Raw genomic sequence first — 72,089 nt, 5'->3', positions numbered from 1 at the left:
AACTGAGTTAATTTCTTGTTTGTTTCATGATGTCTGTCCCTTTGTCCTATAACACAGGCCCCAGAAAGGCAAGACTCTTCCTATGTCTTTCCTGCTGTGATCTTGGAGCAATTCACAGAACATGGAAGCCAGTCAATAATAATTTATTAAATCAATAGATAAATCACAACTATCCCATTGATTTCATCACTCTAATATCTTGCAAATCATTTAATCCCTGTTGAAACCCCATGTTGGAACTGGTATAATTTCTCTTACCTGTAACTGAAATATCCCCTTAGCAGTTCTAATTGCTTTCATTCTCACTGCATTGTGAATCATTGTCTCCCTCACAGCCTGAGGTCTTTCTAAATTGCAAAATGGCTCCTGTCTTTGGTCTTCTTAAAATTCCTAAACAGCTCCTCATCACAATATGCTTTGCAAGCTTTTCCATAAGGGTTTTCCCCAATGGCAGGAGAGAGCAGGTTGGGAGATACAACCTGAAGTTACCTACCACATTCACGAACTATCTTACATCTCATGATTTGTTTAATAAATATATGCAGATTTTGCATACTAGACATTTAGTAACATATTCTTTTTATTTTAAAAATAATAAAGGGAAGAAAAATAAAACAGAACAAAGCCAATCAAAATAAGCCAGTGTAAGTGACAAAGGACTTCAAAACAATAGGAAATCAACAATGGTTACCATATGCCTCCTGCTTTTTCAAAATAGCTGCAGATACCTTTAGACATAGTAAAAATCAAACAAAGCAGAACAGAATAAAACCAATAAAAACAAAATAATGAATGTAATAAAATACTTCAAAACTAGATAACAGTAAATCCAAAATGGCTACCATAATATATCTTGTTATCTTTGAAAAAGCTGCCCATTCCTTCAGATATAATAAAATCAAACAAAACAAAACTGAATAAAACCCAACCCAACAAAACAATGAAAATGATACAGGACTTCAAAACAACACAATAGGAAATCAACAATGGCCACCACCCTGAGAAAAGACTCCCCATAGTTTCTACGCTGCATATTGCTGTCCTCTAAATAGGTGTTCAGACCACCGGCTTTAGACCTGCACAGTCAATGAAACACTAAACACTGTAAGCATTAAATTGTATTCCACTCAGTAGCCATCATCACAGCCCGTGTTTCTCTAGATCAGCCAGTTACTTATGGGGAAAGGGGTGGCTCTTTGGCCGCTGTGGGGACAGACAGATGCCAGCCTTTTTTCATGGATCAGCACCATTTATGGACTGTGGGGAAGAAAAGAAGAAATCACCAAGAAGCAACCTCTCCCCGAGAATCGGAGTCATGTGTGGATGCTGTGGGGGAGCCAGACGCCAGCCCCTTCTGGTACATGTTACCACTAAGTAAAAGCAATGCTCCCAGAAGACACTTCTTGTTTATCCTACCTCCGGGGAGCTGGCCATACAAGTTGGTCAAAGACTGAGGAATGCAAAACTACTTCAGGTGAGATGAATTAACCTGATTCACAAGACCCCCAAACCCTGGTTCCTGGTTCCTGTCTCCCCCTCACTTCCTGCTCGCTGCTCACCACTCCTACACCTACCTCCTCTAGCCCGGCTCATCTCAGTGTCACTCTTGCTTGCTTGTAGTACCCTCCTCTACTCTCATAGAGACCCTGTGTATCTTTGCCTGTACGTTATCAGTCCTTATTGCTTAGTTCTATGTCTGCAGCACAAGCCTATAGGCTTTGAGGAAGAGAACTACCTTGTTCATTTTAAACCAAATCTGGCCCCGTGTCTAGTATATGTCAGACAATAAACATCTGCTGAAAGAATTATGGAATGAATGTTGTTCTAAAGAAGAGTTCATTTAAAGCCCTAAAGACTCTAATATCTGAAAATAATTGATATTTACAAATCACTGAAAAGTCATTCCTCCCCCAACTTTTAGCCCTTCCTTCCCAATACAGACTTGTGGGGAAAAAATAGCTACACAGGATTGAACTTGCTGTCCAAGTACTGGAACCTGCAATAATGCCTGGGACTGATTCAAATTTACTAAGACATGTTAATTTCAAGGTAACAGCATCCTTCCTGACCTGGAAAGCACCTGAGAATCAGAAGCAATCTGCACAATTTGAAGCTGAGCCGATGTTTAAAAAGACACTAACACCCACTCTGCCAGGTACATTGTCATAGGCAATTGTAAATCATCTACTCACCTATTTCTTCTAATGTTTACTATAAAATGTGTCACTGGGACTATAAAATTTGATCAGCTGGGCTTTATTTGAATGATCTGATGAGCTACTTCTAGGGTGCAATGTTCTACTTCAAAAATAAAAAAGTACCACACTTTGACATGGTACAGGTATGAGATGTGATAAAAATAGACAATGAATGTTTAAAAAATTGGTTTTTAATTATTACAGTGAAAAACACATTGGCGTCAATCTCCTTCAAAAGTCTCCCCCTCGGTTTGAGCACAATTGTCCTTGTTCTAGCCATTTAACGGGTCTGGGGGTAGATGAACGTAGGGTGGGTGTGGTGCTGGGTCAGCTGATAGAAAGTCAGGCCATGGAGACTCCATGGTGAGTCCTCAGCCACCCTGCTCTCCAGATCTGGCACTCTGTGACATCTGGCTCTTTTCCAAAATCCGAGTAGCCATGAAAGATAAATGTCTTTAATTAATTGAAGACTTTGAGGCAGTCATAATAGTACAACTACAGATAATTATGAGACAGGACTTCCGGCACTGCTGCAGAAAGTGGCAAGAACAATACGATACGTGTGTTTAAAACAAGGGTGAGCATTTTGAGGGGAAGTGATTGTTTTTTGCCATGACAAAGGTTTTTTTTTTTTGCTTTTTATGGAGGTAACTAGTTTACTGTTACTAAAAATTCTAAGTGGAGAGCAGAGAGCGAACAGGGGGAAAAGGAAGCAACATAAAGGGTTCCAGGGCCCTGCACACCTAAGGATGTGCAGCAATTGACTGAGGAATGAGCTTAAGCAGCTGTGAGTCCCCTCCTCTGAGAACGGAGAGTCCCCAGCCAACCCTGACTCCACTCTGAGATTGAACACACTTGGCCAACTATATACAAGTTTTGAACAACAGCCAAAAGAGGATTTTTTACACACTGACATTAAAAAATGCAAATCAATTAGAAACTGTGAGATGAGATACTTTCTTTATAACTGGCCAACAGCTGAGTCTTCCTGAATTACTCTTCCTGCCATTGGCTTTGGTGACCTTTTTCTACATGGGCTATGATTGAGGGGGCACTTAGTATTTAATTCATTATTTAGAATGTTTGCTACAGTAGTACAACCTAAAGATGGGGATTGCAGCCTGTTTTATTGCTGCTGCAGGCATTTCCTCTTGAAATTACCAATGGCAGACACCACAGTGTCAGAGCTATTCCCTCAACCACCATGGCTCTCCCCCAGACACACACCTCTCTCCTTCCAAGGAAAAGATGAATACAAGGAAAGTGGGAACACTGTAAAACCAACCTGAGTATGGGCTTCTCCCCAGATCCAGCAAGAGCACGTTTATCTTGCACTTTCAGATAAGTTTTTAAATGTTCTATAGTTCCTAAAACAAAACAAAACAGCAACAACAAAAAAGCTTAAGAAATAGCTTAGAAAATCTGTTTGTAAAAGGAAAGAAAGAAAGAAAAAATAAAATTTGTATACTTGTATTCTAATAGGATGGAAAATGCAGATTCCCAGATATTAAGAAGGAGAATTACAGGCACATCTCTCTAATAAGTATCCATGCAAAAATCCTCAATAAGATACTGGCAAAAAGAATGCAGCAAGTCATCAAAAGATTATATGCCATGACTGAGTGGGATTCATCTTGGGGATGCAGGCATAGTTCAACACATGTGAATCAACAAGTATGATACACCATAGTAAAGGAGCCTAGGAAACAAATCATATGATCATCTCAATAAATGCAGAAAACGCTTTAGACAAAGTCCAATACATATTCATGATAAAAACCTCAAAGAAAGCCAGAATATGTGGTCTTTATCTCAGTCAGATGAAAGCCATCTATGACAAACCAACAGCCAACATCATACTAAATGGACAAAAACTGAAAACTTTCTCTCTAAAATCAGGAACAAGACAAAGATGTCCATTGTCTCCACTCTTATTCAACATAGTCCTTGGAAACTTTAGCAAGAGCAGTTAGATCAGAAAAAAAAATAAAATGAATAATGATAGGAACAGAAGAAGTTAAATTTTCATTATTTGCAGATCACCTGATACTCTACATGGAAGACCCCCAAAATTCCACTAAAGAACTACTAGTTTAATAAGCAAATTCAGTAATGTAGCTAGAAACAAAATTAACACTCAAAAATCAATAACTTTCTTATACACAAAAAACAAACTCACTGAGAGACAAATTAGGGAAAAAACACCTTTCACAATAGCATTCAAAAAATGAAATACTTAGAAATCAATCTAATAAAGGATGCAAAACTACACTGAAAACTATAGTACTCTGAAAAACTAGACTGAAAGATGATGTCAGAAGATAGAAAGATATCCCTTGCTCTTGGGTAGGAAAAACCAATATACTAAAAATAACCATACTTCCAAAACTGTTGCACAGATTTAATGAAATTTTGACCAAAATTCCAACAGCATACTTCACAGAATTAGAAAAAACAATCCTAAAATTCATTTGGGACCAGAAAAGACCTACTCTGAGCAACGAAGGCAAAGCAGGAGATATCACAGTCCCTGACTTGAAATTATACTATAGGGCTGGGCATTTAGCTCAGTGGTGTAAGTGCTTGCCTGGCAAGCACAAGGTCATGAGTTCAATTCTTGGTGTACACACACACACACACACACACACACACACACACACATATTATAAAATTACTGTGATAAAAATGATGTGGTACAGGCAAAGAACAAAAACAATCCCCAAAGATCAATGAAACAGATTAAAAGATGCATAAACAACTCCAACATACTCAGCCACCTTATCTTTGATAAAAGTGCCAAATATATTCACTGGAAGAAAGATAGCCTGTTTAATAAATGATGCTGGAAAAACCGGCTTTACACATGCCAAAGATTAAAACTGGGCCCATATAATTCACCACGTACTAAGCTAAAATCAAAATGTGTCAAAGATCTTCACGTTAAAACAGAAACATTAAGTCTGCTGGAAGATGAGTAGGTAAAACTCTTGAAGACATTGGTGTAGGCAAAGACTTTATGAATAAAATCCTGATTGCACAGGAACTATCACAAAAAATCAACTGGGACTCATCTTATTAAAAAGTTTCGCACAGAAAAAAAAAAAACACCAACAGAGTGAAGAGACAACCCACAATGTGGGAAAAAATGTTTGCCAATTGTTTCTCAGACCAAGCGTTACTACCAAGAACATGTAAAGAACTCAAAAAAATCAGACCTGCCAAAATTAAAGACTTAATCTGAAAATGAGCATCTGAGATGAATACACACTTCTCAGATGAAGAAATACAAACATTAAATAAATATATGAGAAAATGTTTAACATCACTGGTCATTTGAAAAATGCAAATTAAAACAACACTGAGATTCCATCTTACCCAGAAAGAGTGGCTATTGTCAAGAAATCAACCAATAACAAATGCTGGAGAGACGGTGGGTAAAAGGGACCTCTTCTCCATTGGTGGTGGTAGTGCAGATTGGTTCAACCACTGTGGAAATCAGTGTGAATGTTCCTCAAAAATCTAGAATTGGAGGTCCCATTTGACCAGTTATTCTCCTTCTGGGTATCTTTCCAGAAGAATTAAAGTCATCCTATCACAGAGATATATGTGCACCCATGTTTATGGTAACACAATTTGTAACAGCTAGATCATGAAAGCAACCCAAATGCCACTGTCTGAGCAATGGATAAAAAGATGTGGTCTTTTTATTGAATGGCTATAAAGCTATAAAGAAGGATAAACTGGAGACCTATGTAGGTAAATGAGTGCAAACTCAGAAATAAACTCAGACACGCATGTGTAAACATCATGTTGTCTCCCTAGTGTGAGAAGCTGAAAGAGTAAATAAGATCCAAAATATACAATTTTACATACTGTAAAATCAGAAGAAACTTCAAAAAGAAAGAGAAACTGAAGACAACTGAAATGGGGGAATGGAAAAAAGAAGAAAGGAAAAAGCAAAAAAAAAAAATGTATATATATGTACATATATATATATGAGTTAAGATAGTTATACTACTAATTTCTCTGAGTTCATTGAATAAAAGGCTCTGTACTAATGTTGTTTGGACAATTAAATGCCTATATCCTGTACTCTGAGTAACTAATTCAATGACAACAACATATAACATATTAACCATTGTTACCCTCCTTTATCTTGTTTTTAAATTTTATTTTTTCTTTTTAAAATCAAGAGAAAGGCAAATAGGTGGATAGATACATATTAGTAGTCAGTACACACAGAATGATGTATTCTGCAGAAACTATTGTTTTAGCCGTAACAGTTGGTAAATTTAAGCTCCTTTTCCACAAAGTCAAATATATTCAAAATATATTCCACCTATTTAAAACAGAAAAAAAAAAAAAAGAATAAAAGGGTCCCAAATACCCAGTATCTTTTCTGTTAAATTAGAAATTATGATTCAATTTCACACTAAATATGCATATACAGATATAGACAAAGATACAGGGATTTCAGATTAATTAGTCCAAAAACCTTCATATCTGAGACTGATGCAAGTGATATTCACTGATTTATTTTGTGGCAGAAATTAAAACCTGTGACCATGACATGTAAATTTATAGAAATGGAATGCAAATGACTTCAGTATTCATATGGCCTTTTCCAGGACTGAAGTCATTGCCACTACAGGTTGAGAATGCATTCCCGAATCATTTCCCCACTCTTTGAATATCCTGACTTTTAGATAAGCAAACTACAGCAGCCTGCTGGCGGCCCTTTAACAGAATCAGCTGCTCCATTTTCCTGCTTTCTGAAGAGAAAATAATTCCCTTACCTTCTATGTTTGTTTTCAGTAGCTATGAAGTAAAATTCTTACAGCCTACCCTACCCTAAAACTCCAGCTATTGACGCCTGCTAGTTCACATTTTGCTGATAAGCAGTTCCTGAAATTAATTACCTTATCTTTCTACGTGTGAGAAAAACAAATTTAATGCATTTTAATAAGGAGGTTGGGAGGACAAGGAGACATTTTATTGGCATCTTGATTTTGATAAGACTGGAAATAACCCGGTTGGTCGTGACTACATATAATAAATAGTATTTGTGAACGCTTTTTATTACCCTTGACATTGGAATTTCAGTATTTCTTATAAATATATTTCTGATTAGTTCAACAGTGTAGAATTCCTTAGCAAGCAAATGCCATTGGATAACATGATGGCTTTTAAAGTCACTTTATCTTTATATGTACATGTAATCTCCTATTTATAGTTCTTTGCTAAACAACCTTCAGGGCTGAGAAACTTAAAAGACAAAAACTCTGCTCTTAAACTCAAGAAAAGCATCTCACTTGCTATTTTCTTATTCATACATGGAAGTGGAAGAATGCATGAGGGAATATATAAAAGATCTCTAAAATATCTTCTACATCCAGCGTTCTTTCATTACAGTTAATTAACTTGAAAGACAATTATTTAATGTTAAAAATAATTTCTGTTTTGACATTTTTAAAGTTGAAGATTCTTTAAATAATCAGATGTCCATGTATCTGTGGCTAAATTTGTGTACATTCCAAAGCTACAAGAAGCTTTTTCCTTAGAAGTTAGCAGTTTATGAGATCATGATGGGCCCTTAACAGAACGGGTTCTGTGAAGACCATCAGTTACGTGTGCTTCTGGCCATCCCACTGCCAGTGGGGGTGGATGTACCTGTAGCCCCATTCCGAGAAGGAAATTGTGCTGCACTGAGTGGTTTGTTGGGAAAAGGACATCTAGGGAGTGTTGGGAAAAACTCTTCATCTTCCAGATAGTAGTGATTTTGCTTAGACGTGTGGCTTTCAAGGTTCTCTAAATTGTTCTGCTGAGGTCAAGGGCAGAAGTAAGTGAGAATGAACACCCAGTATTCTTCAGGGTGCCCTCTAGCTAGAGGAGTGGATGGTCCAGCTGGTGTCATGGTATCTTTTTCACAACATAAGCTTTTTAGAAAGAAGGGGACTTACTTAATTGAACTGGGGTGAAAGTAGTGCCCTTCAGCCTACTCTTACATTGGACCTCTTTCTGCTTTCTCTGTATCCCTCATGTTACATTCTATAGTGTTGATTACATCCGTTTAATCTCCTACTGCACCCTGCATGGTGCTAAACTCTCCAGTATTTTCCATTTCTGTGACTCTATAGTTACACAGTAAATCCTTGCTGATTGGTGAATCATCTGAGTGTATCCTTTGGTAAATTCCTTTATTTTGTCACTTCTTTTTCTCCCTCCCCTCACTCCCACCGGCCCCGTTTGGAAAGTACAAATGCTCAAGCAGTCCCTGGAAGTCCTTGTCATCCTTAAAGAAACAAAAGTCGAGCCCTGGGATTGTGGAGTTTAATTTTGTTTTAAAGAATCACTGCCTCCTCCTGGAAGTCTGCCTAATTAATGATGTTCTTGCTGGAAGACTCACACAGTTAACCAAAAAAGGATTTCAAAACTACCTTTAAATACTTTCCTTCCAATCCTCAGCCCCTTCTGCAAAGAGCAAAGCTTAACTGTTTCATAATATTAAATAATTTTTGAGTTGGTATTTTATACCATATAACATGTGTGACTATTTTATACTGAGGATGGAAAATAAGATACTTTTGAAATAAGTTGTGGTCCACAATATTAGTGATCATCAAACCAGAACAAATGAGATTTTTTGAGCACTTAGTTGCAGCTCTCTTTTTAAAAGAGTTTATTGTAAAAGGATTTCATCTATATTTACAAGAATGTCCATTTTCATTTATTCTTTGGGAATCTGAATATTAAATAGTACTAGAATTTCTCTTTTTCTGTGCTCAGCAAGTTAAGACAGCATCATCATTGATTTCTGCCTTGAGTTTAGAGCAAACATATTCATTTCTCCTTTTTCTTTAAAAGAAATAAAATCTTTATGTGCTGTGCACGAGGGTTAGGAAAAGTAACAAAGGGCTGATTGTTATAGTCTCTGGTGCTGCCTAACCTCAGAGGTGAGCACCGTTACTCTTTCACGCACTGTCCTCTAGTGGGGAAAATAAATACTAGTGTTCTCAGCTAACACTGCTGCTGGAGCGCTTGCACTTAGTGCCTTCTCGGGATCGACGCAGTGCTTTCTATTTTTATTTACTTATTTTAGAAGATACTGAACATTTTAGCCACGTGAGCTAAAGTACGTTTTAGTTAAAAAAAATCTCAGACAGGGGCTGAGGATTTAGCTCAGCGGCATAGCGCCTGCCTTTCAAGTTCGATCCCCGGTACTGATAAAAAGGAAAAAGACAAAAAAAAAAAAAAAAATCTCAGACAGTCATGTACCTTTACAGTGCTAGGACCTTTGAATTATGAAAATAGAGGGTCTGGGGAAGAGTATAAGTCCCACAAGCATCGTGCGAAAATGGAAACCCAAAAACTGCCCATATTTTATAAAATAACCTATATTTTGTAAAAACATATATATGATCTCATGCTTGCCCGGCAGGCGCTTAAGCCACTGAGATGAATCTCTGGCCCTGATGCCTGTATTTTTAAAGACTAGTATTTCAAAGGAAAGGCTGTCAGTTTGACAAACTGGATATTCTGAAATTGTTTACTATGTGAGGCAAATATTTGAATTTCTTTGAATGCATGTACTTCAGGTCTGTCTGTTAATAAGTCTATTAAAAATTTCCAGATGCTTATTTCTTAATTATAGTTGATAAAATGCTTGTTTGAAATTTGGAGTGAATTTAAACAGGCTCTATCAGTTCAGATTTCAGAGCAATGGACCCAGACAGACTCAGTTAACTGTGCATTATTTGGTCTTTTTAAACCTCACTTTTCTTAACTGTAACATGGGGCTTGTAATAGCACTTTCTTCAAAGAGTTTAGTCAGGAGCCTATGAAATGATGCTTTAAAAACACTTAACATAGGTCCTGGATTTTCACAAACACTAGATAAATATTAAGCACTCTCAAAAATATTTGTGTAATCTTTTTGACATGGCCTCAGCAAAGCTTTCTATCCTCCAACCAAGCCCCAAGAGATTTTTTCCCCCAAGAAAGCATATGGGATACTATTTAAGATTTGTTACAGCTTGTACTTTACTAGTTTCTTTTAGTACACATAGTCTTGGCTCTGTGTGCATGTTCATCTGGATTCGTGCTGGATTCATAGTCTCTGGTGAATTTTTGTGTTTGACACCTCCTTAGGGGAAAGTTTCATATCAAGTGTCATTTCATATTAAGAAGCCAAATTTTGTGGCTGCTTAAAGACACTCAAGAGCATGAACACAGCCAAACTGACTGTTCCTGTTGTCAGCTCCCAAAATAGGGATCCAACATCCATGCCCAAGGGAACATAAACTACAGATTTGTAAAGAGGTATTCCCGGGTTGCTAAGGTTGAGGGATAATCTGTGAAACATTCATACTTCTCTGTGCCTCATAGATTATGTCTAAAGTCCTTTGAGGTTAGAAAATAGTTCGCAGCACATTGCATCTCTGCAGTGAGCCGTTCTGTTCTTCCATACAGGCTAATTGCACAGCTGGGAATGTTCCTGAAAGACAAAGGCTGATGGGAGCTTCAGCACTGCCCAGCCCCCACGCAGTCTCACCGCTGCTTTTCCCTGAAAGGTGTCCTTGAGTCTTCATTCATGCTCAGTGTCCTGTGAAAGAGCCGAAGCTGCCACCACCTGATTTCAGCATCTCATTACTGCCTGTCTCTGGCCTGTCAGTTGACTCTTTCTTTTATAAACAAAGCTCAGATCTCCCTTGGGCTGGAGAAGGGGTGAAGTTAGAGCTCAGGTCAAAAATCCACAGAGGAATCCAATGACTTTTTCACAGAAACAAAAGCAGCACAATTTCTCCAAAGACAGATTTATTTACAGATAGCAGTGATCTTGCGTGAAAAACAGTAGAAGAACAAAAGGAGACAAGCATCTCCCAGATTTGCCTTTTGTAAGTGATTTCCAGGCTCAATTTAAGGAAATGTCAACATTTACTACTGTGCTTATTAGAGCTAATGTACTGCAAAGGAAAGTAGAAAACTAAAAAGTCTTCCTAATATTGAACAAATTCTTGTGCAAAGACTAAGAATTGTATGTCTTTTAGCCAACATGCAGGATATTCACCGAAAATGAATTCACACTATGGGTTTTTTAAAAACGGAGGATACCTTGTGCTTTATAAAAACACACTACATGTGTTTTTATTTTTAAAAACAAAGTGAGACGAGGCTATTACTTCAGGCTTCCCCGAAGCAATCTGTTGGACTAGTGCAGACTGTTCTCAATAGAGCAGTTTCTCCTTCGACATTGTAGACTGAGCTATCCTGCACACACATTCCCCAGAGGCCCCAGGTCTGTTTTCTTATATAAAAAGCTAGTGATAAAGACTGACTAGCACTGACTTAAAACAATCAGGATGGAGTTCTTAATAGAAATCTATAAAAAGAAGGGATAATAATATTGATGATTCTGATTTTTTTTCCAGAGTAAAGAATTCATTAGTGGCAGAATAGTGAATTTCATTTCTAATTATTTACATTATTTTTAGGATTACATTCCTTATACTCACAGTCAGTAAATAATTGTGTGTATAAAAGTATTTTCTCAAAGTATATCAAGTCTTGTAAATATGGTATGATTTTTTTTTTGCAAGAGTGAATCAACAGGAGGAAAAATTGTCTTTTAAAAACATCCTTTAAAGATACATGGAGGAATGATGAGTCGTGTTGAATTTTTTAAACATGGAATTGGCCCAAATGTCATTTGATGCCTCTAGTATATTGAGGAATAAAGACTTAGAGCAAAATATGTGAATTTATACATAACTCTCCAAGTTTATCAAACAACACTTCTATGGTCCATGAATCTCCATCAGCTCCCTGATGGTAAATGTAAAAAGGAGACAGTAAGCTACAGCTTTTATGACTATGTATCAGTGACCGAGGCAGCCTTCTTATCAGATCTCATCCTGCCTAAGTGAAAGCATGAAGGATCAAGGGACCCGGGTTAAGCAGCAGAGGGTCAAGGTACAAATAACACAGCTCTCTATAGCCCTGGTGTTCAGGTCCCTTTGCTGGAATCTTCTAAAACTGGCTTTTGTGATATTATAATAAAACAAGTATGAGGTTTCACCAAATTTAGAAGGTTCTGTGAGTCACATCTTTGACCTCTTCTGAGGCTACATGAAACTGTGGCTGTGCGGTACAGTTAGTGGCTGTCAGGTTTCAGAGAGCCAGCTGAAAACCCATCTTGCAAAAGTAAATCTAGGTGGGGGCTGGGGGTTTAGCTCAGCGGCATAAGCACCTGCCTTGCAAGCAGGCGGTCGTGAGTTCGATCCCCGGTACCGATAAAAATGAAAAAGACAAATGAAAAAGACAAAAAAAAAAAAAAAAAAAAAAGTAAATCTAGGGCATACACTTCACGGGGTATCTCCTTACATAGTTATGTGATTCATTCAGTCAGCAAATATTTATTGCATGCTTACTGTCTGCCAATCATTGATATAAACTCTGGAGATAACTCAGCAAATAAAACACAACAGAATATCCCTAACTATCTAGCTAAATTCCTCCCCCATATGTATCTTTTTAAAAGGGTAATTTCTACACTGTTTTGAATGTGTATTAGCTAGGAAGGCATTCTGGTATCACTAAGAGGAAATCAGCGGATAAGCAAGAATGGATTTCCTTTTGGAACAAAGTTTGTATATAGATAATCTGGAGGCTGAAGCATCAGTTTACCTCTGTCATGGAAAATTTAACTTCTCTGTGATTTACCATTTTGCCATGTTTAGTATGGTGCTTGTTTCTCATAGATACAGGATGGCTGCTATAGCTCCTGGCATTGCATTTGTGCTCATATCAAGGAAAAGGAAAAGTAAGTGAAAATGTGCCTAGATTGTAGGCAAAAAAGAAAGAAAAATTATCACAAAACTGCACTAGCTACCTTATATTATGTATACTGTGCTAGAAGATGACTCATATCTGCACAGGGTAGTGTGAAAGTGAGTGTGGTTTATTTACAACGTCAAGGGTCAGGTGAAGATAATCCAGAATAAAACAGGGTTGAGAGTGGGTACTAAATTAAGTCTCATGCACTGTGGATCATACTGGTTACAAGAACAAAGCAACATAGAACCCAGTGCTGTTTATGTATCAGACTCACTGAGTTTTTACAGCTGTTACTTTCTCAGTGAGTATAAGCCTGGATCAATGCCCTGCCGAAGGAGCCAAAGCAGCCCAAATAATTAAATAAATGATTAAGGCTCAACGCAACTAGCACATGTGAAAGACTTTCTGAACCTTCACATGGACAATGGTTTTGGCTATTTTGACCACTTTAGTTGTTTATATTAGTGAAAATTATGAATATTTCTCATATAATCTTAATTATCAAAGTTAGCAGCCTTTTAAAAATTTCATTCTCTCATTGCTTATTAAGCAATGACTATAACCAAGCATTTTACTGTGCTCAATAGTTGCTAAGAGAAAGAAGACAGGATTTCTACTCCAGGTCAAGAAGAAAAATGTAAGTAAAGGATTGTGTAAGATATGATAATGGGCCACCTGGTCTGCCTGAGGGAATCAAAAAAGTTTTAATTAAGAATTGGGGGGTGGCTGGGGATTTAGCTCAGTGGCATAAGTGCCTGCCTAACAAGCTCAAGGTCGTAAGTTTGATCCCCAGTACCCATCCCCGCCAAAAAAATTGTGTGTGTGCTTTTTCATTGTGTGTGAAGATGGGCTTGAAAAAAAAAAAGGAAGAAGAAAAAAAATATGAGGGCTTTCCAGCAAAGGAGGCAATGTATGAAAGCCACAAAGCCAAGTGCTTACAGTGAAAATCCAGCAACCGTGGGTTGCTGGGTGACACTGCTAGTGGTTAATGGACCTTGGAATCAAACATGCCTGAGTTTGAGCCCCAATTCAGTCTTCATTGTTGTGGGACCAAGGCAAGCTTTTGACTGTCATAGTTTCCTCATCACTAAAATGCAAATAAAATATCTGACTCTCACAAGTTGAAGGAGGAAAGGTTTATTTCAGTTCACAGTTTGTAGAGATTTTAGTTTGTAGTTGACTGGCATTAAGGAAGGGCGGCATGGCAGAGGGCATCATGGAGAAACATCATCTCTTAGTGTGGTAGCAGAAACAGCGAGAGCTCAAGGAGGAGGGAGGGACATAGATCCCTTTCAGGTCACATTCCCTGTGTCCCTCCTGCTCTAACCAGGCTTCACCTCCCAAATCACACTTAGCTGTAAACTCATCAGAGGACTAATCCTCTGATGAATATCATTCCCCAAGATTCAATCACTTCCGCAACTCCTCACCTAAAAGCTCATAAGATTGAGGGGGACCATCTAGATACAAGCCATAACAAACCCAATGACTTCCAGTGTATGGAATTAGCAGGATTAAGTACAATAATACATATACAGCCTTGGTGACAGTGAGTGACATAATGGAAATACTCAGTTACCAAATCCATTGTTACCATCATCATCATCACCATTCTCCCTATCAATGTCAAGACTAAAATGTTATATTTTGAGAATAATGGGAACTGTGATAGATGGTGAAATATTACCTGCCCTTCCTCCCACCCCTATGTCACACAACCTGCAATAGGATGCTTTTTCCTTCTTTAAGGAGATGAGATTTATTTCTCCAAGATATCAGATCCGAGCTGGCCTTTGACTTGTTTTGACAAATAGAATGTGGCAGAGGAGACATTGTGGAGTCTATGGGCCAAAGCATCTCCAGCTTCCACTTTTATTCCTATGAAATCCAGTTGCCTTAGGAGTAGATTGAGGCAACTTTCTGGTCACATGGAATAAAATGCGGCACCCAATGTTTATGGCTTGTGTCCAGATGTCCCCTCAAAGTCCTGTGCAGTCATAGGGAGGTTTTTCAGAGGTGGCTGGATCCAGAGTGTACTGGATCAGGTATTGATTCAGGTACTGAGGTCAAGAGTGTGTAATTACTAAGTCAGTCCACTGACTGGCATGGGTTCTGGCTAGGATGAAGGGTGTGAGTCCTGCTATACTCATCCTAGGGTGGGTAGACTGCATAGATTATAAGGGACAGAAAGAAGGCTAATGTGCTCTTGCCTGCCTGCTTGGCATGGACAATTTCTCCTCTGCAATGCCCCTCTGCCATGCCACCCTGCCTTGGTGCCAGCTGACAATGGAATGAAACCTCTACAAACTGAGCCAAATAAACCTTTCCTCCTTTGACTCTAGGGGGTTGGGTTAGGTATTTCGTCTCAGCATAAGAAAAATAACTAAGACACTGCCAAGTGCCCCAGACATCTGTCATCTGGGGCTAACCTGCATCTACCTAGTCACAAAATACACAAGTGAACCCAGCTATGCCCAGGGAGCAGGCACAAGTTCTCCAGGTAAATTCCTCCTCCACTGATGAGCCTGGTACTGGAAGCAAATTCATGGTTGCTTTAAATCTCTTGAGTTTTGGAATGGTTTGGTATGGAGCAATAGATCAAAGAACAGCCTAGGAATTTTACCTTAAATGGGACATGAGAGGAATCCTTGAAGGATTTTAAACAGGACAGTGACCTCAACCGAGCTTTATTTGTGAAATGTCACCCCAGTGTCAGCATAGAGAATGTGCTAAATAGGTTGTTACTGAAAATAAGCAGAGAAGACAGATAGGGCAGTTAGCTACAACTTGATGAGGATCTGGAAGATACTAGGACACCAGCAAGAACAAAGCTGCTTTTGTGAGCAAGAACCTCAGAAAGACCCTGAGTTTGGTTCAGTTGCAGAATCCTTGAAGGTCCTCATTTTGAACTAGGAGCCCATGCTTTTACTTTGAATAGGCCCCCAACATTTTGTAGCAACTTCTGAGAAGGAAATACACAATAGCTGAGCCATAGGAGCCACACTCTATGGTAGGAGGCAGAATAAACCCAACCCAGTACATTCTTTGCTGTGGTAGCTTCCTGTTGGACAGCCATAAGACCTCTGGCTTTGTGAATGTTCATCTCTTAGCAGCCATCAAGCTGTGATTACTTTGATGCTAAAGTTAGTGACAGTTCCACACAATAGAAACATCAAGTATAAAAAAAAAGTTCCTAATCTTCTGTCTCCTAAAAGCCACCTGAGTGGCCTTGAATGAGTCCAGCTCCTCTAGCCTCCCATTCATGAATTAAGTGATAATCCTATCCCCCTGCAGCTCCTGGGATTGTGACAATTGGGCAGACATGTGAATGAAGCACTTTAAATTCCCCCACAAAGGAATGCATTTAACTGAACAGAAGGACTAAAAATACTTCCACTAATAACAATAATCCCCGGGCAGTGTCCTCAGCTCAGGTCCTTCTGAGGTGGTTGACTGCATGCTACTCAGGATTCTTGTAACCAAAATGTCTGATGTTTTTACAAGAGAACATGGTACGTAGATGAGCGCTCGGTCTGGTTTGCTATGTGTTAACATGTCACAAACCTCTTTGTGTTTATGCATTCTCACAGTTTAAGTTTATTTATTATCAAACACACTTTATTATGTATTGGGCACCATGCTAGATGCTAAGAAAGAGGAATCAGTAGGGGCTCCTGCCCTCAAAGACCTCATAGGCCTTGTAAATCGGAGATTATACAAATACACAACTAGGAAGTAAAGCACAGTATTACAAAGGGCCATAAATGCAGTGCTGGTGGAATGCATGGAAAGAAACCATTTATAGTCTGGATGGAGAGAAAGAAGAAGGGCCTCTGTGAAGAAGTAACATTTGGGTCGATAGGTGTTTACTGTGGCATGCTATGAAAAAATAAAATCAATATGAAGTGAATTTTTAGGATTTAAAAATAGGCCCCAAATTTGAAAACCACCTTATATGATAATGCCATACACACGTGTTGTCATTTGTTTTGAAAATACTCTATTGTTTTAGAGATAGTAAAAAGACTTTCTAGATTTGTTGTGTTTGCCTTCATGGTTTGATAATGACTTGCTGGTAACCTGGGCAGTTCACCCAGACATCAATGAGTAGAGTCCCTTAAATTTTCTAAACTTTGGTTTTTCAGGAAACAAGAGATTTACAAACATAAAATGCATACATTTGCTTTAAAATAAGAATTCCAACAGACTTGTTTATAAATGAGTATATCAGAAGTTATACTTGTGAAAATGTCAAGAGATTTCAATATAGTTCTTTTGGGAAACTGTATTCACTGATATCATTGCCAGGTTCAAAATGTAATTGAGCGCTCCTAGGAAAGGGAGAATAACCCAAGGAACAAGAGACAATTTCTCCCTGGTATAAAAACCACTTCAGAGACAGCCACACACCGAAGAACCACAAGGAGGTTCAAAAGGCAAGGAGATACGAAATCATAACTAAAAAGCAAAATATAAATACCTTCTTCTGAGGAGAAAGACCATGTATCACAGGTAAAAGACATACAGGTTCATACAATGTCAGGTAAATAAAATGGATACTATTTTGAGTTACAAATGAGCAGTGGTTTTTCAGACAGATCTCCACTCCTTTGTAGAGTTATAAATATGGATTAACTTTTTCAAAAGTGCGATGGCTTCTTTGCTAGTCTGAAGTTATAGTAGCCCAAGATGACTCCTGAAACATTACCAAATTAAAAAATAGCCACAATATCGATACTGGAGTCAGTCTTTTAAATTGTTTTATATCTTATTTTTGAAAAGTTCTAAAAGTGATAATTAATGTAATTGACTCACTTTTAAGAAGAAATGAGCTCCTCCCAGAAATGTCCAGTGATACATTTGTATGAACTTTTCCATTTATTAAGTACTTTGTACAGGATCATCTCAGTTGAGCCTAAGAATATCACGATGAGATATATTTTAATTTAATTCTCAGTTTACAGATGAGGAAATTGGGGATTATCTGTAAAATGATACTTAAGTCAGTTGTTAACCTTCTTGAGCCTTAAATTAGCCACAGGGCAGAGTTTCAGGCCCACAAATCCTGAATCTGAAATCCTCCCATACTTGGACACATATTTAGACCACTAGACGTCTTCATTTCACTGATTAATTTTCTAAAGCTATGTCAAGCTTGTCTAGATGTCTGGAACCATCTGAACAGCCGTGATTTCTCGCCTTCTCAGTTTTCCAGTGATCCGGGTTCATGACATGTTGTTTAAATACATTCTTTGTGAATTTGTCTTGGGAAGTGGCTGTTTCTCACCCGGAAGTCTCACCTGGTGTCCATATGACACACTGATTAAGGGAACCTCTGGGGGGTCTACGGCACAGCTAAACAAAGGTTTCATCTCTGCTCTCTTCCTCCGATTGTCCTGAGCTCTGGCCTTGAGACGCAGCATCTGTTAGCCCTCAGTGTCACATGCTAAGCAGTCAGTGAGCCGTGCTTCCTACAGGGCTCGGAGCCCCAGCTGGAATTCATCTCCCTCTGGTTTGCTAACTGCTCCTATAAACTCTAGCCCTCCTTTCCACTCTCGTTCTCTTCCTCCTTTTGTCACACACTCTAAGTGCCCACAGATGTCAAGTGTGGAAGAAAGGCATGTGGACTTGGTTAATGCCCCAGTGCTGGCACGGAGGTACTTCCTGAGGGAGATATGGTCCCTCCAGAGCTGTTTTGCAGGCGGCCCATCTGTATTTATCACTACCTAGTGCCTATTCTTGATTCAAATAGGTTGGCAACTTCTGGGCTGGCGTGACCCCATCCAGGGTATCCGTCAACGGGCCATCTAGCCATTTCAAGTGCGGCTGTTAAGGAGAGGAATCCTAGCCAGGAATTTCTGAACTGCTGTCTGTGAAGAGGCCCTATGCATTTTGGCTGGGAAAAGCATCCAAAAATAAAAATTAGATACTGTGGCCGTTTGTTTGGACGTTGTCGAAGAGTTATTAGTCACTGGGGTAGGGAAAGGATGTCAGAGACAACAGCACGAAATTAAATCTAATTAATCACTCGGACAAGTGGGGAGAGCTGAGCTCACAATTCCCAGAACAATTGTTGGACATCTAGGAAGTGGTTAGAAAAGCAGTTAGTCACCAAATTTTACTTATTTCTGAGAAATTGAAAAGCCTAGATGAAAATAAGTACATGAATAGTAAAAAATGTAACAATGAGCAGGAATTTAGTTGCAAGGCGTCAAAGCCAAAGCACTTATTTCATCTTTGCAATTTACTAATCCACATATATTTACTAATTTAAATATTCTTAATGAAGGAGTAAGTCCATGCTCTTGTAAATTCAAGATGTGAGTGGCTTTGAAGGGCTCAGTAAGGGGTGTTTATATATACCATTTAAAGAGCATGAGTTTTGAATCAAACAAAACTGGTGTTAATTCTTTCTTTCCTATCGAAAATTTTGTTTTCTTTCTTGATGTCTGTTACTTTACCCATTAGAAATGAGCAACAGTAATAGAGCTTCATATTATAATTGTGAAAAATAATTGGCAAATTAGACAAAAGTCTTCCTGTTGTGAGTTCTTAATAGATATTATAAATATCAAACTGTTTACATACCTCACATAATCAAGTTTCTGCTTGCTTAATCTAAAACTACATTGATTTTTTTATGTCTGATTTCCCACTAGTTTGTGACAGGCAATTGTTACATATGAAGAATTTTGGGATACCAACAACGTTTAAAAAAATAAGTGTAAAAAGACAGAGTCAATAAATTATATTAAAACAGAGTTATAAATACCCCGAACTCACTGACATATTTCTGCCGCAGTTTGTTGTCATCTGTGCTGTTGAGATGATTTGTCTATTTTATCTGTGTATGGTAATGTTGTCAATTACGCAACTCTTCCCCAAACTGTTTTCTGTGACATCCTTCCCATCTTAAAAACAGCCAACCAGTTTGAAAATGGACTGCCCTCTAGTGGTTTCTAAAGGTCATTACCCTACAGAAATGGGTAAATAGTGCATTTTTAAAACTTTCTCACAAAGAGCAATTCACTAAACTCCAAGGCACAACTATCTCAGACTAACTAAATATGTAGATTAACTTATGAAAACATATTGACTTCAATGATTACTTTGAAATATTTTCAAAATGAGATATTTGTGTACATACAGCCAGAATCATGACAAAATTTAAATAAATTAATTGTCTTTTACTTGAGATTCTAGAATTGCATAGTCTTTACAGGACTGGCTCAGAGAGTTCTGGGGCTGCAAAATAATCTGGAAGCTTTATGGAAGGAAAAATGGAAATGAGATAGAGAAAACAGTGAGGTGCAGAGTCAGCTGACTAGCTGGGTCTTACTGTCTACCTTATCTGAATAAAACTGAGTAGCAGTCGCCTGTGGCAGCCTGGAGTTCGACAGCTTTGATTGGCTGAGGTGCAGCCGCTGTTACTCCTACCTTATGCTTTCAACTAGTTTATGCACTGGGTTAGGTTGTGGTTTGTTGTGTAAGGAGCTTCCTAACGAGGCATTTTCAGATCAAATTTAATTTGATTTAATGGGTTCATTTCAGGTGAGAACATACAGAAAGTTATTCAATATTTTTCCTTTCCTTTCTTTCTTTCTCTTTTTTGATAAGTACTTCTTGATTCTTTTTTCCATCCTCTTCCTTTCCCTGCCCTCCCTACTCTTTCCCATCTCTTGATCTTTCTTTGCAAAAGCTCTATCTCCCTGTTTCCTATTGTCTATGTTTTGTTTTTCTCTTTATTTACATTTTTGGGTTACTAATGTAAGAGAAATCGTGTGATATCTAGGCTCAGATGTCTGATTTATTTCACTTAACATTATGATCTCAAGGTGCATCTATTTTCTTACAAGTGACTCAACTTTGTCTTTCTTTATAGCAGAACTGTTCTCTGTTGTGCATCACATTTTCTTAATCTGTTCATCTGTTGATGGGCACATAGATTGCTTCCAAGATTTAGCTATTATGAATTGTGCTGCTATAAATATAGCTATGCATGTATCACTGTAATATGGTGTCTTTAACTCTTTCCAGAAGATTCTTAGAAGGGGAATAGCTGGATCAAACAGAATACTTAGTTTTAATTTTTTGAGGCATTTTCCCACTGCTTCCCATAGTGGGCTTACTAGCTTACATTCTCATCAGCAGTGTAGAAGTGTTCCTTTTTCCCTGCAGCCTCATCTACCTGCCTTTCTTTCCTTTCTTTTTCTGTTGTAAAAATGGAACTCAGGGCCTCACACATGCTAGGCAATCATTTTATATCTCAGCCACATCCAAAGCCCCTTTCTATGAATTTTGTACTATGGAAGATCCTTTTTTAAAAACCAGCCAAAAAGACTATTTTGCTAGTGTCTTTGTTGCATGAGTTAAAAAATGTATTAAACAGAAAAGTTTTCATTTTTAGTGAAAATATAATGTCTATAAAACATGCCGTCTAGAAGGTTTTTAAATGGATACTCATTGACTAAGCATTTTATGTGTTTTTACTGGTTATTATTGTTTCAGTGTTTGCATTTTCTCTGTTTTTTTTTTAATTGAGGGAAGTTACTAAAATTCCTAAAATTAAAACAATTTGTCTCCAACTACATAGAGATGTGTTTTTAAATAATAATATTAATTAGTAATTCTGTAGGAATACTTCTTTCCAAAATAAAGAAGCCACAGATTGGTTGGCACAAATTGGAAATGGAATGAGGTGTTGGAAGGGGAGCAGGATTTTCCTTTGGAATGAGGGCTACTCAGAATTTACAAGTCATGACTACGGAGGAGCCACTGCACTTGGCCATCTGTAAATTCACCACTGCGTATATATGCTAGTGAAGGTGACCAGAATGTGACACTTTGCACCATGTCACTTTACCATAAGGATTATTTTGAGTTGAAGACTCAACAAGTACCAGAAGAGTCTTTCCTCCCTATTTGCCTGAAAACAGGTCATAAATTTCTCTCAAGAAAGAAGTCCTTGCTATACAAAGAAGATCAACTCTTATGTCTTGAAATAGGCTGTGAAGACCAAAATGAGTTTGCATGAGCCATCTTTACTAACATAACCCTTTTCTCCCATTAGTTCACCCATAAATTTTTAGTCACTTACTTATGCTCTGTCATTCCCAAAGGCTAATCCTGTTTTCCTTTGTTAAAATGGTATTTGAGCTTTCTGTCAAAACTCATGTATGTAAAATAAATTGTGTCTTTTTTTGCCTTTTGTTTATTTAGTTTACACGCCTCAAAACACTGACCACAGAGAGGAAATATTTTTGAGATATAATAATTAAGTGAAAGACACATGTTATTTACTTGGTAAGCATTGACATAAATTGATTAAGTAAATCTGGATCAACTGGCTTTTGGGAGCCTTTGTATATGCATGAGGAGAAACCTGGGAAGATCCAACCTCTTACTTCCTTGATCTTGTCTAAATAAAAACCTTCTCCTCTAATTCAATGATCTCATTATCCAGAGCTCTTTTCTCCTTAGCAGCTACCCATGACCAAAACAAAACAAAGCAAAAGGAAGCGAGTTTTGGACTTCCTTCCCCTGGGGTCCTCTACATGACTTAAAAAGCTCCCCAAATTTCTCTGTACCTACTCTTTCTTACCTTACCTTAGTCAGCCGACTTTAGCCAAGCATTATTGTAGCCAAGTTAGGGTCTTATTATCCCTTAATTCAGCCGTGCTCTTTTATTAACTCAAAATATCATCCTTCCAAATATTCTACATAAGAAAACAACTATTTCAGGTATAAACATTTTCTTCTTTTTTCACGGCTTCTTGGAGTTCTCACACCATAGACATTTACGCTTAGTTCCAATATTTTTAACTCCCAAGGTCCTCATCTATGACACTTATTGGTGGATTTGGTCAGGTTTTCAGCCAACCTGTGTGAGTATATTCATCTTATATGAAATATAAATGCTTTGGCAGCTTCAACTTCCTATAACTCTCTCCTTATCGCCCAGAGCCTCACACTGTTCTAGGTAAATGATGCAAATTCAGTAAAAGTTGGCTACTGAATGTATCTGGTGCCTAGAACAGTGACTTTTTTTTCTCCCAATGGAAGAAAAACTTTTTCCCTTCCTTTTCCTTTTTTTTTCAGTTTGATAGAAAAATTTCAGTGTGAAAGTCCAATATTCAGATAACTGCTTTTCATTTAATATAAAACAGCAAATTTCTGGTTGTTTACCAAATAAAAATAACACTGAGTTGTTAAAACCTTATGACAGTAAGTGAAGCAAGATTTTTTTTCCTATCAATGAATATAAAGATATCTTTTGTTTATACAAAGGATCACAAAGAATGAGTCATATGAAAAACAAATCAAAGAAGAATACGGAAAGCCAATTGGTAATTTTATATATACACAACTCTCGTTGTAAATAATTGCACATATCTAGTTTACTCAGCAGCTTTTTGAAACTGACATTGAGGGTTGTTCCAATTTTAGTTGGAAAGAGCAAAGGAATATATCATAAGTAAGCAGGAGGCAATCAAAATTTCAGAAGCTTTTTCTTACTTTATTTCTCATAATAGAATACAGAGTGGAACTGAGAACACTGGTTAATGTTAATTAACTTATATTTTATTATATTTATTTTTTCCTATTTTCAGGCTCTACAGATTCTTTTCAAATTAAGTTCCATGGGATTCTCTGGCTTTTTCTTTCTCCTCCTTCCCTTTCTCCTGCTCTTCTTTCTCCTCCTGTTTGTCCTCCTTCTCCTTCTCCTCCTTCTCTATCTTCTTTTCCTCCTCCTTCTCCTTCTTTTTGACAGTTTGTCTCCTTTCCAGTCTAAAGAGAGACAGAAAGAAGAAGTTGAAGAAAGGAATGATTTGCAATTTTCTTTCTAACTGAGCTCTTTTGTCTCTCTAAGCTAATTAGACAGTCCTTGTAGAAATTCTAACACTGTAGTTAGAAGATACACGCAACAAAATTAAAGTAGACACAAAATCATTCAGATCCAAATTGGCTTACAAGAAAACAAACATGCGAAAAACGGAAAAAAATTTATCTTTAATCACTTAGACTGATCACTCTGAAGTGATAAAGGAGATGTATGGCCCTGTGTTCAACCAACTTCATGAATCAAGGCACTTCTTACATTCATGAAAGCTTATCCAAGATAAAACACAGCATGTGTGGGGGCTGGGGGTTTAGCTCAGCAGGATAAACGCCTGCCTTGAAAGCAGGCAGTCGTGAGTTCAATTCCTGGTACTGATAAAAAGGAAAAAGACAAAAAAATTTTTTTAAAAAAACATAATGTGAGGAAGAAGATATAGAAAACAAGAAATTTGGTATAATCAAAATTCAGTTGGCTTCCAACATGTAAATTTTTTCATAGCAGTATCATAATACATCTTTAATTGATAATCTTCCTGCTGTTTATGGAACTGGAGCAGAGAGATATTCAATTGGACTTTGAAGACATTAGTTATTCTGTCCTGCTCTGATTAGGAAATTGTGGGCACTGTCTCTTGATAAGCACAAGGATTATGCAGCAGCCACTAAGTGGTCTCAGTGGGAGATGTCCAGTGAAACGTAGTAGAAAGAGTGAAGGATTTTCTTGTCATCATTTCTGCTTAAATTGCCATCCCAAAGCTTTGGCTTTGAATTAAAATAGATCAAATCAAGTTGCTTCAAAGAAGTCATTTATTCTAAGCATGTAAGTGAAATAACAAAAGCATTTTGTAGTTATAAATTTTATACCACATTCCTGTTTATTTTTCCACTTTCACCTTTAAAAAAAATCAGTTATTTTTCTCTCTTATGAATTGCCCTGACTTGATTCCCTATTTTTCTTCCAATCTAGTCTATTTTAAAATGAATCTCTTCTGGCCCACTAAAAATGTAAATCTGGCTCCTAGTCTATTTCTATGCCTGCCATGTAAATTTAGTACAGCAAGTCAAAGAAAATCCAAGTAGAAAGGTTCTTTAATGTTGGTATAGTCCTCTTCTTTACTGGTAAATATACAAATAAAGCTACTTGATTGCTTTTCCTCTTTAAAAAAAGTCTGATGAAGAGAAAGACCGTCAGCTACAAATTTATTTAGGTTTTTATAATTAACTGTTTCAGAACTCAAGTTGGCTTTGTGCAAGTAAAAAAGCAGCCATAAGAAACTATTGGTTCAGATTTAGGTTTCCAGATTCAGTTTCCTACATCCTGAAGACTGCAGCTTGCTATGTCTAGCATAGGCTAGAGAGCCTATGCAATGGCCTTACAATAGCACAGGCTATTTCATGTTGTTTTTCTTTTAAAAAAGGTTTGTTCAAGAGCATCATACTTAAAATATAAATGTGAAGAGCTCTATCTTGAACTATCCATTTTTTGTTCTGTTTTATTTTGTTTTTTAACTAAAAATTCACATAAGGTAGAAAAATTATTAAGTTATGGCAGCATTTTTTAAACTTATAACTAACTTAACCAATTTACCAAGTTAACAGTTTCTTTTATAAGACGTTATGGGAATAAAGCTAGTAATGAAGTTGACCATGGAATCCAGTTGAATTTTATAATAGTTTCTGAGAGGTAGAAGCTGGGAATATTTTTAGAAAGCATTATAGCAAAGGAGTTCTAAACACACTGGAAACCATGAGCATGTCCCATTTATGGGTATTTTGATCTGTTGATAAGAATGAAGTTTAAATTTTGCCTTTTGAAAAATTTTTGTGGTTTTTATTTGTTTTGGTGTTTTGCTGTTGCCCCTGGAAGCATTGCTTGGTTTATATATTTTTCTTTGAGAAAATTCTTTTCTCCTATTTATTTATCTAGCTGTGCTCTCCTGACCTGTTTTACTCCACATGGGAATGTAACCAGGCAATGTTGCCGCCACCCATAAACTCTCAGCAGCAGTCTATGAATCACCTTCAAATGAGTCAGCAGTTTCCTTCCTTACACAGCACAAGTTTGCTAAATTTCTTATCATGTGTGTCATCAGTCTAAGCAACTTCAATTCATTTCACTGAATTCTCTTCTTTTTGTTTTTCACAAACTAGAACTGAAACATTGGCAACTTACTAGGCAAATAACAACAAAACAAATTTAGTAGAGTTTTGGAGTTTAAGAACATAATCCCTGGCCAGGTGTAGTGGTGCATGCCTGTAATCCTAGCATTCAGAAAGTTGATACAGGAAAATGGCTGATAGTTTGAGGCCAGCCTGGGTTGCATAATGAGTTCATGAGTTCAAGGCCAGCCTGAACTATATAGCGAGACCTTGTCTCAAAACCTAGCCCCCCAAAAAATCCCTTAGGAAAGCCCGTAAAGGTTGTATTACATTCATCTTTGCACACACCCTTTAGCTTCTTCTGTATCTCTTTTCTAGATATTGCTCATAGCTTTTTTTAAAATGTAATGTTCTTATGGTTTTAAATGAAATTAGAAAATTCATTGACATGTTTAAACTTTATGTAAGAGAGAGACATTTTCAAGGTAAAAGGACTTTTTACTTAAGAGAACAAAAGACCTTTAAACAATGATCTGTCAAATCACAGGTGGTCCTCTTAAAAGTTGTTCATATTAAAAATTTCTTTACCAGTCTGAATTACATACCACATGTGTCCTAATAAAACGTCCCCTGACTAATGAACAGCTGTTATTATTGGTTAAGCTGACTGAAATGGAGAATTATGGCCAGCTGCAAAATGCATTCAGGAGCGGTGAGAGAAACTGGCAGCTGCTATTCTACTTGCTATAAATATTTTTAATTAAAATTTGCCTCCTGCTTTTCAATTTGTGTAACAGCAGAGATTTTTCGTTAGTTACTTTAGGGCAAAAGGGCTATCTTTCTCTTTAAAAGGAGGTTTTAGCTCTTCTATTAATAATGTGGTACTTTTTTTTTTTTTTTTGGTATCAGGGATTGAACTCCTGACCTGGCACTAATGCCACTGAGCCAAATCCATATCCTCTCTATTAATAATGATTATTAACAATAATGATGTCATCCTGCTGCCTGATAGAAAAATGAGCTGCATAGAGAAACTCCTTCTCCCACAAAACAACGTGCACCCAAGAATCTCAACATCTTGTTTGCTTTTAATACTTGCATCTAGTTAACATGTCCCAGCTCTTGGCCAGAAATTCTTGTAAACAGTGAGGATGGTAAACAGAGTTATCTAAGAAGCACCCATATGAGATCAGCGTTAGGAATAAAAGACACATCCCCACCCCATATATTTTTGTTTACTAAAATTCTGAATTTTGAATTTCTGAGTATTTGAGTCTTACAACTCTCCTTCCCTTCCTGACAGCTTCCTTTACCTCCTGGACCATCGCTGTCAAGCAGGATGATCCCTGGAGTTCAGTTCTCATGCCTCTTCTCTGCATATTCTCTTCAGAAATTCTCAGCTCTTTTGTGGTTTTAACGAAAATCTATGATGCAAAAGCCTCATTCTCCAGCCTGGCCTTCTCACCTGAGCCATAGGTTTTTTGTCTGGATTCCCCCGGCACTTAAATCTCATTAGTTTCCCCACATCTGTTCCTCCTTCTGTCTGTCTGCCTCATCTTTCTTAATGGTGTCTATGCGGATCTCTTACAACACTGAAACCAAGAGCTTTGAACTCTTCTGAGATTTTCCTTTTCACTTCATATTCTTGACTAAATCTTACCAGCATCCAAGCCATAATGATTTTTCTTTCTAAATATTTCTCAGTCTGTTCTCTCTGCCTTCACATCACTTGCTGCAATCTTTTATTTCTGGAAGTGATAATAGCTTACTCGCTGCTACTCCTGTCTTTGCATTCGGCCTTTTAAAATTATCATCATTACACATAAAATGGAATTTAACACCTTCCGAGCAATGAGTGAAGTTTTTATTTTCCTACATTACATGACTCTGAATCAAGTACATACACTATAGCATCTATCAAAATATAATCATCATTGTCTGTCTATATCTCTGAATAAGGAATCAAAGATCTGGTCATATTTATTCTTGTGTCTCATAGTGTCTGATTTAAATGTAAACATTTCATGATACAAAAATAAAGGATTTCAAGTAATAAAATTAGGTCAACTTTTCAAGGAGTCTTACACATTAAATAGGTAACTGTGGAAATCAGAATTTTAAAAAGCAGTTATTGGTTTTAATAAGTAATTTATTAGTTGAAGCAGTAAAAAATATTGTATGTTTTTTATTTACAAAGGATATTTGATCAAAACAATTTATTCTCATGTAATGGCATACTGCAAGCATTCCTCATTGATTTAATTTTTTCCAATGAACTAAGAATTGTGTTTCAGATATCTTTGTATAAAAAATAGCTGTTATATCATTAATAAATCAATTGTTACAATATAAATAACCTATGAAACTTTGTTTGACCCTATCTTAGCTGAGAAACCAATATTTAGGGACAAACCTAAGGATCTGAATTCAGACATTAAGAAGCTCATGACGGAGATTTTGTTTGCCTTTAAAACTTGAGCACTGTAGCAAAAATATATAAACTTCCCAAGAATGAATGTTCTATGTAGCCTTAACTTTTTCTGTGTTGAAGAGGTAACCAAACCTCCTCATTCTGTCGATAGAGGTGATTAGTCTAGTGTGGAACCTCTCTTCTCATAAATACATGGTGTGAGTTAATCAGGGTTCTACAGAACACAAAACCGACAATATTTATTTGAATATATATAAGGAAGGTCAACAATATAAAGACTTGAAAAATAGAGCAACCTGAAAAAGACTAAAATAAATGTTTTTAATTATATTTAAGAGTTTAAAAAAAGAAGGATTAAAACTCAGAACAAAAAATGGGATACTGGAAAAGAATAAACAAAACAAAAAACTGCACTTCAGTGTCTTTAAGAGTTCCTTTATTTTGCATGGTCTGTCGTGACAGAATATTAAATCATTGTTTTATTGTCTGTCTTTGCAAGTCTTTGTGGTCCACCCCAAGCACGCCTAGGATAATTAGGGATATCTGTTGGGTTCACATTACTTATCAGTTTACATTTTCCTCTATAAATACATTTTGTGTTTATGGACAATGCATGTCATTCCAAACAAGGGCTAACGTTCCAAAGATGGGCTCTTGTTGACCAACTCATTTTTGGAAAACAAAAGTGTTGTTCAAAAAAGCACTTAAGGTCTATTTGCAGGATTATCAGAAACACAGAATTGATTTAGTGAGACTCGGTGAGACCTGTTTCTTCTTCTGGTTATTTTCCTGGCTTAAAAAAATACTAATATCATAAATAATTCAGTGTTTTAAATTTAATTCTCTCATTGCTACCCCAGTTGAAGAAAACAAACTAACAAGTAAATACAGTATTTTTTTCCATTTTCTTCCCTATCTTCCAAGGCCAGTATTTTTTTTTTTAATGAATTAAGTTTTATTGGTACATTTGAGGTAAACATAATGATCACACTCGTCACAGGGGATTTATATCTGTACATGATACTTCTTGATTATTTTCTCCTGTTCCCCTCCGCTCCCTTCAACCCCCCTTTCCCCTCACTATTTATAAAATCTTTGTTCCATTTTTTCCTTCTTTTCTCATTTTTTCCCTTTTCCCTTCCTTCCTTTCCCTGCTCGCTCCCTAGTTCCCCTTCCCATTTGAACATTTTCTTATTTCACAAATAATAACAAGAAAATTCAGCAACTTGAGATGTTTTCATAATGCAAATAATAGCATAGACAAAAACGAGATCCATGGGTCCAGAAGTTAGTATTCCAAAACACTCATGCTCTAAAAATAGCTCTCCTATTTGGCCCCTAATAAATGTAGTATCACAAAGAGTTGCTATAGGGAAATTCTTTGACCACATTTCATAGATCACCAAATTGCTTATTTAACAAATGTTTATTAAGTATCTATTCTGTGCTAGACACTATGCTTGACATAGGATTAAACAACAACAACAACAACAACAACAAAAAACAACTTCAAGGACCTCCAAAGAATGCAGAATATGCAGTCTAGTGGTCTTACCCGTCATCTACTAAAAATATTACTGATAGCCTTTCACCTATTGCTATGGTTTGTCCCCTCCAAAATTCACAGTGAAATTTGATTGCTGCTGTGGTGGTATTGGAAGGTGGGGGCCTTTAAGGGGTGATTAGGGTTTTAAAAGGATAACACCTTTCTTTGGAGAGGTCTCATTCTCAGGAGTGCATTAGATACCATTACAGTGGGCTCATCAGAAACAAAGCTGATCCCTATGTTTTGTTTCTCCTGTGCACCCTTGCTTGCTTTTCTACCCTTTTGGCCATATTATGATATAGTGTGAGGCCCCAGAAGCCAAGAAATCCCAGCACCATACTTTTGGATTTTGCAGCCTCCTGAATCATGGAGTATTTAACTTTTATTCTTTATCAACTTCCCAATCCCAAGTATTTCTTTGCAGCAAGAAGAATCTTAATATAACTTAAACTACAGAAAAGAAAGTTTATAGCAACTAAAAACGAAACACACTTAACTGAAAGTTTCTACTTAAGGTGAATCTTCTTGCATGGCAATTATAATAGATAACATTTACTAGAGATTTCCTTGTATGCAACACATGGTAATTGTCATTATTCATTTTTAAAAATGAAGTCCTATGGTTCAAATATGGTCTGTCTTCCTGTGCAGTCATGTAATCCCCGGAGTCCTATGCTAACGGTAATAAAAGAGTAGAAACTTACTCTGACCCTGATGTTTAGAATTGGGACCTTTGGAGGTGATTAGATGTCAATAAGATTGTTGGGGTGGCGCCACGAATTCTGGTGGCTTTACAAGAAGAGCAGAAGGCAGATGTTTAGTCACAGACATATGTGTGCCCTATCTTTTGCCATGTGGCACAGTGAGTCATCCTGGGATGTTAGCAATGAGGAAGTCCCCATCAGAATTTAGTCAATGTCAACATCGTGTCTTTTAACTTCCAAAACTGCAAACTAAATAAACTTCTTTTCTTTATAAAGTTAGCCTACTTGATATTTAATGATAAAAATAAAAACCAGACTAACACATGAGGAATCTGAACATTACTGAGGTTCTATAATTTGTCCAAAGTTGTACTGCCAATAAGGATTTAAGCAAGGTTTGAACCAGGTGATCTGACTTTACAGGGTAGTGTATTGACATTTTCAAAACACTTTATTTTATAAGACACAAAGAACTTCTCATCCTGCCCAGGTATCTGAGAAACTGAGAAATGTCTTCTCTGGAGCAGGAAATATGCTCCAGGATGTGCAGTTGGAGACAGATTTACACTTTTAAATACACACAATTTCTGTCTCAGACTTTATCTTTCTTACCATTGAATTTAAAGTGATCACATCTCTGGGTTTCTCAAAATTAATATTAGTTTCATCTTTGTGTTGAGACGAGCTGATGCTGGCAACTTTATTTTTATTTAGTTAAGACTACAGTATTCTCACATCTATTCATCAAAACCTTGTATCTAGAAGATAAAATTCTATGAAAAAACTAAATAGTTTGCCACCCAAATAGAAATATGTCATGATCAATTGTAGGTTGCTACCCAAATAGAAATATATCATGATCAATTGTAGATTAAATATATAATCTAAATTTTCTTAATATGACCCTTCTATGCATGATCACTATTATTATTAGAGTTGATCAATTAGGGTTATATGCATCTCTGACAAAAACCCAGTGAACATGGAAAAACATCAATTTAATGTAAATTTTCCAAAGCAGCTTCTCTAAAATGTCGTTAAAAATATAAAATGTTAAAGAAGTAAATTCATTGTTTCTTTTCTGTTGACCTCAGTGATACTGGCTTTCATCCTCTCAGTTTCATATTGGCTGCTGCATTTCCAGCAGGAAAAATGAAAAAAGCAGAGCGAGATGAGGTTCTCTTCTTCCCCCGTGACCTCCAACTAAAGCTCATTGGTCACAATTGAGTTTTATAGCTACTCTTACATGCAAGAGAAGCTGGCAGCTAAGCATCGTCAAGCCTCAACGGTAGAACAACAACAGAGGGCTATTGAAAATTATATACAGTATCTTCACTTGTATATTTACCTTGAAAACTACGGAAACCATAGAGATGCTTCCATGTGCCTGCTGTGTACGTGACTCAGCTCTTGTTTTGGCAGGGCGGGGTCTAATAATTGAGGTCTTTGCTAATTTGTTTGCTTACTTCGGGGAGAAAATGAGTGGGTGCAAACTTCCAAGGCAGCACTTTCAGGGTATGTGACAGCTTGCTATAAATTAGAAAAAGATATTCCCTAGACTAAAACAGGGAGTTTTCTCTGGGACAAAATGACCCTGTGAGGTATTCCATGGATTTTCAGTGCCTTTCAAGCAGAGGCAAGTGAGAATCATAGGATTTCAAAACTGAGCTTCACTCTTGGCACTCAATGATTGCTTTTGGATGATCAAAGACATAACTACTGTTTTCACTTAGTTCCCAAGCAGTACCCAACCGTCCTTGCGGAGAAAGACCCTGAACATTCCACTGAGTTGAGGTTTGAGTACGATTCCAACACCTTATCACGGGAAAGGACTTTAGAATTCATTTATTTCAAGTTCTCTTGGTTTTACCTGAGAAAATGAAAGTCTGGGATGTTAAGTAATTTGCATCAGGATACCCAGATGAAGATCTCTTTGGTGTTCTTTTTGTCTCTGCCAGCCGGAAAAAGTAGGAACACTGTAGTGGGGTGTTTCCGTAGCACTCTGTCAGGCTGTGTGTAGTACTTTATTGAAAATATTTGGTCAGCATCTGTTTGTCTTTTAGTTCAGTTCAGTGTCTACTTTGTCCTTTACATTAAAGCTCTTATACAGGGCTCATCAAAATTATCTGCAGTATTTTTGGGTCCCAGTACATTTTGGGAGATAAAGTAATTACTTGATATGTCTTTATGAAATGGGTAATGAAAGACTATATGGTTTGAAAGATACTAACACCTGATACACACTCAGCATTTCTAAGTCCAGGGATGCTCAGATCATGAGCAGAAATTAAAGAGCCAAACTGTATTAGACTAGGGAAGATTTCTCCAGCTGTCCAACTGTTCCATTCCTGACCACCTCATGATCTGTTTTCGTAGAATTTAGGAGTATTTAAGTGCATCCTGTTTGTGAATCTGTGAGTGAAAGAAAATAGAGATATTTTCAGTAAAATGTACCACCATCTGAGAAGGCATTGACTACCTGGCGGCACTATACATGCAGAAATTTTTGTGGGTATTGAACCAAACAGGCTTTTGAGTAGAGAGCTAAAGAGATTACAGTAGCATCTACCATGGTAAATCCTAAATGTTCTTTTATAGAGTTTCCTGGGTAGGGAATGTGTAAGTTACTTTTCCTATTCTCTCTCTCTGTATCTTGTATCCACCCAGCTGGAATGCAGTTAGAAAGACACTTTATTTTTGTCACATCGTTGTAGTCTGCTGTTTATCTTATGTTTTCAATGGCTTCCTTCTGGTGTGGAGAGGGGTGGTTTAGTGTTTTAAGGCTACATGGATAATTTTCTAGTTTAATCTCAGAGATGCTGGTTAGAATCCAGGAGGCGAGAGAGTGCCCTCAGACGGCACAGATTGCCTTGTCAGAAAGTCGTGAGGAGATGGCTGTCTCTCCATCATCGGTTATGCAAGGTAAGAATGCACGATGGAATCACTTGTTGTTGCTCTTTCAAAATCTATTTATAAACACTTACATTTCCTGCAGCGTGAGACACAACACAGTCAGCAGTGGCGGTAATTCTGGAAGATCAGAGAGTTATTTAAGTACTCTTTAGACCAGATAACGCTCTCCACAGTGGGTTTTAAAAAAAAAGGTTTGCATGCTCTTAAAGGGTAAAGTTGAGCCCAGCATGGTGGCACAGGTGTATGATCTCAGCATTCTGAGAGGGTGAGGCAGGAAGATCACTGCAAGTTGCAGGCCAGCCTGAGTTACAGAGTGAGTTCAAGGCCAGCCTGCATCACATAGCAAGACCTTATCTCAAAGCAAAACAGCAACAACAACATAACAGGCTAACCTTTTTATCCCTTAAAGGGTTATTCTGTAAACATTTTGTTTCCTGTTAAATTACAATCTGATGAGTGTCTCTTGGTGTTAAGCAAATTGTCCTGACAACAACAATATTCATCTCATTAACATTCTTTTAAAACACTGATGAATTGCTGTCATTATGTGTTCTCATTTATCCAAAGCTTATGTTCTAAAATTATAATATTTCATTGAATTTTGTCTAATGCTATAAAATAATTCCTGATTTACTTAATCTACAAATCTGTGATAAACATTTAAAACATGACAAAAACTACTACTTTGTGTGACTTTTCTCCTTCATCCATTATTTTTCATTGCATTTTTTCCTCAAAATTTCCCTTGGGTTTGTTTTAGGCAATGGCTTATCACTTATATCTTTAACATGATGAGAGTTTTCAATGAGTTTCTAAAGCACACATTGTAATGTTAGTCTTTTTTTAAACATTTTATCTACAGGTTATTAAGTCAAGTATGTTGGCCTTTTTTGTTGCCTACCTCTTTTCTCTCAATATAGCTATCATTAAGTTAATATTATAAAATATAAAAATGGTAACTTGTTAAATTATAATAGATGCTAAGTTAATGATGGAAAAATATGAAATTTGTTTTAGAAGAAAGCAGAATACTAAAAGTCATCATTTAAGTGAAAGTACATCCAGATTGAATTGCTTTTTCACTTTTGTTAGATTTTGTCTAAATGCAAATGATCTCTAAAAGTGAAGAACTACATTTAGTTAAATTTCAGTTGCATCCAGCCACTGATATATGGAATTTTCTCATGGAAAAAATACCCTTTCTTTAGAAGAGAATGAGCAACTGACCCTTCCAGAAATTCAGGACTGTAAAAGACCTACTTCCTTTCCTTCTTATTTTAAATTTATGTTTTTGGGCACAGCGAATGGCTGCCTGTTACTGGATGGCCTAGATGAGCTCAGTGCCTGCTCCTTCGAGACTGGCACGCCCATCTTTGCTTCCCCAAAACCTAGTAACATAGAGGGAAAAATCTACCTCATCAGATCAGTTTCATTATGAGCAGAGCAAGGTCACTAAGCACAAAACGGAAAGACCCAGCCTACACAACAAGTTGTTTGAGTGTATGCTCCTGCCTCAAACTGCTCATTAAGTTGCAGATGATTATACTGTCCTACAGGCTCAAGGCAAACATTGTCTTTTGTTTTTTTGCATAATGGTTTCTTGCTGGTGAGACAGAGAAGCACACCCTAGAAAGTCTAGAATAATGCTATCACATCATCACTCCCTTCTCAACTGAATTATCACTAGCTGAATAATCTTTTTACTGTGATTGTTATTTGTCTCCGCACACAGGACAAAACCAGTAGGAGATAAGGGGACCTTATAGATTGTGCTTGGCACCATTTCCCCCATGTCTAGCACTGTGCCTGATGCATTGCAGGCAATAAATTTATTCAACAAATACTTATTAATGTAAATGAGTCAGTGAGCAAAGAAAAATTAAATGCTTTTATATTAATGGGGCTTTTGTGGGCCTCAAATTTATATCTTCTACAATGGAATTTCTCTCTTCATTTTACTATCTGATCCTTTGTTTCCTCATTTTGTTTCTCTGAAAGAATACTGCCTTTCTTTCTTTTTTTTTTGTCTTTTTCTTTTTTATCGGTACCGGGTATTGAACTCATGACCACACCCTTGCAAGGCAGGCACTTATGCCGCTGAGCTAAATCCCTAGCCCCAAGAATACTGCATTTCAGTTAGCAAAGAAAAAGAAGTCAAGAGAAATATGATTCTACTGTAATTATTGATTGGCACTTCAAATATCTGTGGCCATAAAACAAATATCTCATAACAAATATCTCATAATGATTTAAGAACAAACATTTATGAGTAGCCTGTTTTTGCAATCTGAACTGGGCCTTGTGATTTCTACACAAGTTAAAACATTTGAAATTTAAGGTTGGTTCATCACTCACGCATGTCCAGAGTTTCAGCCTGGCTTTCTTAGAATGAGTTGGTCTAAGTAGTTGAAATTCTTATACTGCAGTTGTGTTCTAAGATAAGGGATGTAAGTAGGAAGGTTAGCCAAGATTACACATCTGATCAGGCAAAATGAGGCAAAGAGGCAATGTGTGTGTCTTTGTGTATGTGCCTGCACGCATGTGTGTGTTCTCTGGAAGACAAAAGTGACAAGAAATCAACATCATTGTAACTTTTCTTTTACATGCTATGTGGTAACCATTTAAAATGTTTCAATATAGTAAAATATTTCCAGAAACAACAAACAAGTGGTGTAATTAAAACTGACTTGTTCCCTAATCAATCATTGCAATAGAAGATAACTTGTGGTAGAATAAAAGTTATTTTGCTTCTTTTTAGCTGAATGTCTTTAGATGAGATACTGACCTTCATGCACTGATGGGCAAATTGTCAAAGATTTGAACAAATTAAATACAAAGATATGAAGTAGATAATGTGTGGTAAGTAGCTAATAACAGTTACCTAATAAATAAGAATGGTTATTATCCTCACAAGTCTTGTGGTTTTAGGAATGTTAATACAGTAATTTCATAAATGGTAAAAAAATTTTTTTGAAAAGAGCCTTTGCTGTTTATTATGTACCTAACAATTTTCAAAACCAAAGAAAGCAACAAAGAAGTGTTTGTATATCACTGAATGTTGCAGAAAATTTGTACATTGGGACTTAGCCTGTGAGTTAATGTCTCCTGACACTCGCATCCTCGTGGGTATTTTAACAGAGCTGGCAAAAGATACGGTATTTTGCATCTGATCATGGATGTAGAAAATCTTTTAATTTCTTACTCAAGTCATCACATGTAACAACTTGCCCTCTAGTGGCAAGAACCAGAGATAAAATATTTTTACTGAGAAAAGTTCCATATCCATACCCTGATTAAAGGAGTATGATTTATAAGTTTGGATGAATGCTCAGACTTACTTCAGGTTTTGTTTTGGGGGTCGGGTGGATACTGTAAATGGAACTCAGGACTTCACCTTTGCCAGGCAGGTGCTGTGCCACTGAGCTAAATCCCCAGATTATTTCAGTTTTGTGTTACTTATGTCTGTGTAAAAATTATCAATGAAATTAATATCTTAAAACAACACTCATGCTGGGCTGGTGGTGTTTACCTTTATTCCAACATTCTAGGGGGCTGAGGCCAGACTGCAGTCTGAGCTCAGCTTGGGCAATTTAGAGACTTAGTGAGATCACATTTCAAAATAAACAAACAAACAAACCAGGACTGAGGCTGTATCTGAGTGTGAAGACCTCGGTTCAATTCCCAGTACTAGAAAAAGAAAGAAAACAAAACAAAAGAAAGATACCAAATTTCTAAGAGTGTGCAAGCAGCTTAGATGGGAGTTTAGGGCTCAGGATGGCCTCCTGGGAGCTGGAAACCAAGGAACAGTGAGGGCTGCAGTCCTCTGAAAGCTCAAGTACCCTGGAGGATCTGCTTCCAAGCTCTGCCGGGGGACGCTTTACTTCTGTACTGCAGGGAGCTCTGCACAGGGCGATCATGGCAGCTTCTTGCTCTCATAACTCATTCTGAGTGATGAAGCAGAGGGCACAGAATGGGGGGAGAGGGAGAAGAAGGGAGAGGAGGGAGAGAAGGAAAAAGGAGAGGCAGAGAAGGAAAAAGGAGAGGGAGAGAGCTGCAGGGAAGGGGAAGGGGAAGACAGGAGGAGGAGAAAGGGAGGAGAGAGGGAAAAAGCAAGTGATTGAGAGAGGGCATAAATGTGTTTGTGACCTTGTTGTGCTCCTAGATCCAATGCCCAAGTTTATAGGACAATAAATCCTCTTGCTTCCTTAAGTTACTTTGAGTTTCTATGATTTGCAAAGGAATCTTGACAAATACATCAATGTGTAAGTATACAAACCATATTGGAATTTTAGTTGTGGAAGGCATTGTGCTTATGTGTGAAGGTTAAGAAGTCCTTCCATCACCTCTGCCTTCTTGGGGAGTATCAGAAACAGGTGCCTGAAACAGCTCCACCCACGTTGCTTTAAGGCAAGGACACTCAACCTCACTGCTGGATTAGCTAGGGCTTCAGTGGGAGAGTTGGTGGATGTGTACTCAAACACCTGCTTTTCTAGGAAAGGGTCTAGAAATGTTTTCTTATTAAGAAGGGGACCAGTGAGCAAAAGGGGGTTAAAACTCACTTTTGAGTAATAATGTGTAATGTTAAAGCTTGCATCTTCAAATGTAGGTGCCAGGTACCTAGATTTTTAATTAAAGAATTTGAGACTACAAAGAGGCAACATCAACATTTTATTAACCTCATAAAGTGACTTGTTTAAATAGGAATCCATTAAATGTTTAAAATAATTTATCTCAAAATTTCGTTTCATTGCCAGCCATCTGCTGTTACCTTTGAAGAATGGGGAAAGGCATACAGGCTAATAAATGACAAAGATGCATATGCCAAAAAGAGTTCAAACATTTCTTCAGCACCATGTGTACAAATAAAGGAATTTAGTTTGCTTGTCCTATTTGCATAAAATAATTGTTCTCAGTGGTATCAATACATTTCATATGCCACGAATTAAATCTTGAATATTCATGCATGCCTTCAAGAGCCTTTTGTTGTTATGGTAGAATCTAATATTATGAAATGTGTCCCAACTCTCCTTTAGGAGGAAAGGATATAATAACTGAAAATTAAATCCAAGTTGTTGCTTTTTCAATGAGAATAATCATAAAAAGAGAGCAGAAATAGTAGGGAGGCTGGATTAGATTCCCAATGAAATATTAATGTTTTATTGGTCTAAAGCCTGAAAAGACTAATATTCAAGCAGGAATAGGTGTCTTTAGATCCCAGGTATCTTCTGTGTACATAAGTCGCATTGTTTGGGTAATGACAAAAGCATTCCAGGATGACAGAGGCAGAGCTGAGAGAAATTAAACAGGACTGCCCACCAAGGAGCCATCTGGAATCTCTGACTTTTGACACTAGGAAAGTTTTCCCATAGGTAGGAAAAAAGAATGGAAAGTAACTTGCTTTCATGGCATGCTTGTTTAAGAGTGAGGTACTTCCTAGCCCTTTGAAGTGGAACCACTTTTCTATTTAAAATCAGCTTGCTCTTTGAACTCTAAAAATTTTCTGGAGGAAGTTGAAATTAGATTCAGTGACCTTTTTCTAAAGTAAGGAACCTAGAGCAAATAGTTTCCATGAATGGAAAGCATAGTTTCGTCTCAGCAGGCATGTCCAACCTGCAGCCTGTCTTTCCTCCCTCCTTCCTTTTTGCCTTTTTTCTTTTTAAAAATACTATAGTAAAAATATTTTAAAAGAAATTTTTGTTACATATAAACATATTTCCTAGATATACATGAACATATATTTATATACGTACACATAGATTTCCACATGTAAAACACACACACACACACATACACACACACACACATATATATGATATATATATCCCAAGACAATTCCTATTCACTCAAGAACAAAACAAGGGCAAAAACAAAAACTACAGGAGGTAGCTTGGGTATGGCAGAAACTGGAGATTTTATGCCTTTATAATTATTCAAATGGAATATTGATTATAATGCTTGATTCTTAGAAGAGCTAGTTGAATGCATCTCAGAATTCATTCCAAACCATTACAATAAATCAATTTTTAGTTTTTAAACTTTTCCTTCAAAATTGTTTTAAAAAGCTGGGTGTAGAGGTAGATGCCTGTGATTCCAGCACTCAGAGGGCTGAGGCAGGAGAATTGCAGTGAGTTCCAGGCCGTTCTGAGCTACATAGTGAGCACAAAGCCAGCCTAAACTATATCCATGTATCTTGTTTTTAAAAAAAAAATCAAAATTTTTCAAAATACAGCCTAAAATTGTTGAAACATTGTTCTCCTTCAATTTACCAATTTTAATATTTACTAAGTATATGTAAGCAAGTATTCCTTCACATAAAGCCATAATATTAAAATTCAGTTAATATATACCATTCTTTAAGCATATGAAGCTATTTTAAACCTGATTTATATATTGAGGATAAGCTACAGCTTATCAGATTTATGTAATTGAAGTTTTTTCCATTCATTTAATTGTATCATACTTCTTACAATTACTAGCTGCTATCTAGTATCATGCTACATTTTATCTTATTTTCATCAAGAACAAAGTACTCTCTATCTTACACTCTTATATAACTCTCAGTATATAATCAATACCACTTGAGAATTAATATTAATTTTCAAACTAATTTATAACTTAGTGCTCTATTTATCTGTATTTATTTATTTTTTAAATTTTATTTTTAAAGTAATAAAAATGCAACAGCACAAGACAGAACAAAGCCAATCGAGACAATGCAGTGAAATTGGTACAGGATTTCACAGTAGGATACCGGGATGGTAGTAGTAGGTACTATGGTATATCTCTTTAACTTCACAATAGTTGAACAGTCAATTAGGTGCAGCAAAATCAAACCAAAAATAGAACATTATAAAACCAATCGAGAATATTGAATAGAGTAAAAGAAACAAAATAAAACAGGGAAAACAACCTTTGACTTCAAACAGAAGATAGAAGGAAATCCCCATATTTGCTCTACTGCATATGGTCATCCTACTGGTAGGCTCACGGGAGCCAGTGGTTCTCCTCCTGGCCCTCACTGGGGCGCTTACCAGGAGGGCGGGTGAATAAGCTGCCTGAGACCCACCATGGCTGGATCTCTATCTGTATTTATTTTTAAGTAAAGGCTTTTGTTTCTTACATGTGAAATTTCCACCTACTGTTAACAATGATACCACCTCCTTGTAAGAGTATTGATTTTTTTTTTTTGGTACCAGGGATTGAACTGACAGCTGTGCACTTGCAAGACAGGTGCTTATGCCACTGAGCCAAATATCCAGCCCAGAGTATTGGTTTCTGAAAGGCAAGGAACATGTTTTTTTAAAAATCATTTAACTTCCAGGCATATTGTTAGGCAGATAAATATTAGCAGGCCTAAGAGATAAGGCAGGCAGGGGTTAAATGGCATGCTTTGCTGGTCATATTAAGTAGAGAAACAAAGACTCTAATATCTAACTTATATTTTATATGTATTAAGCCCCCTGAGAGAACGCCCACCAACTAAAACAAGAAAGACATTTTCGAGATATCAACATTCCAAAGTAACCCCGAAGAGAAATCCACAAGCAGCATCATCACCATAGTTACCAGCCCATCAGGAGTAAATTTTGTGGGCATAGAAAGGTATCCAAACTCAGAGCCCTCATGGCACTTTCTCCCTTGAAGATGTAACTCTCTCTTTAGGTATTTTACATAATTTCTGCCTATACTTCTGCATAGCCTAGATGTCTTGACTGAATTCCTTCATTAAGGACACAAAGAACTGATTACATAGGAAGTGAGGATCCAGTTCCTCGCGGACAGAACCCTGCTTCCTTGTAACAACATGGATCCACTTTATGTATTCTATCTGGTTGGCTAATTGGTTGGGGTTGGTTAGTTGACTGGCTGGACAACATGAGCATTTTTTAATGAGCCAAGAGAAATGACCACTTATACTAGAATAATTTACTGTTGGAGCCTGATAAATCTTTTCTTTTGGAATCTGTCACATTTTTGATGTGATGTCATCTGCAGTAGTAGGAGGCCTGTTGTAGTCATGATTCACAAGGGAAACAATTTAATACAGGTCACATAATTTATAGTATTATATTATAATATTCACCCCAGGAGTCAAATGAAAAACAGAATGGGAGATCTATGTACACACTAGATACCCAAAGAATCCAGCTGAAGGCCTAGATCCACAGCAATGTCCTACCTGAGTCCAGCTGAAGACCTAAATCTCATTGCAGTGTCTGCCATGAGTCCAGCTGGAGGACTAGAACCCATAATAATGTCTCACACAAGTCTGTGTTACAGATTTGCCCTGGGAAGGCATAAAGGTCAGTGGTGGAAGCTAGAAAGTCTGTACCAGCGGGATGAAGGATCTGTGTTGCAGACTGAGAGGTCCACACAGGAGCCAGGAAGCGATACTCAAAGAAAGGACCAGAGCACCCTTAAAGAGAACCACAATCACCCTTATCAACAGCGATTTCCCGAGCTCCTCCGATGATGACAACAGCTGAGTTTGTATCAGGAAAGCCAGCATGACAAGCTTCTCCACCAGAATCAATAGCACATATCTTCCCCTCCCGTTCTCTTTTTATGCAGTTGGCCACAATACCCAGGTGAGCCCTCTCCACCCAGCACTAGACTGATTCAGTTAAGCTGGGTGTTACAAATTGACTATTGGTTAATCCACCACAAGGCCTTAAAGGCCTTTACTTATACATGATTTTACTTTCCTTTTAATAATGATCTAAAAAATCCATGTATTTTTGAAAAGATAAAATCATAAGTGGATTTTAAGTTTATAGAATAAATTATATTAAATAAATAATAAAAAGTTTTCTAAAATCAATTCAGAAGAATCTCCAAAGTGATTGAAAGAATGATGGTATCTACATATACCATATAAATTTTCTAAATTTCAGTGACTCTGTGACTCACTGATCAAATAGTACTCAAATTAACAATTTAAAATTTTAAACACTTATGAGGACTAGTATACAGAACTAAAGTAGTATATATGTGTATGTATATATATGTGGGTAGTCTCGTTTCTGTAAACTGTAGAAAGTTAAAAGGTAGGTTTTTTTAAAAAATGGAGTTAATGTAATACAGAATAAGGGCATTTTAGTTCACCTCTCCCCCACTCTCCATTAGATTTCCAAGTCTTTTCAAATAATGTCTTATTAAAAATAAAATGAATAATATTGAAAGTCAATGTTAAGTCAATGTCAAGGAAAAAAGCCTCTGTGGAGACATTTACTATAAAATACTGTTTATGCAAAAGATATTTCAAAACCAGTCTCCTCACTACCCAGCTCTGGTTCACTGCATCAGTCTTCCATTGAATACATGTGCAGCTCATAATATTTAGTATACTTTTGAAACTGATAATGGTCAGCTTGTCTGGGCTTGAAGTCTGACAGACACTTACAGGGTAATAAGCAATGCAAATAAAATATCCACAACAATGTAGTCACAAATGTCACTTTCTGCCATGCCATGTTCTTGCTGTGGAGGACCATATGTTTTTAGCTGTACGCCCTACCAATGTTCAGCATTGACCACTCTAATGGAGAGTGGGGGGAGAGGTGAACATTATAAGATCTGGCGATCTTATAAATGTTTATCGTGACATCAAGCATAGCCCTATTACACTGGATAGCCAGACCTGCAATAGTCAGTTTCAGGTTACACTATAATAAAACCCAGAAAACAACTGCTAAGGTCAATTCTCTCGCACATTGTCAAAACTACACTTCCCAGCATGCACTGATACGCCCGAGTGGTAGTGCATTCCGGGAATAAAATAGACCGCAGCGGTCTATTGGCCAAGTAGGCGCAGACCCGGATACCGCGTAAATACGTGAGCCTTATTTTACGTCCATAAGGAGACTGCGCAGAATTCTCCTCAGAGTTCTGCGGAACTCATTTCTCCAGTGGGTATTTTAGCCGGAATATTTAAAAACACTCCCATTTCCGGCTCCACAGGAAGCAGTTTGAAAATGTCGTCCGCTTTGGAGAACGGGCGGTCTCCAGCACCTGAAAAAAGTGAATTTCGTAGCCGGAAACCTAAACCAGAGAACCGAGGTGAGAATGGGTGAGAACTTCAAATTTGTGGATGTTGAATTGCGATTTTTTTTGCTTTCCTTGGTTCTGTACGTGTAAACGGGACTGGAAGCATGTTTTATGTAATTAAGTGCCTGTAAATAATTGCTGACAATTGGGGGTGGAGTGGACCGAGGTCTTACTGTGCCCAGTATGGTGCTGACCACGTGTTTTCAACTTAATGTTTTTGCCAACACCCTGCAAAGTGAAGCCGTTGTGGGAACTGTCTCCTGTAAAAGTGAAGAGGGCGTTGCAGGACCTAGGGCGGTCGGAAGGTGGACGTTGTTGACCGAATGAATAGGATCCAGTGGGATTGATAACGGAGATGTATAGTGAGCTCTGATAGGGAAGGAGGTAGCTGGCATGGCTTTAACTCAGATTTGTCAGTCACTAACGAAATTTTGGGACGTTTATCATCATTCCTTTTTTTAAAAAATCGCTAAAATACTAGACACATCTCTGAGGTTTTAGCCTGCCCTATTTTTAAACCGCTTTCATATTGCAGTCTAGCATTTCCCACATTCTTCAATCTGTATGACAAAAAGAAATATTAGAAAGATAGCCTGGAGGAAGCTGCCCAACCAGTCTTGTAGGAAATGTTTAAAGGCTTGAACTTTCATTTATAGATGCATAAGAAAGGCAATAAAGGATTATTTTAAATTACTGCATTTTAAAAATAATTATGTAGCATAAATAGACTAATATTTGCTAGTCTTCAGACTGTTAACTAGAATGTTGTCACGTACCAAAAGCCACCCATTCTGTTCATCTCAGGCCATATCTGAGGTAACCATAACTAATTGTGCAGACCATTGTGTTCCCATTCTTTATGATCTGTACCAGCTGCCCACCAAGTGGTCTAATTTTGTCTACTTTTGAATTCTATGTGAATGAGAGGAGATTGTATGCATTCTGTTTTTTGGTTAAACCAGAGTGACACTTTCACATATGGTTTTATTCTTTTCATCGTTACAGGGTATTCCTTCCTATGAATACATCTAATATTAAGTAAGTGTAGGATATATGTACATACAGAAGTCTTAACACGTTTCCAAAGAGTTGTGCGAGTTTTGATGGATGAGTTCTCATTAGTCTAAATTCACACTGTTTTTTTATTATCTGAATTTTGAATTTCTGTCATTTTGGTAGGTGTGTAATGGTATCTGTTGTAGTTTTAATTTGAACTTTACTAACTACTGAGAAGCTTACACATTATTTTACATGTTTTGTGGCTTTTATACTTCTGCTGTTGTGAAATTCCTATTTGTTTCTTTTGCCAGTTTTCTTCCCAGGTTAATGATGGGTGACTTTTTTCTTAATTGATTCATAGTTATTGAAATATTTAAATCAGATAGGGCTTTAGGCATTTTAAGTAATCATTGTAAAATTTGTGGCTTTTTGTTTTGGCTCCTGAGGAGTGGATAATCTAGAAGACTACCTATTTTTTTTGTGATTTGAACCACAGATAGTAAAGTGGAGGTGACTAAAAGAAACAGAAAGCAAGTTTACTTGACTGGCCAATGCTAGGGTTAAAGACCAACTCTCAAACTTTTATCAGGCTTAATAATCTTCTGATGAGTATGTTAAAACACAGATGCCTACTCTCATCCCACAAATCTGATTTAGAACGTGTCAGGTGGATAGGGCCCAAAAGGAGCTTTTCTAACAAAATTTCACTTCATGCTGTTGCTAGAAGTGTATTGATCACATTTTTTGAGAAGAATTGAATTTAGAATACAACTATCAAATTTAAGAATTTCTTAAAATCCAGGACCAGAGGTTTTAATAAGCGATGGAGGAAATAATGTGTGGCCCTTAGGAACCATTTTCTTTTAGTAGCAGTTGTTCTAGACTCAGCTCTCTGACCCTTTTGGCAAGTCACTTAACCTTTTTGGGACTGAGTAATTTTTTTTATTGTTTTGGTTGTTTTTAATCTTGATATTAATTTCCATTAATAAACTTGGCGAGAGCAAAAATTACCCAACCAGCAGCACTGCTATGCCTCCCAATGTCCAGAAGGTGGAGGCAGCGAGCCACTAAGAAGATTTCAGCGCGGTTGGTTTCTGCAGCAAACACCCGCTATCATTTTGGGTTAAACAGAAAAGCCAGCTTGTCTGGCCATTTTAGCCTCCTTTAGTTCTTTCATGTATAGCACTGCCAGACAGAAGCAGTCTTTGAAGACGGCCTGTCTGGCCATTTTAGCCTCCTTTAGTTCTTTCATGTATAGCACTGCCAGACAGAAGCAGTCTTCACTAAAGCAGCTTTATGGAAGGGGTGTTGTTTTCCTGGTCTTGATCTCCCTGGGCAGCACTCACTTTATGTATACAAATACCCCGAGGGGCGGGACTGAGTATTTTGTGTAAAATGGAAATAATAGATACTGGTTTTCACCTTGTAGTTGCCATAAAAAGTAAATAAAAGTAGGGCACTGAGAACGCTTTGGAAAACCTAAAACCCTGTATCAGTGATGATTAACTGACACCATTAACTGAACAGAATAAATATTTAGAAGTTTTATACATATGCATACATACACACATGTAAATACACATGTGTGTATATAACCAAGTTCTATTCAAGGAAAGAAAAAAAGGTTACTCATGTAAGCAAAATGATACTTGGCTCTTCAGATGTACCATAGTGTAGTCAAAGAAGTTTCTTGAATACTCATATCTCGAAGCATGTGCCAGCTAAAGTGATACAATATATAGTGCCCCTACCTTAAACAACTTTATTTTATGAGGCAATTGCAGTGTATCCTGAAATTTTATGCTGTGTCTTGACGATGATACTGGCATGGTCTTTGATTTTTGAATGATACAAAAAAGCGAGGAAGAGGAAATGGAGAGCATTACGAATGTATGTATATAATAATCCAAAAGTATAAAAGACCATTACAGTCTGATGTGTAAAATTTTCTCCTTTGTAGATGAATCAGAACTGCTCACTGTTCCTGATGGTTGGAAGGAACCAGCTTTTTCTAAAGAGGACAATCCCAGAGGACTCTTGGAGGAGAGCAGTTTTGCAACTCTGTTCCCAAAATATAGAGAGGCCTATTTGAAAGAGTGTTGGCCTTTGGTGCAGAAGGCCTTGAATGAACATGTATGCATATTTTATACATTTGAGATTTTGCTCTTGTTTATGCCTTTAAGTGTATGTGTGCTGGTTTTTTTTTTTTTTTCTTTTTTAAGGTGCCAGTATAGGTGATTTGGTTCCTTTAATAATTTAAGAAGTCTAGACCAATGATGGCAAACCTTTTAGAGCTTTCAGTGATAACAGACAACTGGCTGTGACATCCACGCTATATGGTTCATGACCACTGGTCTAGACAAACTTTATTTTTATGTAGTTAATTAGTATTTATATGTAATAAATTATTCAGAAGTACCTGAAAAAAAAAGAAATGCACATGCCATTACTATTTAGAGATTTTATGAAATGTCTAAAACTCCTCTGTTGAGTCCATTGTACGTATTCTAGGCTTGATAGTTATTATTTCACTTACCCAGTTTGAGTTGAATCATGTTTCTAATTGCTTTCATTTTAAGTGAAAATGATTGTGACCAGCTTTTCCCAAGGTGTTTTTGCTGCTATAATTGTAATGTAGTAGATTGTTTTTATTTTTCAAATTGAGGATTGAAAGACATAGTGGGTTGAGAAGTCAGTTTGGTGGCTATTAGCCTTTAAAAAAAGAATTTGTTGCATTTGGTAAAGGCAGGTATCATTTGTGAAGCCTGTGGATCCGTCTTGCATGTGTTTATGTTAATGTGTGTGTGCACCTGTTAGGTTGTGATACATTTTTCTCACTGAGACTGTTCTGAGTTAGTTGTACTCATTGGAGGATAAAAATGGCTCAGCAAGTTGCAGGCTGAGTTTTACAGCTGTCTGCGTTTGGGATAGAACTTAGTTTTTGTTTCTGTAAATTCAGACACTCCGGCATTCTTCAGATTAAGCTCAAAAGTTAGAACATAGCATTCTAATTTGCTTTGTTGAAATCTAATTCTTGCAATTAAAAAAATCTTGCAGTTGAGTCATAAAGCTTAATTTTCAAAATTATTGCTTCTTTCTGAACCTATGATAATTTGTTTTTACTTTCAGTCCCCTAAGCAACTAGAAAAAAAGTTTAGAAGGAAAAGGCATTTCTCTTGGGAACAGATTTCAGATTGGACAGAGCCCAGGATAGGGAAAGTATGCAGTCTTACATTTTCATTTTAGGTAGGTCTTGAGTATGACTTCACCCCAGTTGAAGTATGCTAGAGATAAATCTTTATTCCAGTAGTTCAAGATATTTTGAAGCCAATTATGAATAGTTTTAATTGTTTCAGTTTCATATGTTCTGTAAAATGTATTATTTATATTTTTACAGCTTCAGGGAAGGGAGGTGGTAGAACTTGAAAATCACCTAATGACACAAAGATAATAATTTGATTGGGATAGGCCCAGTAGTGGTCTAAAATGAAATCCTTTGTAAGCAACTGCTTGTTTGGTCTTTATTTCTTGTAGCACATTAATGCGACCCTGGACCTGATAGAGGGCAGCATGACTGTTTGTACTACAAAGAAGACTTTTGATCCATACATCATCATTAGGGCCAGAGATCTAATAAAACTGTTAGCAAGAAGTGTTTCATTTGAACAGGTAAATCTAGAATTACATACACTTTGCTTTACTTGCATCAATATTGGACAACCTATTACACTGTATTTTTTCTTACTCTTTCCCTGTCTCTACAGGGTTGGGTTTTTAGGTTTGTACTTACATAAAATTATCTGTATCTTAGGAAATAAGTTAATTATAAAGAATATTTATATATTTTTATTTTTTCAAAAGGCAGTACGAATTCTTCAGGATGATGTTGCATGTGACATTATTAAAATAGGTTCTTTGGTAAGAAATAAAGAAAGATTTGTAAAAAGAAGACAACGACTTATTGGTCCCAAAGGATCTACTTTGAAGGTACTTATCAGTGGAAGACTTGAGTATCTCCTCTACTTGAGGTTTTCAGTGTATTGAATTTTACCTTACTGTTCTTTTGATATAGGCATTGGAACTCTTAACAAACTGTTACATTATGGTCCAGGGAAATACAGTTTCAGCCATTGGACCTTTTAGTGGTTTAAAAGAGGTAAGAAGTATTACCTTCAGTTAATTTTTTACAAGAGAATAATTTGATTATAATAAATTGTTTCTCAAGTAATATATTGTGATATCTTACATTTTTAGAATATGCTTTGTGTGATTTCCCATTAGTAAATATTTTCTATGTCATCTAATTTGAGGGAATCATTATACCTGGATGTAACATATTTTGGTGATTGGGGAACATCCATTTTTGAATTAGTTCTGTGAACAATTTAGATGGTATTTAAGATGTCAGCACACATGAGAAATAAACATGTGATTGAAAAATTGAGCAGAGATCTCATTATTTGCAATAATGTATATAGCCAGTAGAGGTCAGGCTCTGAAAACTGGAAGATACATTTTCTTTTTCAATTTTAGTATGTTTAAGGTTTTCATGAAGCTTTTATTTAACTTGTCAAACTTTATTAGAAAATCTCTGGAGCAAATATTGTTTCTTTTAGTTCCTTTGTTATTTGGATATGGCTGTCTTCCTCCCTTCAAAAGCCTTTAAATGTAATTCTACTGGCCCTCTTTTCATAAATGGTCTGCCTTTCATCATGGGGCAATAGTAATTTAAATTCACTGAATACTTTGTAGTTTTATAAAGCTTTTGAAATAACTTTAATTCTTGTAATAGCTCTTGAGTTACATAATTTTCTTTCCATATTACAAATGAGAAAGCTAGAGCAGGAAAAATGTCTTTTGTATGAGAAGTGCCAGTCCCAGGATTTAGTCTTCATTTTCTAACTCTAGGTTTGGTTTTGTTTTGAGTCAGGGTCTCACTGTGTAGTCAGGCTGGCCTTAAGTTCATGATGATCATCCTGCCTCAGCCTGTTGGGTGTGGGGATTACAGGCACATGCCACCATGCCTAGACATTTTCTGCCTCTGATTCCAGTCTTTTTCCCCCTATATCATGTAGCTCCAGGATACTGTATTCTTTATATTTTAGTATTAATAGAAAAAAATTATATTCAAGGAGGTTGATTACCATTGTGAAGGGTGCAGAGGTCAAAACAGTTGAAAGAATTACTATATTTAATTTGGTGGTTATTCATTGATAGGGTATTTTTGTATAGTGGTTTTTCTATCCAGTTCATTAAAGTCTTTCGTAAGTAATGAATTCATTTTTCTTTGCGAATTTCAGGTTCGAAAAGTAGTTTTAGATACCATGAAGAATATTCATCCAATTTATAATATTAAAGTGAGTATTATTATACTGGTAATTGTCAAACTTACTTTAGCTACAGAAATATTTCTTTTATTTATTTATTTTTATACGTGGATCAATTCATGACCTTGGGCTTGCAAGGCAGGTGCTTCTGCCACTGAGCTAAACCTCTGGCCCCCAGAAATATTTCTTGAAAAAATTAAATCTTTTATGAAAGCCTAATACACAAAAAAGATAAAAGCTATTTGGGGTCATTTTAAGGTAAAATTCAACACACTTAATACTTTAGTCCTTTTTTGGGGTTTAGATCTCGTGTAAAAACTATTAAAGAGGATCTTTATAGTCATTTAATAGTTCTAACAGTACAATGAAAATAAGCTTCTAGAACTTATAGTGAACACTCAAATAGTGAGCTTATGCATTCTATTTAAAGATCTAATCTTTCAGAATCCTGCCTGTTTCTGTTAAATAGAATGTGGGCTCTATTGGATTACTTTATTTTCTTTTTTCAATCAATTGTATTCATAGATAGAAAAAAATTAACAAAAATTTAAAGTACATCAACCAGGTGGATTGCTTTAAAGCCTTCTTTGAAATTTAATGCTAAAATTGTAGCTCCTCTGAAAGATATATATATATATAGTTTTTTGTACATAAAATTGGTGATATTTGGAATATAACCACATTATATTGAGCTCTTTTATGGTGATATTTGTTGAACAGTCCATTTTTTTGGTACTGGGAATTGAACTCATGACCATTGCTTGCCAGGCAGGTACTTGTGCTGCTGAGCTAAATCCCCAGTCCTCTGCTTAAATTTGATGAAGTTAAAAAGTCACTGAGAGCAGGGTAAAATTGATTTTGAGTTACATTAGTATATCACAGATGAAAGAGCTGGTTGTGTGTCTGATGTCTCGTTGACATCCTCTTATGTTTTGTTTAAATTCAAATGAATTGGCAATATACTATGGTTTTTGTTTAATCATTTTCCCTGTGGTATCTTGATTGCCACCGAAAACTTCCTTGTTATGAGGAATATCAGCTAATAAGAACCCTTTCAACTGTAAGATGAATTGTAAAGATTTTAATGAAATAAGGGTTGAAAAGCTGAATTTGGTTCATTTTCATCTCATTTTAACAATTTTAGATTTCTTAATCTAAATTTCGAAGTTTTCTGATGTTTAGCAAATTACGCATGTTTGAGATGATGTCTGTATTGGTATGTTAGTTAATTCCACTGAAGACAGAAGAAACTGTCCCTTTTAAAAGTATTTGTAGAAGCAATAGTTACAATATCTTAAGTTTAACAAGTTACAAATTTTGAGAATAAACGGTTTTTCTTTATTTATATGTGTGTGACTAAAGACCTTAATGATTAAACGAGAGTTGGCAAAAGATTCTGAATTAAGATCACAAAGTTGGGAAAGATTTTTGCCACAGTTCAAACACAAAAATGTGAACAAACGCAAAGAACCAAAGAAGAAAACTGTTAAGAAAGAGTACACGCCATTCCCACCGCCACAGCCGGAAAGTCAGGTTAGTATTAAATGTAAACTTTACAGGAAGAGGTAGCATTTTAATCTGTTTTTGTCACAAATTTTATTGAGCATATTTTAAGTAGCCTGTGTTAGTGTAAGTAGAGACGAAAGAAAAGGAAAGTAAGTATAAATAGGCTTATTTCATGCTAAATTCAGAGGGGTAGCAGATGGGGCCCTCACTTTGTGAATAGAAACTACACGAAGGTAGTTGGTGTCAGTTCTGTCCTGTGGCTACTGTGCATGTTTTATAGGCAAAAATTCCAATGATTTAGCTCACAGTGTTTTCTGCTTTGCATTAGTAACTTTGTTTTCTGACCATGTGCTGTATGATTTTACGAATCATAAATTCTAATCTTCTACAGTTTTGTCACCTGTCTTCCGGTTCCTTTCCAACCAAAGCAGAATTTCCTTTTCTTGCCTATCTGATTTTTGGTTTGGTTTTTTTTCTTGTCAAGTCATTTTATCTTTCTGTCACACTTTCCTGGCAAAACTCTTAAAATTTTATCAGTCTGGAAACCTTCCAACGACTTTCATACTAAGCTGGAGAGAAAGTCTTGTATTTGGATTGAATGCATATTTCCAGCCTCAGATAGGTTTTCAGCACTATGTAGCAGGTCTTTATGAGTTCTTGATTCTCAGCACCCTCTCACTTGTAACAGATGACATTGTAGTTTACTTTCATAAAATAGTGAGACCATCAGGAAAGAACACCTTCAACTTCTGTGGCCTGTAATTTTTTTCAGTATGCAGTACTCCTTTCCTGCCTGTTTGAATTCCATCCACAGCAGTCTGGAACCCCGTTTCATTATGCTTCCCTACTGTTTTTCTGCTCAGAATGTAAACTGTTTGCTGTGATCGTTATTTCTTCTGTACAGCCCAGTGTTTGGAGTTTTTAGGGCAAGTTTGATTACACTGTGATGATCATGGTGAAAAATAAGAAATACTGGGTTATGGACTGTACTCTGGAAGAGGAAGAAAGACCAGAAGGAAAATGGTAGTTGGAGGAGAGTATAGCAATCCCATTATTAAACCACTTGCTGTACTTCTTTGAGCCTGTCCTGTAGTCACTGACTTAGCTTTCTTCCCATATCTTTTAGCTGCATTTTAATGTTTTTAGCAGTACATATTCATTATGCTTATTAATTATGCATATCAGTGGGGTTAGTGATCTCCCCATACATGGATAGAATAATGTACTTTGATAAAATCCAGCCTCCTTCTATGTACCACAACTCCTTCCCCTCAATCTCTTAATAAAACAATGGTACCTCAGTTCATAAACTTAATTCTTTCCATGAGAACCATTGTCCAGTTTGATTTGGAACCAGAAACGTGGAAAGAATCGTTTGTGAACTGACACACCACTGTCACTCTTCTACTTTCCGGTTCATGTACTCTGTGATAGCAGATGTGAGAACTTAGCTGTCTGCGTCTGCTTCATGCCATTTAACATAATGTTCTACAGTCCTGTCCGTTTTCCTGCCAGCTGGATTCAGTCCTTGTTTAGGACTGAGTAATACTCAATCTCATATTAAGAAGACTACATTTTCTTTATTCACTCATCTGCTGATGGTGTCTAGCCTGCTTCCATGTCTTAGTCTGAATAGTGCTACTACAAAAGCACACATGGAGCTCTTCACTGTGTTGGCTTCATTTCTTTTGGATATATATATATATATATATATATATATATATATATATATGGAAGTACAATAGATGAATCCTACAGTCTATCTAGAATTTTTCTAGGAGATTCCATACTGTTTTCTAATGGTTATTCTAACTTAGATTGCCATAAACAGTGTTAAAGAGTTTCTCTTACACCACATCTTTATTAGCATTTATATTTTGTCAGTAGCCATTCTTAACTGTCTTGAGATGCTTTCCCATTTTAGTTTCGATTTTCATTTTCTTGATGGCTAATAATGAGCTTTTTTTTTTTTTTTTTTTACATATTCATCAAGCTATTTGTCTTCTTTTGAGAAGTGTCTGTTTAGATCCTTTACCCAGTTTTAAATTAGATTATTTGATTTTTGTTAAGTGACTTCTCTGTTTTTCTGGATATTAACCTTTATCAGATGAAGCACTGGCAAATATTTTCTCCTATGCTATAGTTCGTCTTCATTCTTGATTGTTTGCTGTGCAGAACATTTTCAGTTTGGTATACTCCTGATTGTCAGTTTTGCTTTTGTTAACTCTTCTTTTGGGATTGTAGTCTGAAAATTATTTTCTGTACCAATGTCTTCAGTTGTTTTCTTTATGCTTTATCTGGCTATTCCTGATTTAGGGTCTTAGGGTCTAAGACTTAGGGTATTTGATTTATCTTACTGATTTTTGCACTGTTTGAGATATAATGATCAACTTTCAATGTTCTGCACCATTTATTGAAGAGGCTTTTGTTCCACATTCATATTTTGGAAGCTTTTGTGAAGAATCATTTAGCTGTAGATGTACAGGTCCATGTCTGTGACCTCCATTCTTTTCTAGATGTCTATGTTGGTATTTAAGCCCATATTGTATGGTTTTGATTACTGTGGTTTTGTAGTATCTTCATATTCTGAAGTCAGATACTGTGATGCTACCAAGTTTATTCTTGTTCAAAGTTTCTTTCAGCTTTCCCCGAGTTATCTTTCTAGTTTCTTTACACTTTCCTGGGACACTGAGCTTCCATCCTACTTAAACTAGTCTGTTTTATTTTCCATGAACACTTCCATATCTTTCCTATCGCTATGTTTGTAATTCCCTCTATTTAGAATAGTTTCTTCAGGGGCTGGGGATTTAGCTTAGCGGCATAAGCGCCTACCTTGCAAGTAGGCATTCGTGAGTTCCATCCTCGGTACCGGTAAAAACGAAAAAGACAAAAAAAAAAGAATATGTTGCATCCTTGGTAGCAGTTTGACTCCACTGTTTTTACCCTGAGAACATTGTGACTTTCTTAGGAAATTCCTTTGTACATTATGTCTCATGTAATTATAAATACTGTTTTCAATAGATTGACAAAGAATTGGCTAGTGGTGAATACTTTATGAAGGCAAATCAGAAGAAGCGACAGAAAATGGAGGCAATAAAGGTAAGACTGTGTCTTCCTTACAACGGTAATAGCAAGATTCATAGATAATTGAGTTCTCATTCATAAATTGTGTCTTGCTAATGTATTTCTTAATAATGTAGGCTAAACAAGCAGAAGCTCTCAGTAAGAGACAAGAAGAAAGAAATAAAGCATTTATTCCACCTAAAGAAAAGCCAGCTGCAAAACCTAAGGAAGGTAAAGCTCATTTTTACTTCTTGATGTAAATTTATCTGAACCTTTAATCTATCTGAACCTTTTATGTTGACTAAAAAATAACTATCTTTCATCAGTTATCTTAGGATTTCATTATTTTCTATGGCCTAGTTGCAGCTAGTGCTTATTTCAAAGTGTCTCAGAATGGCGGCCCTTCCCAGCCTGTGACTTGTGCATGAGGAGACTCTTTGTTGTGACAGATACAACCTTAGAGCAGTCTGTTGTTTTCATTTTCTGTTTATTTGATCTGTGGCTTATAATTTGTTTTTGTGTTGTTAACAATGATTTCTCATTACTTTGGATTAAAAAAGTAATGTTAGGGGAGTATTAAGACACTTAAGAAAAATTCAGGTCTTCTACATTTCAAGCCTCATTCTTATTTATTCTTTGGCCTTTTCTTTTCTTCTATTAACTCTCGTATTCTTTGTATTAATACCTGCATTCTTCCTAAAGTAACCATCCATGACCAACAGTAGCACACTGAGTGAAAGAAAGGCTACTATCAAAACTGCATATATATAGTTATAGTTATATATAATCTATATATTTAGTTTATATCTATATATAGATTTTATATATTTTTATATATATATATAAATATATAAAAATCTATAAAGGCAGGGTGTTTTGCACGTCTTTTTAATCCGAGTGCTTGGGAGGCCAAGGCAGGAGGATGTCTACAAGTTCAAGGCCAGCCTGAACTGCATAGTGAAACCCTGTCTCAGAAAGACCCAAAAAAAAAAAAAAAAGTATATATATATTACTGTTCAAACCATATTTGCATACTTTCATTGCCTTTTTTCTTAGGCATTGTGTAGATGGTTTGGCTTTGTGAGGAAAACCTCGAGATACTCTAAAATTACTGTCTATTTTACTAAAATCTTGTTAAATAGTAATTATTGAACTTAATAAGTTTTTGTTGCATTCTTAGATGCAGAAGATTTGAATGTGTAGCTTCATGATTAGCTCATTAAAATTACTGAAATTAGGAAAAGCTATCTTTCATGAAAATAATTTTACTATGCAAGATGAAAAATTGGCACACCAATCTATATTCTAAAGTTGTAAAATTGGAAGAGAATATAAATGAAAATTACCTAATCTCAAGTAGTATTTAAGAAAATATAACTGATATTAATTGCTAAACTGTCAAATAGTTTTCATGAGTTCTTTCTTATGCACTAAAATATATGGTATATGTGAAGTATTTTACTTTATGGTTTGTTTTCTTTTAGTTTAAAGAAATTTCTTACTTTCCTTTAGATAAGCGCTTTACATTTTATAACCTTGAATTGATTGAAATAGTTCTGAAATTACTCTGTTAAACACTTGATTTTCATATGGGATGTCACTATGTGGCCCAGGCTGGCTCTGCATTTGTGATCATCCTGCCTCAGCCTCTTTGATAGCTGAGATTATAGATATATATGACACTGCGCCCAGCTAAACACATATTCTTTATGTTTTGACTAAAAAATTATTTATGTTTTTTAACTTTTTTAGCTCCCACTGAAACTAAAATTGATGTGGCTACCATTAAGGAAAAGGTTAAAAAAGCAAAGAACAAGAAACTTGGAGCTCTTACAGATGAAGAAGTTAAGCTTAAGCTGGAAGTGGATGAAAAGAAAAAGAAGAAGAAGAAGTAACATTAAAAAAACCAGACTTTGAACTATTAATTTATGAATCTATCTCCTTTTATAAAGGATTTTGAGAAACCAGGGCATTAGCTGCCCTATAACACTCTGATGACCTTTTTTCCAAGTTTCATTTGTTCATAACACAATACTTTTAAAATGTAAATTATTCTATTTTGATGTGTGTGCTGAGAAATTTTGTGCTACAAAGTGGTATACATGTCATGTATATTGTATAACTAGTTCCAGGCAGGTTTTACTGGCACACAATTTTAGAGTAACTTTCCTTTCGAATTTTTATATAGATGTGAATGTGAGTATTATAATTATGCATTGAATCCAAAGTATGCCTGAAGCTGTTGATTCCCGTTTGTGTACAATGATGTCCCAGTATTTGGTTTTGAGGAAAATAAATGCAGTATTTTCAGTGCTTTCTCTCTCCTTTTCTTAATGATAAGTGGATATTTGGTTTAGCTCTTCTTACAGTTTTGTATTTCATTACAAGGTTAAACAGCTCATAAGCTGACCAGGCCACTGAAATCTCTTGGTTATAATTCTGTTCTCAGTTTAGGTAAGTGGTCAGGAGTAAAGTATCAAATTGCAAGAGAGCAGAAAAAAATTAGGCACCCAAGAATTGAAGCTAAACTAGCGAAATCTAAGAAATTTCTAATTTTCGAAGGACAACAGAGTTAGAGTCACCTGTATCCGTGATGGCTAAAGCCTTTCAGAGCTTTCAGTGATACAAAGCCTGCTAGGGCATGTGTGCCCTAGGTTCACTACCACTGATGTATACCAGCTTTCTGTCTGGGAAGGTAAAACAAGCTGGTTCACTTACTGAACATCATGGCAACCTAAAGACAATGCTGCTTCATAGAAAAGTGGAAAGGAAAGATGAGCTGTCCTGTATTAGGAAGTTGAACAGTTTTTGAGTGACACTTTATTGCAACATATTGTGTTCTGACACATTTTAAAATGGAAATTAGAAGTACACCAAAGGTTACTGTTTTTTTTGAAGCCTTCATTGCCTAAGGTTCTGTTTTTAGAATGCCTGTAACAACAGAACATAATTAAATGTTTTCAAATTCTTGTCCTTTGAATTTTTCCTAGTAACATGCATTTCATGCAAAAATGCAAAAAAATTTCAATCTTGGACATAAATTTCTCTATTATATTATTCCAAAAGAACTAAATTAGGGTATTTATGCTTTACCCAAAGGGTAATTATAACAGACAGTAGTATAATTGGTGGATTAACAATAAGGAAGAGAGATGTGTATCTGTTACGTGAATATAGGGGCCAGTTTGGAAACACAGTAGAGTAGTAACCTGTGAAATAAACAGAGCATTCCGTTAGGCATTGTTTCTCATAGTGTAACATAATCCAATAGCATTTAAGTAGTGTGAAATTCATATACATACGTGTGACATTGTCTCGCTGTGGATTAACTGTAAAATTAAGGAAAATAATGTTTATATATAGGTCAGATTTTTATTTTTAAAAAACCAGTAAATCTTCATGATCATTAACTTTTGGTCACTGAGACATGGTCTCACTGCAGTTCAGGTTGGTCTTGAACTCAGTATAACTTGCAGATACTACATTTAACATTAAATTTAAAATTAAAACAATATCTAAAAATACAAATATTAGAAGAAAATAAATTCTTTGCCAAGAATAATAGTATTTATGGTGAGTCAGTGGTAAAAAAATAGCTTCTCTTCATCCATGCTATTAGGTTATCGGTAGGGCTTTTGGCTTATCAAAAGTCACGTTTATGCCTCTCCTTTCACTGAAGTTTTACATTTTGACTTTCAGAAAATTAGGAAGAAGTAAATTCCTGATGGCTGTTAGTTTTCTTGATACTTTCATTAAGCAGATACTTTTTCTGTATCAGTTGGTATTTAATGTTTATAATACAACCATGTGGCTCTCTGACACTGAGCATTCCTGATTTCATAACGGATTCGAGTTTGTGCTGGATTAATATAAAGTTGTTACTGTAACTCTTTTTGACTTTTGTATCTCCAAAGGTGTTCAATATATTATAGAAGTATATATATGCACCAGTTGAAATCTCATACCACCAGTGTGCCCAGCATACTTTATTTATTTATTTTTTTTAAATTTTTGTCTTTTTGAGAGAGGGTCTCGCTATGCAGTTCAGGCTGGCCTTGGGCTCACTTTTTAGCTCGTGCTGGTTTTGACCTTGCAGTGATATGCCTGCCTCAGCCTCCCAAGTGCTGGGATTATAGGAGACCACCACCAGGCCTGGCTGCCCAGCATGGTTTATAAATCTTGTGTTTACTGAACTAAAAATGGAATTGTGAAAAACATAAAGAAGTTTTTTACTCCAATGCATCTATAATTAGTGATGGGATCCATTAAATAAGTGCTTTTATCTTCTACCCTTATACTTCATAATAAAAGATGGGATAGTTATAAAGTTGCAAATCATAAATCCTATCACTCTGCAAAAAATGGAATGCTTTAAATAAGCCAATTACATAAATCAAGTTCTTTTTGAATAGAAAATAAATAGGATCAATCAGAGTATGGTAAGTCATAAAGTAAGTGGGTGATGAATTTTATATTTTATAAATACGTGCTTTCATTTTGAGCCAAGAGTTTTCATCAAGACTATAGTTTTAAACCCCAGAAGTTCAGAGACTTGTTCACGCTCAGCTTCAAAGATCAAAAGCTAACACCTCAGGATTAGTTTTTTCTTATTATAGTGATGGCATTAATTATCTAGATGGCAGAGGGAAAGCGTGGTTATTTTACCATTTCTCTGAGATGGTACTGTCATGCGCATTTTATTGTAAGGTTGCTAAAGTCACAGTGGTGGAACGACATTGAAGTAGAAGTTGGTATATTGGTGGTAATAGCTAGTTTTAACTCCTGTGATATACTCCTAATTTAGGAAGGAAAAAATTTCATGAATACATATATATATTTATATATTTGTAATGTTAAAAGCAGCATAAAAGAACAATTCTCTGAGAAGAAATTAGTTGCATTGTGGTTTTCTGTTAAGAGTTGTCTTAGATTTATGTGAGTAAAGTAAATAATGGTTAGACTGGGAGAGAAATGATGGCTCAGATAGCCAGTCTAAAAACTGCTTCTATTCGTGGAGTAATGCTAAGAATTCAGTGTTTGCAGACTGGGAAGAAAGGACGGTGATTTAGTAGAATTTGATAGTTTTAGGCCTGAAAGGGACTTTCTACCAAGCAGGATTTTTGCACAGGGAAGCTCAGCCTACTGTCTGTTCTAAGTATCTTAGCTCTGCTGCTCCGAGGAGCTGAGTTTGTTACAGATGTGAACACTGAAGTCACACAGGATTTGCGTAAATGTGGTAACTTAAAGATTCCCCCTCATACCATGGAAAAATAATGGATATCTTAAAAGATACTCTTATTAAAAAGAATACTTCTCTTAAACATGTTAATTTCTAGAATGATAAACTTGGTTTGCTCCTTGATGCCACCTTCCTTGGAAATTGCTATTAGAATAAAACAAATAGTTTTACTTGTAATTCTATGCTAAGTTTCAATCGCATTTTATTGTAGACTTTTGCTTACCACAGAGATTGTCCAAACACGTGTCATTAGTGGAGCAGGCACTGCAGGTGACTCCTTTTTTATAAGGCCAAGTTGGGTAATTGCCTCTGTAAAGCAAAAGACTCTCCATTAGTAGAGATGTATTTCTTTTTTCAGTTGCAATTTACCATGAGTCTTTGACCATATTCAGGACAATAATAAGGTTAAAGTCCAGAGATTTAGAGGGCTGGTAAAATAAGTAGAAAGGGAATGCTAATACTTCTAGGGTTCACTTTATATGCCTGTGTCTGTTAACCTGTCTTACTCTACATCATCTCATTTACTTATGACAACGCTTTCGTAGTAATGGGAAGATTTAAAAGGTTAGTAACTTGCCAAACATCACGGTTCACACAACAGATTCAGAGAAGCCTAGATTTGTCTCCCACCAAGGGTGTGGTCCTCTGGGCCTGATTACTGCATCTAAAAAACTTCCTCTTAGAAGAACTGTCATGATCCTTACTTATTGTCTAGTCTAAATCGCTATAGTTTTTATTAGAGTATTTGGATAGGCATAGGATAATGATTTCGAAAAGAAAACAATGATATGGGAGAAATTTTGATGTGTGATTTATTTTCACATCAAAGATGTAATATGATTAGTAGATAATAGTGGATGCCCAGTGAGCTAAGCACTATTTTAAGCATCCTTGAATGAAATAATTTTCACAGCCCGAGGAGGGATGGTACTGTTATTTATGTATCAGGAGGTTCAGGCAAAGTGTAAATAATTTGCCCAGGTCACTGATTAGAAAGTAATATCTAAACATTTTATATCCACATGAGTATTTTCAAAGTAGTAATGAGAAGCTGTACATTTATTTCAGTGAAGCTGAGATTTGGAATTCTGGTTTTAGAATGCAGCTCTTGGCGTCCTTTGGCAATTTGGTGGAGCACATGAACTCTGAATAGTTGTTTTTTAAATGCATAAAAGACACAGGATTATAAAAGAAGCCGATCAAATTAAAACAGGCGTCAAGCTGAAAAAAGACTGCAATGGAGTAATATGTACTTCTCTATTAGGTATTAAATGAGATCTAGCATGGGCTTTAATAATTTCAAAGTAATAATGAACATAAAGTATATTTTGAGGTATCCATAACAGCAAATGCAATCCAAATATATTTATAGTTATAAGCACTGTTAAAGTGATAGTTATTACTAAAATTCCTATACTCTATGTAGAAGTATTCTAGGACTGATAGGGAAATAGAATTAACTGATGATGTATGCCTAACGCTGTCCATCATACATCAAAACGTATGGATCAGTGTGAATTCTTCAACCATGTGTTACTATGAAGAGCATAAACTCATGCCAGACAACCAGGTGAAGCACAGCTATGGCATTCATTAAGTGCGTGAGTGGCAGGATGCCATGTTTGTGCCACAGTCTTCTTACCTGTCAAAGAAGATGCAGGTGCACCTTTTCATTTCATGGACTTTTATGCAGATAAAGTTATATATGAAGTGCTTAGAACAGTACTCATCACATTGTAAGCATTATATAAAGTATTCATTGTTTTTACAATTACTGAAATCATGGTTGAAGTTTTTTTGTTTGTTTGGAGATGGTCTCAGTATGCAATTCAGGCTAGCCTTGAACTCCCTGGGGAACCCAGGCTGGCCTCAAATTCATGGTGATTCTCTTGCCTCAGTACCCCCAAATGCTGAGATTACAGGCATGTGCCTCCACACTTGTAAATGTCTTACTGTTTTTAGAGAGAGGTTAATTTAGGAACTTACCCTGGTGCATAGTCACATATAAAATGTGCTCCATTGGTAAGACCCTGAAAGCCAGTAACTCTAGGGCAAAATTGAACTGCACAGCCAACCTTGTAACTATCGGCCCAAACAACCTGTAAAGCCAAAAAAAGAACTTTAAATACAGAAATGAGAAATGATGAATATTTGGGTATGATTAGGTCTTCATAAACAGGTATATTCACTCAGGTCATTGAACTCTCTACCAGGTAAATTTTAAGTGCCGAAAATTCTGCTGGTACGAAGATCTGTAGTTACTATTATACCTGTGTGTGTGTGTGTGTGTGTGTGTGTGTGTGTGTGTGTGTGTGTGTATGTGTGTGTGTGTGAGTGAAGTAAATGTAACTTTTGACAGTTACTAGGATGAAGAACTAAAACAGGTAACTTGAGTGATATGCAATAAAGGGCTGATTTAATGGGTGTGGGGGAACATCTCTGACAAGGAGGCTTTCTTGAACAGAGGTGTGAATAATGAGGATAAATGTTGAGGAAACTTGAACAATGAAGATAGTGCAGTTCAAAGGGCCTGAGGTGGAATTTGCTTGTTGAATGCAGAGCACAAGTGGAGGCAGGATGTACTGGGTGGAGGATGGGTCAGGTCAAAGGTGGAGGAACAGATAATGGAGATTCTTGTGGATATCTTTTCATGTCCTAAAAGATCTGTGAGGTAGCTATGAAATAAGCGGGCTGAGAAGAGCAAGGAAAGAGAAAGGTGATTTTGAAAGCTACTTCAGTGGTACAAGAATGCAAGCCTGGTGTCTCACACTTGGGTGTTGGAGAGCTGATCAGATTCAAGTCTCAGCTTATAGAGGTAGCTGAATTTGTTTTTGTTTTGACTGTGGGGTTTGGGGATCCATGAAATACCATTTATTGAGATGGAGAACAGAGTGGTAGGAGCAAGGGCACAAGGTTCTATTCACATATGTGAATTAAGCTGCCTGTTAGATGTTCTGGGGAAGACTGGCCTGGCTGCTGGACTTGGCCATGTGCAGGTGAGAGGACAGGGTTAGGCTGGAAATATAAAGCTGTAAGATATAGCACTAGATGAGATCCCACAGGCAAAATCAGAGACAAAAAAAAAAAAGGTAAATGAAAGCCCTGGATTAAGAAAAAGACCGCCTGGGAACAAGTTAACAAGGCAAATGCAAAAGTAGTGATCGGGGATGTGGGGGGATGTCATAAGCAGAGTGGGCTTCTGTATTCAAAAGATCTTTAGACTTGGTTTAAATCAGTGCTGTTTCATATTTTAGCACCTTTGGTATACTTTTTTCTTACTTTTTGTGTGTATTCTACACTTTCTTTTTGCAGTGGTCCCCCACAAATTTTGTATCTCATCTCTGACCAAGAATTTTTGGGTCATAAAATAAATAAAGCATTTAAAAATCTAATAGCTGGAGGCAAGCCAGCAACTAAATTCACTTTTTAAACAGTGATACCAAATTACATTTTAAGCTACTGTTTTTTACCATATTTTTTTTTTTTTGTCTTTTTCATTTTTATCGGTACCAGGGATGGAACTCACGACTGCCTGCTTGCAAGGCAGGTGCTTATGCCACTGAGCTAAATCCCCAGCCCCTAATTTTTTGACTATCATGACAAGCAAGAGTTGTTTTCAGTTTGGGGGATACAAAGGTGAATGAACTAGAGTCAGAAGGTGGCCTTCATAAAACGTAGACAAAAGCAATCACAATGCCATTGTATAACAGTGGGTTTTTGTTTTGTTTTTTACTTTGGTGAAGGATTCTAAGGGTACATGTGTTATGAGACCCTTCTCTAAGAAAGTACAGTTAACCCAGATCAGGTTTGAAAGTGAAAAGTCTTCCAATAGAGAGCAATACCTGGAGTGACCCCTAGATAGGGAAGATCTGTTTATAGAACTGAAACACTGGCTAGTATCACTGCAGGAACAGATCAAGTTTACTTCAAAAACACAATTTGCTCCCTAGGGAGAGAGGGCAGAGGAAGGAAGAAATAGGAGCTGAGCATGGAGTGCGAGCGTCCCCAAGGTTTGGAAGTGGGTTTTGAGGTAGCAAAGTGGTTAGAGAGCTGGTGGGCAAAGAGCCTCAGCAAGGAAAGCTCCTCTCTGCAGGCGGCCTTCCCTATGGTTGGACATTGGGGGAGCATCTGTTCTGGCTGTTCCTGAACTCCCAGGAAGAGAGGCGCTGTCCTCCTGTGGCAAGGCACAGTCCTAGCTCGCTGCTTCAGACTGTGTGTAACCTGAGGAATTTCCGCCTGCAGCATCTGCAACCTACACAGGCAACGAAGTGTCACAGGCCTTGTCATTCTGAGAGCCTAGCTTTGCAGGGACTAATTGATCCTTGTACTTCAACCTTTATTTTTCAGTCATTTTGATATTAAGTTTCTTGATTTTTATTCACTACATTTCTTTTTTCTTTTTTTCTTTTTTTGGTCTTTTTTCCTTTTTATCAGTACCAGGGATCGAACTCACGACTGCCTGCTTGCAAGGCAGGCGCTTATGCCGCTGAGCTAAATCCCTAGCCCCAATTCACTACATTTCAAAGTGTAAGGCTTTGCTTTAAAATGCAGTTTTCTGAACTCAGACCTATGGAATCAGCTTTGGGACTTGTCCTTGGAGTCTGTATTTCAACAAATTCCCACTCGATTCTTCCGCATACTAACTGTGGTCAACGTTTCTATTTTGGGCTATCACTTTGTCTCATCTTATGTTTTTTAGGCCTTGAAGCACTTTCTCCCATAGTGGTGTATCTCAGGGTATCCTTAATCTTTAGATCTTCCACACACTTCTTCAGAAGTGTTCTAATGTTAGTAATCATTTTATGTTTTAGTTGGTGATCCAGCTTTCCATCACTGTAAAAAAATACCTATAATAAACTCCTCATAAAGAGAGGGCTGATTCTAGCTCATGGCTCTAGATTCAGACCAGAGTTAGTTGTCTCCGTTTCCTTTGGGACTGTACTGAGGCAGGAGCGCATGGTGGAGCAACCTGCTTCATTGGAGCAGCCGGGACATAAAAGAGACAGGAAAAGGCCTGATGTCGCCTGCAAGGGCATCCCGCCCCTGACCCAGCTTCCTCCCAGTAGGTCCCTGATCCTAAGGGTTCCACCGCCCCCTAGTGACACCGTGAGATTGGAAACAAGTGTTCAATGCAGCGGCCTTTAGGGGAACAGTCAAGACCTGAACGAAAACAGTTTTTAAAGTTGGGTTTCGAGTGTATAATTAGCTACAGTTCATTCTTTTTAGTGTACTTTTCTATAAACCTTTACAAAAGCATACAACGGTACACTGTTAAACCATTAAAGATACAAAATATTTCTGTCCCCCTTCCCCAAGTTACCTGGGGCCCTTTGTGATTGGCCCCCATGCACCCCAGCAATCACTGCTGTTTTCTGTCTCTGTAGTTTTGGCATTTCCAGAATGCCATACAAATAGAATCAGTTTAAATGTAGCCTTTTGAATAAGTAAATAAATAAAAGCTTCTCAAGGGTGGAAGTTCTGGGTTAATTTTGAAGTCTGGTGCTACACCTGAGGTCATGCTGCTGCTGTGCCTACTTACTGAATGACCCTGGCTTAGCTTCCTTGTCTATTAAGTGAGGGTACCGACAGCACTAAGTCCACAGGCTTACTTTAAACTTCGTAATGAACTAGTAATAAAGTGCTCAGGAAATGTTTTATTACCTTACTACTAATTTTCTTCCTCTTTAAAACATTGAAAACTATTTTCTTTTTTCTTTTTTTTTGTCTTTTGGAGACAGGGTCTCACTATGCAGTTCAGACTGGCCTTGAGCTCACTTTGTAGCCCAGGCTGGTCTCGAACTCGCAATGATCCTCCTACCTCAGCCTCACGAGTGCTAGGATTACAGGCGTGAACCACCACGCCCGGCTCTTGAAAACTATTTTCTATCAGTTTTCTGTCATATGTTTTGTCTTAACTTTCACATAGCAAAGACCATAATTGTAAAAAATAAATAGTTATCCAATTTTGAGAACTTAGTTTCAATTGTAGTAATGAGCACTTTTATGCAGCATCACGTTTGATCCCCATTATTCTAAGAGTAGATGTGATTTTCTCTGTTTTTAGAGATGAGATTAGCATATAATTCTGGCTGACCATAGGTACTGTGATGACAGTCCATTCTCCAAGCAGGATGTCTTTAAAGTATTTTCTTTTTTCACAAGCCCTCAGAACCAGGAGTGACTCTATCTTTGTAAAGAAAGCACTGAATCAGGGTATCTAGGGGAGGACGAGGGCATCCCTTTCCTCAGCATCTCAGCAGCTTCCCCCTTTTGGTACTCAGATCTCATTCATTATCAGAAACCAGCTTCTCTGGCAGGTGTCACACACTGTAACACTTCAGTAGTGGAACACGTCACATTTACATTGGCTTTGTGAGAGCAGGAGAGTAACAATTTCAGGAGAGTGGGGATGAAAATAGGTTACAGAGATAAAAACAAAAATAAGAAATCTCCACACTGATTTCCATAGCGGTTGTACTAGTTTACATTCCTACCAACAATGTAGGAGAGTTCTTTTTTCTCCACATTCTTCCCAGAATGTTATTTGATTTTCTTGATGATGGCCCTTCTTTTGAAAATCTTTTTGTTTTTCTTTGTCTATGGTTTGTACTCTGCTAATGAGAATATTTTGGCCATTCTTTTAAAATCATGCTACAACAGTATCCTAACCATTGTTATTCTTTAATTATTTTGTTATTAAATTTTGTTTTTATGTTTCCTTTATTAATGTCTACTTGTATTACATTAAAATAAAAACCTCTTAAATACCAAGAATAAGCTGAATAGTGCCACATAGTGGGAAGTCCTAGCACCTGGGTAATCTGCCACCTTGCCCAGATATTTATGTGAAGCTGTTACCCACACTTTGACAGTTCTTTTTTTTTTGTCATACCAGGGATTGAACTCATGACCTTGCGATTGCCAGGCAGGCACTTATGCTGCTGAGCTAAATCCCTGGCCCTGTACCCAAAACTTAGGAAAGCTGAACTGTAGGAACAAAATATGTAATTTGGCTTATATTCCGTATTACTACCCTTAAATTCTTCTCCAATATTAGTTTTTTATTCAATGATGGTAAAGTGTTTAATTAGCATGTCAAGAAGTACACATTTTATGAGGCAATTCATCTGAATTTTTAATATTTATTTACTTATTTACTGTGTCACTGGTGATTAACTCTGAGCCTTTGTATTGAGCTATGTTCTCAGATTTCTATTTTTATTTATTATTTTGAAAGAGGGTCTCACTAAAGCTAGGTTTGAAATTGAGATCTTCCTGCTTCAGTTTTTCATAGTGATGGGATTATAGGCATACCCCACCATCTTAGTTGGATTTATTTATTTATTTTTATTTTGTACAACCTGATGACACTGGTCAAGACTTACAAATAGTTCATTTTTCACAGAAGATGAGGATTAGAGGGGGGTTATAATAACTTTTAATGTAACTTTCCAGCATGACTTTTTGTTTTTTTGATACAGGGTTTTGCTGTGTAGTTCAGGCTGGCCTTGAACTCACTGTGTAGCCCAGGCTGGTCTAAAACTCACAATCCTTTTGCCTCAGCTTCCTGAGTGTGTGCCACCATGCCCAGCTCCAGAATGAGTTTAAAATGGCAGCTGAGTAGTCAAATTTCCCAGCAAGGTTTCTTATAAGGATAAACACAGAGTCTGTCAGAGCTATCAGCTATCAGACCCTTTTTCCAATATGATTGTTTGAAAACTATCTTATGGAAGTGGCCAAACGTTGTTCACTGTTTACTTAGTACAAGTCTTGTCCAGATTTCTAGAAAATGGAGGCTGACATTTTATTGGGATACAATGTCAGAGAAATAGGAATAAGGAAAAATAACGAGATAGATAAGGAGAGACAGGGCTGGCAATGGTCCCTGGTTTTTAGGAGGTGGCCCTAATTAGTGAAAGACATTGGTGTAGATGGATGTGTCCCAGTGCCTGGTAGGTGCAATCCAGAGAAAGTGTCAGCAATGTGAGCAAAGAGAACAGTGCAACTTTCCAGCCAGTGGAAGGTACAAGGATTCACATAGCAAGAGACACATGAATTGATTCTTAAAGAATCAATGAGTGAGAATCTGTTAAATAAAAAAGGAAGAGGATGATAAGTCCAGGAAAAACTAACAAGTTACAGAAGAATGTGTACAATGTGTGTGAGTGATTCTGGTACTTTAGATATATGTCAAAGAGCTCTGAACATCAAATATGTAAAGGTCAGGAGATGTCCATTGACAACAGGCTCCTAGCCCATGCTTATATGTACAAGTTAAGACATGCCACATCCATCATTACAGAGGGTCAACACATGAGGAGGAAACTTAACTTTTTGTCCTATGTGTAAGCTTTGAATCGGCCCTGACTCCCCCAGCCCCAACCTGCTTGCCAGCAGAGGTACTACTGCCTGCAGGAAACTCACCTCTCAGCAGGGAACGTGGCTCAGTACTGAAATTGTCATCAACAAGCACAGGAAAGGAGATAAGACAGGACAAGGTATTTTGCCGGTCCTGGGGACATCTGGAGACACCCAAAAATTTACATGGGACACTTTAAAGATTGCTCACTGAGTGTAAGATTGCCGAGAACTTTGACCATAGATGTTCAATGGGATCTTTCTGGATTCTCTACATCCCTCTAAAAGAGACATATTTCTCTTTGTTCCAAGCAGATGGTCCCATGGTCACGTGCCTGCCTGCATCCAGGCATAATAAGCTCCATGCCACGTTGGCTTTATACAAGCTTGGTAGTCTCTGCTGGGTTTTCTCCCTTTCTCTGTATGTTAGAATATGGGCCTGAGATTTCAGATGCAAATGTCCCAAAATTAACTGAGCTTACTAATAAACTCTCTCTGGAGTACATGAGAAAATTCATTTTCTAAAATTCAGTGCTTTGCATATAGATACTAGAGCTCAAGCTGACTGATCCTAAACTCTTCTCTTTTAAAAGATAATTATATTCTATTGCCCCCTTAGAAGAGGGACCCTCCTGGGAAAGATGTCCAGAGAATCCGTGGGTCTGCTAAGATGTATCTATAGCAAGTTCTTTTTGAATGACTGTGGGTTTTAGCACTCTCCACTGAAGGCATCATTCAGTTATTGCTGTTAACCTACAAGGGAGGTGCTATTATTCACCAGTGAAAAAATGGATCAGAGAGGTTAAGAAGTTGTTTCCTCACTATCATAAGGATGAGTTCACATTCAGATATTGGATATGTTATAAGATCTTATAACATAATATAATGTATGTAAATTATCTAAAAAGATCCAGCACTTAGTGCTGTTTAGATCGATAGGCTTCACATAATACTTCTGTCCATATGGCCAGACTCTTCAAGCCATATTTCCTTTGGTATTAGAGTCTTTCTTATTTATTTTTCTCTTTTGCTTTTCTAGAGTTGAGCATCAAACCCAAAGCCTTGCACATATGGTTATGGATTAAAAACTGGTGGTCAACTTAACATCAGCTGAATTAAATCAGCATGGTGCTGAGTATAGATGGCCCACCTGAGGAAAGTTGCAAGCATAAAAAAAGAGACCTGGAGAGGAAGAGCATAGCATTGTGGGTTTTCCTAAGTATTGTTTGGAGCTGTTGCTTCTCCTGGAGGAGCTTGCCATGAGGGCTTCCCTGATATGAATTCAGCCATTATCATTGGAGGAGCTTGGAACCTTGTTGCTGAGAGTGGCTGTGGTTAATTTTGGAGGAGCTCTTGTCTTTACATTGAGCACTGTTTCCTGGCTCCAGAGGGTGAGATCTGTGCAGTTTAATATTCAGGATTTTTATCACACTGGCTTCCTGATATGTACTTGACTATTTTCATTGTCAGAGGAGCTTAGTACCTAATTGTCGCTGAGGATGACTATGGCACCTTTCAGGGGAGCCCGGGCCTTTATTTTGAGCATTACTTTTTGGCTCCACTACAGAGCCCTCAACCTGCTAGCACAGCCCCTTTACCCCGCTGGCGTAGACTTTCTGGCTTCCACTGCTGACCTTTGGGCCTTTCCAGGGCAGATCCATAAAACAGACTTGTATGAGTCATTGTCTTGGGCTCTCGGACACCAGTTGGACTCGTGGGAGGTATTGTCATGGACTCTAGGTCTTCACTGGACTCACTCAGGACATTGCTGTGGCATCTAGGCCCTCAGCTGGATTTTCTAGATCTTTAGTGTTGGGGACAGATTTCCCGCACTTTCTTTGTACATAATTCTGGGTGACCATCATAAAATAATATTATAAATTCTCTGTCCTGTATGTAATTGTCCTGCTTGCATCCCCTGATTACAACACAAGCCATGCAAGCATTCTACCATGGAACTCCATTTATTATTAAAGTAAGACTGTTATTTTTATTCACATTTTCAGGTGCACTAGCTTATGTATTTCCTTAGTTTGCAGTTCTCTCCTCAACCTTTAAAAGGTAGCTTCAAAAAAAGAAAAAAAAATACAGGCGAGTACTTACCTGAGTATAATGGCCACAGACTTTTCTACATTTCCGGGTACTGAAGTCATAGTCTTTGATTTCATTGTACCAACTTGAGATGGCTGACGATACTGAAAACAGGACTAAAGAACCAGTCCAGATATTTTCTCCCAGTGAATTAAATTTAGGGTGCAGCTTGGACTTCAGACGTGGGTTGTGTTCAAACGCACAATTTTTTGCCCATGCTTTTGCAATTTGGGCTAGTGCTGGATCCCAAGTCTGCAGTGAAAATATTAAAAAACACAGAAGTCAAGAATAGAATCAGTTACTCAACAACGTAACTAGAAGTGAACAAGCGGAACTTCAATAGCAAATGAAGCTTAATAACAAAAATAGAGAAAGAACCACTGCATACGAGTCCTGTTTAAATCATTTTCAAGCATAAACTAAGGCTAAAGAGAAATATGGGACTCTAGTTTTGTGGAATTTAGAATCTAAGTGAGGAAGATAGAACATTTCACTGAAGATCAATTGCATATAAGATAGTATATACTGTGATTCACATTTTTTGTAATTTCTCAGTCACTAGAGCTCTCATCCTAAGAAACTTAGAAAGATTAAAAACCAGTTCAAAAGCCACTGGTTTGGGATTCAAACCCAGAAGCAAATCCCATCTGTTTCCCAGAAGGCAGGCTGCTTATCTGAGATGGTCTGTTCTCTGCTGGCAAAAACAAACAGACAAACAAATAGCAAAGACAAACACTCAAACAACAGAGACAAGGAAAAGAAAACCAGAAACTTTGCAAATACTAGCAGGGAAGAAAAAGCATACATACACACAAAGAAAAAATCATACACACACACATACACACACACACACACACACACACACACACACACACACACAAACCCCCCCAAAAAAAAAAAACATGACAAAACAAAACAAAAACCCAGAAAAAAACAAGAGAGAAAGAAAGAGTATAGTTTACCCATGACCAGAGGAAAAGAAGTGTCAAAAAAAAAGTGCTAAAATTTATTTGTGGGGCTTTCTTATCTAAGAATTAAGGAAGAAAGTGGGTATGTTTTGATCAGAGATTGTGAATTTACTGGACACATTAATTACAAGGAAAAATATCATTTAGGATTATCAGATTCACCCCCACAGATTATACACATGAGCTGTTTAGATTAACTTCTGCTATAAATGCTGATATTTTCCTTACCATGTATAGCATATTAGTGGCTCTTGGGTTCACCTCTGATCGGAACTTGTTATGCATTCGAACACAGTCTCGGATGAAATCTTCATTTTCGATATCTGGCAAAGTATTTGCTGTATATGAATAACTAGACACAAAAGAAATCATCCAGGCCATGGTAACCAGAGTGACCCGCATGCTCAGTGTTTCTGGCATGGAGCCCCCGTGGCGGGTGGGTGCTGGAATCCAGCCCCACAGGGTTCAGAGTCTGTGTCTGCACTCCTGGTTTTCAGCTGGCAGCTTCACAAAGCATAGCAGACTTCAGTTTGAAAGAACGGGAAGCTGAGTTCATCACAGGTTTTAAGAAATGGGTTTCTCCATATATGGCTTGCAGCTCATTTTGCGGTCTTAACCCTGTCTTTTCAGTGGTTCTCAGTGACACAGCACCTATTACAACATAGATTTTTAAGAGGTTGCACAAGACTTTCTTTTGAGTTAAAATATTTTGAAAAAAATTCTAAAGACTCCAGAAATAAGTCAAGTTTTTTAAAAAATAATGTAGATTGCGATTAATAAACCTTAAATAAAAACATATCTCTAGCTTCCATAAATGACTGGCAAAATTTTTTTAAATCCCTTTTAAATACATATAAGCAAACAGTTGTGGAACTATAGTAGTCTTTCCTTATCTGAGTCACTCCTAAACAATGGAAAGCACCGAGC

The 72,089-nt window shown here is 36.9% G+C and overlaps 2 protein-coding genes across 2 annotated transcripts; one reads left to right on the top strand and one right to left on the bottom strand.

Moving 5' to 3' along the window:
• The first annotated feature begins 43,446 nt into the window (after positions 1–43,446).
• Positions 43,447–56,819, top strand: Krr1 (KRR1 small subunit processome component homolog). Its single transcript, XM_003475981.5, has 10 exons — positions 43,447–43,623; positions 46,571–46,743; positions 48,145–48,279; positions 48,472–48,597; positions 48,683–48,766; positions 49,911–49,967; positions 51,300–51,470; positions 54,465–54,542; positions 54,644–54,737; positions 56,259–56,819. Exons 1-10 carry the CDS (start codon positions 43,539–43,541, stop codon positions 56,399–56,401), a joined length of 1,146 nt encoding a protein of 381 aa, XP_003476029.3. The 5' UTR covers positions 43,447–43,538; the 3' UTR covers positions 56,402–56,819.
• Positions 56,820–57,295: 476 nt separating this feature from the next.
• Positions 57,296–71,791, bottom strand: Glipr1 (GLI pathogenesis related 1). The gene is made up of 6 exons (XM_003475987.5): positions 71,391–71,791; positions 70,207–70,446; positions 61,732–61,844; positions 59,969–60,054; positions 57,809–57,835; positions 57,296–57,715 (listed from the first exon to the last, which is right to left on the bottom strand). The coding sequence occupies exons 1-6, from the start codon at positions 71,580–71,582 to the stop codon at positions 57,561–57,563; spliced, it is 813 nt and encodes a 270-aa protein (XP_003476035.2). The 5' UTR covers positions 71,583–71,791; the 3' UTR covers positions 57,296–57,560.
• Positions 71,792–72,089: the final 298 nt, after the last annotated feature.

Source organism: Cavia porcellus, unplaced genomic scaffold, assembly GCF_034190915.1.
Source record: "Cavia porcellus strain 051 isolate PalLab524CR breed Dunkin Hartley unplaced genomic scaffold, mCavPor4.1 scaffold_8, whole genome shotgun sequence".
Lineage (NCBI taxonomy): Eukaryota > Metazoa > Chordata > Mammalia > Rodentia > Caviidae > Cavia > Cavia porcellus.
The sequence above is the reverse complement of the archived record's forward strand: the minus strand, read 5'-3'. Positions and strand labels throughout refer to the sequence as shown.

Bases quoted from the DNA above. Each gene is read 5' to 3' on its own strand.
- Krr1 (XM_003475981.5), top strand. From the start codon at position 43,539: ATGTCGTCCGCTTTGGAGAACGGGCGGTCTCCAGCACCTGAAAAAAGT. The intron at 46,744-48,144 runs GTATGCATATTT...TATTTCTTGTAG, and splicing joins AGAAGGCCTTGAATGAACAT to CACATTAATGCGACCCTGGA. The intron at 54,738-56,258 runs GTAAAGCTCATT...TAACTTTTTTAG, and splicing joins AGCTGCAAAACCTAAGGAAG to CTCCCACTGAAACTAAAATT.
- Glipr1 (XM_003475987.5), bottom strand. From the start codon at position 71,582: ATGCCAGAAACACTGAGCATGCGGGTCACTCTGGTTACCATGGCCTGG. The intron at 60,055-61,731 runs GTAAGTTCCTAA...TTTGCTTTACAG, and splicing joins ATATGTGACTATGCACCAGG to AGGCAATTACCCAACTTGGC. The intron at 57,716-57,808 runs GTATGTATATGA...TTTATTTCACAG, and splicing joins ACAGCGAGACAATGTCACAC to GTTACTACTCTACTGTGTTT.